This window comes from Drosophila miranda (genome assembly GCF_003369915.1).
Source record: "Drosophila miranda strain MSH22 chromosome Y unlocalized genomic scaffold, D.miranda_PacBio2.1 Contig_Y1_pilon, whole genome shotgun sequence".
NCBI classification, from domain to species: domain Eukaryota; kingdom Metazoa; phylum Arthropoda; class Insecta; order Diptera; family Drosophilidae; genus Drosophila; species Drosophila miranda.
Genome location: NW_022881603.1, coordinates 1,346,595 through 1,417,442, shown reverse-complemented (window position 1 = coordinate 1,417,442; position 70,848 = coordinate 1,346,595). Strand labels below are relative to the sequence as shown.

General features: G+C 50.2%; 4 protein-coding genes across 4 annotated transcripts; 3 read left to right on the top strand and 1 right to left on the bottom strand.

Moving 5' to 3' along the window:
* Positions 1-32,680: 32,680 nt before the first annotated feature.
* LOC117190135 (neurofilament heavy polypeptide-like) lies at positions 32,681-33,739 on the bottom strand. The gene has a single exon (XM_033395217.1). It carries the CDS (start codon positions 33,737-33,739, stop codon positions 32,681-32,683), a length of 1,059 nt encoding a protein of 352 aa, XP_033251108.1.
* Positions 33,740-49,617: 15,878 nt separating this feature from the next.
* LOC117190134 (axoneme-associated protein mst101(2)-like) lies at positions 49,618-50,820 on the top strand. The gene is made up of 3 exons (XM_033395216.1): positions 49,618-49,781; positions 49,852-50,678; positions 50,789-50,820. The coding sequence occupies exons 1-3, from the start codon at positions 49,618-49,620 to the stop codon at positions 50,818-50,820; spliced, it is 1,023 nt and encodes a 340-aa protein (XP_033251107.1).
* A 104-nt stretch (positions 50,821-50,924) lies between these two features.
* Positions 50,925-51,545, top strand: LOC117190133 (L-lactate dehydrogenase A chain-like). The gene has a single exon (XM_033395215.1). The coding sequence runs from the start codon at positions 50,925-50,927 to the stop codon at positions 51,543-51,545; it is 621 nt and encodes a 206-aa protein (XP_033251106.1).
* A 55-nt stretch (positions 51,546-51,600) lies between these two features.
* Positions 51,601-61,253, top strand: LOC117189421 (axoneme-associated protein mst101(2)-like). The gene is made up of 2 exons (XM_033394548.1): positions 51,601-53,315; positions 60,962-61,253. Exons 1-2 carry the CDS (start codon positions 51,735-51,737, stop codon positions 61,145-61,147), a joined length of 1,767 nt encoding a protein of 588 aa, XP_033250439.1. The 5' UTR covers positions 51,601-51,734; the 3' UTR covers positions 61,148-61,253.
* Positions 61,254-70,848: the final 9,595 nt, after the last annotated feature.

The window sequence follows — 70,848 nt, the reverse complement described above, 5'->3', positions numbered from 1 at the left end:
CGTTGGCTTCTGCATCTCGCTGCCGTGTGGCCATAGGCCATACACTTGAAGCAGCGTGTTGGCGCGATCCGTCGTCGCATGCGGCACACCACCCAGCCGATTCGCACCTTGCCAAGCTCCAGGAGCTTCTGTGCAAGGGCGGGCTGGAGGTTTAGTGTAGCCACCTGCGTGGCACCATACGCTTTCCGCATCCTCGGCTTTGTTGCTTGGGTCAAGTCCAGGTCGGTCGCTGCTGTAATTGCTTCCAATACCTCCTCGCCTGTCGTGAGCTCATCTATCACTTCGACCGCGACTGTCTCCTGAATGGCCTTTACGGCTGCCATCTCTCCTATCGCTGCCTGTATTGCCTTCTGCAGTTCCTGTGTGGCAGGGTCAGATGGTTGTTGCATCCTGAGGAGCAGCTCGCCCGAGGCAGTCTTCCTTATGGCCTGGACCTTGCTCTTCAGGGCCTGGAGCGTTGGCGCTGCCTTCACCACCTTCAGGATGTCGGCATATGACTTTCCCTCGGTGCACTTCACCAGTACCGCGTCCGGCCGGGCTGTCGGCTTGCGCTTCGCCCGTCGCCTTCTGACCTCGTTCCACTTCTGCGCGGGTCAGTGCTTTGCGTGCTGGTCGTCAGCTTCTTTGTCGCATCTTGCCGGTTGGCACCGTTGTTTTGCGCTGTCCGGGGCTTACGGCGTGCGTTTTCCTCCTTCATACTGGGTGTTGTTCTCTTCCTGCGAACTCCTGGCGTCGTCTGCGTCTCCTTTGTCGATGTGGTCTTCGCATCGCCTGGGTGGGGGTTAACTAGCCTGGGGGTGGGTTCTGCGGTGTGGCAGTGCATTGACATTCACCCATCGCTACCTTTCCTTCCGCTGGCGCCTTCAGCTGGGACCTTCCCTCCAGTTGCACCTCCTTCATGCGCGCCATCATCTTTTTGATGGCCATGTTAATGGACCTCTGTCCCTTCTCGTTCATCTGGTACAAGAGATTGTCCAGAATTGCGCCAATCTCATCAATGTCCTGCACGCTGGTCCTGCTTCTCTTGGGCGTCGTTTTCCTTCCGCTACTCGATGGGGTAGGGAGTCACGCTGCCTCTTTGGGGTGTCGGCATCTCTGTTGCCGTCCTGTGACGGCCCGCTGGCAACGCCGTGTATTTTTCTCTGCTTCATGTGCAGGGCTGGGGCTGCTGGCTGCTGTGGCGGTGTTCTTGTCACTTTCGAGGCTTTTTGGAAAGCCGTTGCTTCGATGCTTGTAGTCATACTTGCTTCGCCGGCCAAGTGTGCCACCGGCGTAGCAAGGTTGGGGGAACTGCTTCTTGGGGCCTCCAGAATCCGTGCCCCTTCCGCGGGATTGCTCCGCGCGGGTGGATTTCCACCTTGTGGGTTTCCACCTGGAGTAGTTAAGTTTTTCGAATACATTTCTTTCCATTTCATACGCATTTTATACCTACTGCCAGGTTGTTTGCATTTTATACCTTCTGCCAGGTTATTTAACTGCCGATCACTGTGATACAGACGCAGACCAAGCAGCCGCCCACTGTGGGTCAGACGCTGCTTGGGTTTGGTTGGATTGTAGGCCCTTTGGGGCGTCCATCGGTGGTCAAGAAGGGAAGTGGTTTCTTTCCTTCTTTCTGGTGCGGGCCCCGTTTTGGGGTGCGCCGCCTAGACGGTGGGGGTGTCTGTTGGCCTGCTCCATGACCTTTGACCACTATTTTTCCGTGTGTTCCGCTAGGAGTAGGGAGCCTTTGAGACTTTGGCACGGGCCTTGCCCTGCACCGTAGTGTCTGCTGGCGCCATCTGTTGGTCAGGTTGCTGCGGGCGATCGGGCTTTCGCCCTCTACCGGAGCTTCCCTGTGGTACCTTTCGGGTTTCTTCGCTGCCTAACACTGTTAAGCAGCTGATATCTAGATCAGCTGGCATGACAAGTGCATTTGCAGGGAGAGTGGAGCCGGGAGAGCGACCCTAAGTTACAGCAATTGTAAATGCAACAAGAAAGAAGAAGGCATGGATTGTGGGAGCGCAGAGAGCACTCTCAGAGAGGATATTTCTCACCCCTCACCCCTGGCCTTGGTCATCGTTCTGCATCAAGGGCCTCCGGAGCTCGAGGATGCGGCAACTCCTATGCTTAGGCATTCTCCTGGGTATGTACGGACTCCAGTGTTAATGTAGTTACCCATCTGGTTTCGTTTCCCTGCAGATGTCGCAGCTATAGGCTGCCAGCCCGGGAGCACCAAGGAAACGCGTCCACACTTGTTCACACTTGTACACACCACTTCCTGCTCCTGTGTGTGTGTGTGTTTTTTTTTTTTTTTTTTTTTTAATATTCATATACTTATTTATTTGCTCTATAATATATACTATACAATTTATATTTAACTTAATTTAACGGACAAGAGTATGTTGGGACTAGGGGCCCCGCGGACTGCGGTACTGCCGCAAAGCATTGCTTCGCAGTGGCGTGGACACCTACTCCGTCTGCTCCTTCCGCCTTCTCTCCAAGGACCTAAGCGTTCGCATCACGCTAGAGGCGAACTCCGCGGCCGCTTCCCACACCTTCGGGTCTGCCAGCATCAGCGGCACCAGAGTCTCGGTGCTGACCCTAGACCCTGCTGCTGTCTCCAATGTCTGACGCTCGAGGTCAAACCTGTGGCAGTCGAAGAGGACGTGGCGAGCGTCCTCCTCTATGCCTGTGCCACAATCGGGGCACCAGTCCTCTGTCTCGTGGCCGTAGCGCTTGAGGTAGCCGCGGAAGCAGCCATGTCCGCGCAGTGCCTGGGTAAGGTAGAAATCCACCTGGCCGGGCTTCCTTTCAACCCAGCCTGCTCTGCTTGGGATGAGGGTGTGGGTCCATCGGCCTTTGGGTGAGTGGTCCCATCGAGTCTGCCATCTGTCTATGCTGGTCCTTCTGGCGGCGTCCTTAATTTCTGCTTTGGAGCGTACCTCGGCTGCACTGTCCGTCATGGCATCATGGATCTCCTTCGTCTCCCCTATCAGCTCCCTGAGCGGAACTTGCCCGGCTAAGACTAACGCGGCTTCGTCTGAGATGGTCCGGAACGAGCACGCGATCCTAATGGCGCACAGTCTGTACGTTGCCTCCACTCCTCGCATGTAGCTCCTCACCTTCGCGGCTTCTGCCCACACCGGTGCGGCGTAGAGCATCTGCGACCTCACGACGCTCGTCAGCAGTTTCCTCGTTGCCTGCTTTGGCCCTCTGGTGTTTAGCAGCATCCTGGATAGCGCTCCCGCGGTCCCACCGGCCTTCGTGTGGACGTATTCCTCTCTTTGAAGGACAGGCGCGTGTCGATGAGGACTCCAAGGTACTTGATGGACCTCTGCGATTCGATCGCGGTCCCACCAACCTGCACTCTGGCGGTCTCGACCACTTTACGGCTGGATATCAGGACCGCCTCCGTTTTTTGGGCCGCCAGCTCCAGCCCCGCGGCGGCTAGCCACGCCTCGACGGCTTGTATGGCGACGTTGGCAAGCTCCTCCACTGCGGCAAGTTCCTTCGCTACCGCCACTATTGCGACGTCGTCAGCGAAACCCACCAGGTTAGTGTTGGCTGGCATCGGGAGCCGTAGGACCCCGTCGTACATGGCGTTCCAGAGCAGAGGTCCCAAAACGGAGCCCTGCGAAACTCCGGCTGAGACTTCGTATGCCCTAGAGCCCTGACATGTGTCCATTGTCAGCACCCTATTGCTGAAATAGCTGCGCGCTATATTCAGTAGGTAGCCCGGGATGTTGAAGGACCTCAGTGCCTCCAGCGTACGGGTCCAGTCGGCCGAGTTGAAGGCGTTCCTTATGTCCAGTGTCACCACCAGACAATAGGACTTGGTTCCGCCTCTCCACCTAGTCCCAGCAATGGCTTCCTCCGCCGCTTGTACGACCCTCAAGATGGCGTCCAGTGTCGACCTCCCTTTCATGAACCCGTATTGGTTCCCATGGAGTCCAGAAGGCAGATGGGCCTGTAGGAAGAGGCCACCCCTGGCGGCTTGCCCGGCTTGGTTAATAGTAGCAGCCGTTGCCTTTTCCACCTCTCGGGGAACGTCCCCTCCTGGAGGCATTTGTTGAAAAGGCCCGCAACTTCCCTCGGGAGTAGAAGAAGTGCCAGCTTCAACGCGCTGTTGGGGATCGCATCCGGACCCGGAGCCTTCCTATGTATCAGGTTTCTGCCTGCCTGCAACACCTCGGCTTCCGTAACCTCGCAGATGTCGCTCGGGCTATGCTCGAACCGCAGGGAGCTACGGATCTGCCGTCCTCGAGGAAACAGTGCCCTGACTATACTCTCTAGTGCCTCTGGATCTGTTGGAGCTTTGCTGCCCGCGTTCAGCCTCTTCACCACCATCCTGTACGCGCCTCCCCAGGGGTCCTCTTCGGCGGCATCACACAGCTTAAAGAAGCATTCCCTCTTGCTGTTCCTTATGGCGGTCTTCAGATCCTTCCTCGCCGCTTTGTAGGTCTCTCTGCATCGGGCCAAGCGCGGTGTGCCTCTGGCTCGCTGGAGCAGCCTTCTGGCCCGGTGGCAGGTTCTACGGAGAACCGCAATCGCTTCGCTCCACCAGAAAACTGGATCCTTGTGCTTCCGGAACGTCCCTCTCGGTAGCATGCTCTGGTCGCAGGCGCCTTCAAGTGCGTCCGCCAATTTGGTCGCCATATCGTTGGCTCCGTCTGCATCGTTTGCAGAGTAGCTCTCAAGGGCGCTTGCGAAGGCTTGGGCCCTCAGCGTGTCCTGGCGGTACGCCTTCCCATGCCGGAACGGGGTACCTCTCGATCGGGCAAGGGTGCCCAGGGTGCCCAGGGTGCATAGTATGGCCTCGTGGTCGCTGGCAGTGTATACGTCGCTGATCCTCCATCGGGCGTGCCGGGCCACCGTGCTGCTGGCATAGGTGAGATCGATGATCGACCCTACACCTGCCCTGCTGAAAGTTTGTTGGGACCCTTCGTTCAGAAGGACGACGTCCAGAGAGGCAAAAGCCTCCAACACCGTGCGGCCTCTGGCGTTTGTACGGGAGGACCCCCATTCCAGGGCCCAGGCGTTGAAGTCGCCTCCGACTACGACGTTGTTCCGTCCTCGCAGATCGCAGCTCAGCTCGTCCATAATGCGGCTGGGTGCCTGGTAGCAGCTGTAAAACCATATGCCGGCTACATACCCTCGGACGAACCCGTCTGCCGACTTGGTGTCGCGCAATTGTGGCGCGTCGACGCCACAGAGCCACAGGGCCGCTTTGCCAGTAAGGTCCGTGGCCCAATCGCTGCTGCTGCCACCTTATGTGGTTCGCTGAGGAGTGCCAACTCAGAGCCAAGCTCGCGCACCGTCTGCGTCAGGAGATCCTGTGCGGCCCTGCAGTGATTCAGGTTGAGTTGAATCAACTGCATGTCGTCCTGGTTTTGCCGACCCCGCTTCGCGTGGCTGGGCAGTTTTTAGTGCCTGCCTGGTGCGTGACCTCCTCCTTTCCAGCTGCTGAGCAGATGAAGCACGCAGGCTCTTTTTTGCATTCGGCAACTTTGTGCCCTTTCTCCCCGCATTTGATGTAGCAGCCACTCCTGTCCACTGTACTCTTGCAGTTCCGTGCGATACTGGCATCGGTAGCACCTTGGGAGTCCATCTCTTTCCCGGATCCTACATATGGTCCAGCCGATCCTCACCTTGCCGCCTTTCAGGACCGCTTGGCCCAGGGAGAAGGGCAAGCTGACCACCGCCAGCTGGGACTCCGCGTATCCGCGGCGCAGACTGCGGACTCTTACTCGACCCTCGTCAATGTTGAATTGGCGAGTTAGAGCGGCACAGATCTGCTCCGTCGCGAGGGAGTCGATGTCCCGTATGACCACCTTCGAGTCTTGCGTCATTGCGCGCACAGACGCTCCATCGCCGAGGACACGTGCGATGCTGGCTTTCATGCCCTCAGTACTCTCCACGCTGTCTTTTGCCACCTCCAGCAGAAGCTTGCCGTTTATGGTGCGGCGTACCTTGGAGACGCAGCTTCCCAGGTCGGAAAGCTGGTTGTCGTGTCGTCTGGTGACCATTGCCAGAACCTCGCTGTACGACTTCCCGGGGGCCTCAACTATGACCGCGTCTGGGCGAGCGCGGCGTGCTGCTCTCGGCCTCTTGGCCACCACGCTCCATTCGCTGTCCGGGATTCCGGACGTAGGTGGGGTTCCCGGCTCCCCCATTGGACCTTCGGCCACGGATGGCTGGCTAAGTTTACGCCACGGTTCGGTTTGCGCTGCGGCATCTTTCCTCCAGACGGTCGTTGTCTGCTGCTCCTTGTCTGCGCTCCGCGTGCTCTGTGAGCATTTCGGGCACAGGCCTTGGGCGTCGGAGCCTTCCTGCAGCGCGTTTCTACCAGCTGCAGCCTCTTGGCTCGATTCGATGATGTTCGAGTGCAGCTCCTCCATGCGCACGAACAGTGCTCTGGTGGCCATGTTGATGTGGCGCGTATTTTTGTCCATCATCCTGGTCTGAACCTCATCAAGGATTTTTCCCTGCTCCGAGAGGTTCTCAAGGCAGGTAGCCTCCTGGTGGGCCTTGCTCTTCTTGGGCGGCGTTTGCCTCTGGGAACTTCCCGGGCTGGCTGGGTCCCGAACCCTCTTGGGGGTCTCCCTAGAGTCAAGGTCCCGACTCTGCGCCGCTGCTGCTGGAGATGGAGATGGCTCGGGTGCCGGCGATCGGGCGAGCATGTGTGTGTGTGTGTTTTTTTTATTTTTATTTTTTTTTTCTGTATTAACTCTTAATTTTATTAAATTTTATAAGCCTGGGACTTAACTATAGCTAGACAGGGAGCTGTATTGAGTTGGAGAGACCGGCAGGAAGTTCCGGGTCTCTGCGGGACGGCCGCAAAGCAATGCTTCGCAGGGACCATGGTTCCTCCTAGCCACTCTCGTTCCTTCGGCGCTCGCACCTACGCAGCTCCTTCATGGCGCCGGCTGCAAAGTTGCTCCAGGCCGACCATACCATGGGGTCTTCCACAATCGCCTCGATCAAGTTGTTCGGCGTGAGCTGCCCGCCGGCTGCTCGCCACAACTCCTCCCTAATAAGTGAGAAGCGCCCACATTGAAAAATGATGTGCTCAGCGTCTTCAGTGGCGTCGCCACACCACGAGCAGTTCGGCGAGTCCTCGTGGCCGAACCTCCAAAGGTAATGGCTGAAGCAGCCGTGTCCGCTCAGAAGCTGTGTCGAATGGAAATTGACCGCACCGTGTCGCCTGCCGATCCAATATCGGACATCCGGAATCAGCCGTCCGTTATCAGAGCCGTCCCAGCGGCTTTGCCATGCTCTGAGGCTTCCTTCACGGGCCTGCTTGCGCGCGTCTTTCCTTGCCGCGCCGGCCCGGATAGCTTCGGCCACGGCCCTCTCCTCAAGCACCAGAAGGTCGATTGGTAGGACACCCGCCAGTACTAGGGCAGCGTCGTCGGATATGGTCCGAAAGCCTCAGCAGATCCGGAGCGCGCAGAGGCGATGAGTGGCTTTTACGCCCCTAGCGTAGCTGGCAACTTTAATGGCATCCGCCCATACGTCTGCTGCGTAGGTCATGGCTGAGCGGACTACGCTGGTCAGCAGAATCCTCATCTCCTGCCTCGGGCCACGGGTGTTCAGCAGTATTCGGAGCAGCGCCCGACTCGTGTTTGCCGCTAGATACCGAATGGCTCGTTTCGACGATAGTCTCTGGTCGCCAACCCTGATGTGAGCGGTCTCCACAGTCGAACGGGTGCTCACCAATACTGCCTCGGAGTATTGCAATAAGCTGGATTGCGGTGTCGCAATTTGCTTCGACGACGTCCAGGTGCTTGGCTACCACCGTCAGGGCGACATCATCTGCGTAGCAGGTTAGCTGACATCCGCCTGGAAGTGCTAATCTCATGACTCCATCGTAGGCAATGTTCCATAAGAGGGGACCCATCACTGATCCTTGGGGAACGCCTGCCGTTATGCAGTGAGTCTGCGCGCCGGCCGCCGTATTATACTACAGCAGTCTCCCCTCGAAGTAGCTCCTTACGATTGCCTGAAGGTATTGGGGTACACCGCGCCGGTTAAGTGAGTCCAGGCTGCACTCCCACTTCACCGTATTGAAGGCGTTCCTGATGTCTAGGGTGACAATCATGCAGTATTCTGGATGTGCGGCAAACCGGCACAGCATCTAGACGAAGTTAAAAGATCCAAAGGATACGTACGAGGGAGGCTGAAAGACCTATGGGTATACAGCTGTTACCTACCACCCAGCTGGTCACTCGAAGAGTTCAGCGACACAATCGACAACTTGGCAGATGACATCAGAGCACACTCGCCGTCGCTAGTAGCTGGGGACTTCAACGCCTGGGCAACGGAATGGGAGTCAGCAACAACGAATGCTAGGGGCCGTGTCCTAGTGGAAGCTTTTGCCTCCCTGGACATAGTCCTAAAAAACGCTGGTTCCAACCCAACATTCAGCAGAGCAGGTACCACATCCATCATAGACCTCACCTACATAAGTACTCGACTTGCAGCGAGCACGTTATGGCAGATCAGCGAACAGTAACAACGCTATCCTCTGCAGTATCCAGACCAGAAGAGCCACCCAGAGTATCGCTACGAGGGGGCACTACAAAGAAAACACGCTGAACACACCAGCCTTCAGGGAAGCCCTAGCAGGACTAGCCGAGGTGGAAGGCGAAGACGATCTAGTGGCGCAAGTCATGGGACAACTCGAAAGGGCGTGCAAAGCTAGCATGGAGCGCAGCAAACCATTTAAAGGCCATAGGCCGGTATACTGGTGGAACCAGGCAATTGAGGAGGCCCGCCACGCATGCATAGGCGCCAGAAGAGCATACCACAGATCCCGCGGAACAGCAGACTTTCAGGCTCTCAAGGAAATCTACACCCGAAGAAGGAAGGCACTGAAGAAGGAAATCAAAAATAGTAAAAAACGAAGTTTCCTAGATCTCTGTGACGAAGCCGAAAACGATATCTGGGGTAAGGCCTACAAGGTGGTCATGAAGAAGACCGGCGCATTCAAGCACGCGGCACCAACGGGAGCGGAAAAAATGGAGGCAATCGTCAAGCACCTATTCCCAGCACAGGACACGCAGGTAGACAGGATCACGAGTACGGGACACCAAGTACCCCCAGTGACCCCGCATGAGTTGGCAGAACTAGTAAAGAGAGTGCCAAACTGCAAGGCACCAGGACCAGAAGGCATCCCAAATCGGGCCCTCAAGCTCAAGAGCAGACCTATACCAAATGCCTCACCGATGGGTGCTTTCCTGGAAGATGGAAGAAGCAAAAGCTGGTGCTGATACCAAAACCTGGGAAAGACACGGAGGACCCATCGGCATACAGGCCTATCTGCCTCCTGGACGGCGCAGGTAAGATGCTGGAAAGCGTAATCAGCGCAAGGTTAACGGAGGCAATCGAGGCCGCTGGGGGACTCTCCGACAGCCAGTACGGCTTTAGGAAGGCTCGCTCTACCTTGGATGCGCTAGACAAGGTGTGCGGCACTGCCAGAAAGGCCTTGGAAGGCACACGATGGCTCGGCGGGGCCAAAAAATACTGTCTGGTGGCATACGTCTGCAGCGTCCGTGTCCGTGGTGTTCGCATGTTCGCTAGTTGTCCCGTCTATCCCGATCCCACCAGTAAATAGACGTTCCGGACCTCCGGATATTGCCACCTGTGGCCTGTGGTGACTAAACCACTGGTGGGAGTCCCACCAAAACGACAAGTTTTTGTTTCACGGCTGGCCCCTGACCTCACGTCTAATGATGTAATTGCTTTTATTCAAAGCAAAATAAAAGCCGTGGGTTTAAAGGTGGAGAAATTTAGCTTCTCTTATGCCAGGGAGATAGCCTCGTTTAAGATAAGCATCTCCCCAACTCAATTTGACACCATTTGCTCCGCCAAATTTTGGCCGGAGCATTTGGTGGTGAAGGAGTTTAAGGCTAAGAAGAAGAATAGGCCCCCCATATCCCTTCCAAATCTTTCCAGTGCGCCACCCTCAACCTCAACTTCCTCTTCCTCAACTTCCCGTCTTGCTTCCACCTTTTCAAAAAACTAACTTCTCTTTTAGTAACCTATCGAATGTAAGAGCATTCTTTTCCGGGATAGTGTTGCATTTGCTTCCCACGTTATTGTGTTTACTGAAACCTGGTTAAAGCCGGACATTCTTAGTTCCGAGGTTTTGGCAGATCGGTACACAACTTTTAGAAAGGACCGTTCGTCTCGTCGTGCAGGGGGGGGGGGGGGGTTCTAATTGCAGTGGACTCTTACTTCACGTCGGAACACTTCACAGTCCAAGTTCAACAGGAACTGGAATTCCTTTGTGTAAAACTGATTCTTCCCGCTTTCGCTATATTCATTACTTGCTCGTATATCCCACCTTCTTCGGATATTTCAATTTATGAGCAGCACTTGTCCGCTTTAACCGCTGTTTCTTCCTCGCTATCTGATAAAGATCGTATGATAGTTCTTGGTGACTTCAACTTGCCAGGATCTGTTTGGTCTTCGGTAAACGAGTCTAGTATCCTAGTGCCCATGTCACGACATGACTTTGTGGACGGCTTGCTTGACCTATCCCTGTCTCAAGTCAACCATGTGAAAAATTCCTTGGGTCGATTGCTTGATCTGTGCTTTGTATCGGATCCGACCATAGTGTTGTTAACCCGAGCCCTTCCGCTCACTATACCTGGAGACGCCTACCACCCTACTTTCGAAGTGTCGCTAGATATAGGATTAAATGTATTGGATCGGTCGAGTAGGCTGCCCGAACGTGTCCGCAGCTTTCGTAAAGCCGAGTTTGCGAAGCTTAATAACCTCATTAGGGATTTTGATTGGTCCGCTTTGTACTTGTGCACTGATATCATAAAAGGCACAAACATTTTTTACAATGCTCTTGGCACATTTTTCGATTCTTGTGTCCCGCTTTCTTGTCCGACTAGATCTGGAAAACCCCCTTGGTTTACCAAAGAGTTATCCAGTCTAAAAAACTCAAAATCAAGACTTTATAAAAAATTTCAAGAAGTGGGTTCTCCTACTCGCTATGTATTAGCTCGGTCAAACTTTTCAGTTCTTAATGCTCAATGCTATAAGAACTACCTATCTCGATGCAGGATACGTTTTTCTCAGGACCCTAAACAGTTTTACAGCTTCGTAAACAGTAAGCGTAGAACGTCCGCACACCCATCCTCGCTATCATTTTGTAATACGTCGGCAAATAATGATCAGGCAATTGCCGATCTTTTTGTCCAATTCTTCCAAACCACCTATTCTGAGGAAAGCTACTCTGGTCATCCGTACCCATACGGTTTACCGAGGTCGAACGGAATTTTCAGTCCCTTGTTAAATGGATGTTCCCTACTTCATGATCTTCGACTAGTTAAGCCGGTGTTTTCACCGGGTCCAGACGGGGTTCCAGGTTGTGTACTCAGGTACTGCGCCGAGGCTCTGTGTGGACCTTTGCTTAAACTATTCACCCTGTCCATTGATTCTTCTTGCTTCCCCCCGATCTGGAAGGAATCGTTTATAATTCCTCTCCATAAAAAAGGTAGCAAGTCTGATGCAAAAAATTATAGAGGTATAGCAAAGTTATCCGCTATTCCTAAAATGTTTGAGAAGGTTTTAACTCCGCACTTGCAACATCTCTGCAAGTCACTTATATCTCCAACTCAGCATGGATTTATAAAGCGGCGATCAACCACCACGAACTTGTTAGAGTTTACCTCTTTCATTATTAAAGGCTTTCAATGTAACTGACAGACGGATGTTATTTACACCGACTTTAGTAAAGCATTCGACTCTGTAAACCATTCCCTTTTAGCGCATAAACTTGACCTTTTAGGGTTTCCGCCCAACCTCCTGAGATGGATTTCTAGCTATCTTTGTTCTAGGTCTCAAAGAGTCCTCTTCAAAAACTCCCCCTCTTTACCAGTAAAGGTTTCTTCGGGAGTACCACAAGGCAGCCATCTAGGCCCCTTACTCTTCACACTCTTTATTAATGACTTACCTTCAGTATTAACATACTCTCGAGTACTTATGTATGCGGATGATGTTAAACTCTGTGTCCAGTACAAGGACATTTCATTTCATTCTCGCTTGCAATCCGATCTCAATAACTTTCAGTCATGGTGTTGTGCAAACTTGTTACACCTTAATGCCTCGAAATGCAAAGTTATGACATTTCATCGTTCTAGCCCTTTGTTGGCTCCCTACACCCTATTTGGTGGTTCTCTTGAGAGAATTACCCTGGTGGATGATCTGGGTGTTATGTTAGACCCCAAGTTAAAGTTTTCCGAACACATTTCTACCATGGTAAATAAGGCCATGTGCGTGCTTGGGTTTATAAAGAGGTGGTCAAAGGAATTTGACGACCCCTATATAACAAAGACTCTCTATACCTCGCTTGTTCGTCCTGTGTATGGTTCCCTCAGTACAAAGTACAACAGGACCGTATAGAATCAGTACAGAAAAACTTTTTACTCTTTGCTCTGCGGGGCCTTAACTGGGATGCGGGTGTAAGACTCCCATCTTACTCTAGTAGACTACTTTTAGTAAACCTCCCATCCTTAGTTAGTCTCTTCTCTTCCTTTTATTAAATTATTAATGCTTACACACCTTTCTATTAATTAGTAACTGTAGTGGTATTTGTATTTTGATTGCATGCTTAGTTTCTTAGTAAGTTTAGTACTAATTTTCCTCGAATGTTAGTCTAATAGCTATTCTTTCTTGCATGTTCGCGTTTGGTTCGGCTACGCACCGCGCGTCATGCGGCAGCGCCCCTCGGTCGATTGGGCGGGAGGAGGGCTGCGTTTTGCCTGGGATCCGCGCGTAACAGCCTTCTGCTGGTGTCACACGGGCCACTTGACGGTGCTGTAACTGCATGGCCCCTTGAAAGATGCAGTCATTGCATGTCAACGTCCAAAGAGAAATCTAATATACCCCAATACTCAATTTGAGTATCGGGTATAAAAAGGGGGGAAAAAAGGGCAAAACACGCGGGAAGAAAGTGAATAAAGAGAAGACGAAAAAGAAAGAAGTGGAATAGTTACTGGGGAGAAATATCGAGTGGATCACATAAACGCCCCTACACCTTATCGATAGGCGGGGATTCGGCCCCAGCCAGAAAATTGCAAGGGCTGGCAGCGCCGCCCGAGCAAAGGCGCCAGAGGGCGCCAGGGCGCCCGTGATCCCAGATGCAATAAGGAGCGCTCGTAAAATAGGGCCGTTTGAATGGGGAAGGCACATTCCGTCGCAAGGTCTCGGAAAACGGGAGTAATCCGCTGCGGGAAGAAAGAGGGGGGTGTGAGGAACCGCGGCTCCCACAGGCCGAATTCGACCAAAGCACAGCCGGATAAAGGCGGTGGGACGGTCGGATAAAGGCTGATGGCTGGCCGGATAAGGCGAAGGTCAGTCCAGATACCCACGGATATCCGGATGCGGCGAAGAGGCCAAGGGCCCCGAGAGGAGAAGTGTCCCGCTCTCGGAGAGAGAGAAACCGGTCAGGCCCCGTTACGAAGGCCGTGGAAACCAGGAGACGGCGATGGAAAACTACCGACGGCGAGCCGGGGCCCGTCAAGGGGCTATAAAAGGAGGCTGCGGCGACGAAGCGGGGCTCTTTTTCCGTGGATAAGTGATTGCGCGCGCACGTTGAAACCCCGCCGAAACGTAAGAGTGATACCCGGTACGGTTCGAAGAAGTGCAGTGAAGTGAATAGCAACAGGAAGACAGGCCCCGCCTGCCCCCAGAGTGAGTCTAAGTTAAGAGGTGATCCACATTTGCCGGCGGAAGCTAAGAGGGGAGTGCGAGATTTGAGTGGCGGGCCAAAGCAATAGCGGAGGTCAAATTGCCCCAATCATTAGCCTCAACGCTGCCACACCCGACGAGAGCCCACGCGTGGTGGAGATCCGTAGATAAGTGAAATTTTAACATCTAGCCCTAAGTCCTAATATAATTACGAATAAAGCGAAATTCGATTAAAGAAAAGGAAGGTCTTATCATTTGTCGTTGGGGGCAACAATAAAAATACGTTGCGACGAATCGGCCGACCGCTGAGCGAGCCCAGCAAACTCAAGCGAACCAAAAAGCAGGTTCGTTACAATATATTCTATGCCACATGCAGCAAACAAAGGCATTTCTTTTTGGCCAAAAATAGGGTCCGCATATCAATGGCAATAGTCTGTAAATAAGCAAAAGGACGATGGAGAAGGACCCGCACCCGTACATGTACTGTACAGTACCATGGTACATGCGCATGGTACAGTCCCTACTCGGGCGCCATCTGTAAGGAAGCGATCCTGGGCTGGGGTACATATCTCAGTCTACTCCAGGGTCGAAATTACAGTAATATTTATAATTTGCCGGGACTCCGTATTTCGGACCAACGATGGGGGACGGGGCAGCAGTCCCGCGGACGGGAGCGATCGTATCGTGGGACGTGGCAGTTGGTTCCACCGAGAGCACTCCGGTTATCGCCGAATAGCGCCTTCAGAACCCCACCGAACTCAGAATCAATACGGAGGTCTTTACTATGCGATAATACCGACAGGCGTCGCCGAGAGTACCTAGGCTACCGCCGGACATTAATTACGGGACCCTGCCGGCCTGAGAGTTACTACGAAGCGGGAAAGGGGACTTTGCTTTGACTTGGCTATCGCCGGACGGTACTTACGAGACCCGGTCGGCCTAAGAATTACTACGACGCGGAAGGGGGACTTGGCTATGCGGAAATACCGACAAGTCTCGCCGAGAGTACCTAGGCTATCGCCGGACGGTACTTACGGGACCCTGTCGGCCTAAGAATTACTACGACGCGAAAGGGGGAACTTTGCTGTGCGGGAATACCGACAAGTATCGCCGAGAGTACCTAGGCTATCGCCGGACGGTACTTACGGGACCCTGTCGGCCTAAGAATTACTACGACGCGGAAAGGGGAACTTTGCTATGCGGAAATACCGACAAGTATCGCCGAGAGTACCTAGGCTATCGCCGGACGGTACTTGCGGGACCCTGTCGGCCTAAGAATTACTACGACGCGGAAAGGGGGTTTTTGCTATGCGGAAATACCGACAAGTATCGCCGAGGGTACCTAGGCTATCGCCGGACGGTACTTACGGGACCCTGTCGGCCTAAGAATTACAACGGGGGTCGGGGATATCGACAGGCATCGCCGAGAATGCCTAGGCAATCGCCGGATAGCACTTACGGGACACTATCGGGCTAAACATTACTGCGAAAATCTTTATCATACAGGGCAGGTATCGCCGAGAGGGCTTAGGCAATCGCCGGACAGCCCCTTCGGGACCCAGGGAACTACGGGGATCCGGCGAGACACCAACAGGCGTCACCGGGGGCGCTTAGACGATCGTCGGATAGCGGCCTCGGGACCCTGCGGGGTCACAAACTACGGGAGGGAATCATGCGGAGGGAACGCCGACAGGTGTCACCGAGAACGCCTAGGCAATCGCCGGACAGCGGCCTCAGGATCCTGTCGGGCTACGAACTACTGGATGGAAGCACGCAGGCTCGGGCAAGAGGCGGGAGGAAGGGCAGAGAAGATGAAGCCCCGGGCCTCCAGGTTCCCTAGTGTATAGATTGTTGGTGGTCGGGCTATGTTTTTGTTATATTCGTTACATTTCACTTTATTCTCTCTTGGTTCCCTACCTATCGCACCGCTCAGCAGCCCGTATACACGTCTAGAGACTAGCTTACCCCTGAACTCCCACGCTTGTACTCGTCGAAAGCCTCCTCTTCCCCGTGGGTGCAGCGTAGATGCAGGATCTCCTCTCCGTAAGTGTAGTATCGATGCAGGGTCTTCTCCCCGTAAGCGCAGCGTCGATGCCGGATCTTCCCCGTGTCACTGATAGCGTTGGAGTGGATCCGGGCCGCCACGTGTTTTTACTTTTTCCAAGCCACTCGAATTTTTCCGCGAACACGTCCGACTCCTACGACTGCTCCCAATCGACCTTTTTTTCGATCCACGTTTTTCTTCTCCAGCCTCAGAACTCTCCCGATCCCGCGCCAGCGTGGGCGGCCAGCGTCGTCATTCTGGCGCGTCGTTACTTCGCTTTACTTTTCCGCGTTTCTCTTCTGCCGTTGCTGCTGTGGGCTTACTGTTTCGGCGCTTCGTTGCTGCGTCGACGCTGGCGGCTTTTCTTATCGGCGCTTCTCGTCTTCGGCCGTCGCTGAATTGATGCTGTTGGCTACCGTTTCGGCTCTTGGTGTATTCCTCTCCCTCTTTGGATGCTACTGCGTCGTTGTCGTTGGGTTTCTGTTTTCTTGTTGTATTCCTCACCGTTGCTGCGTCGATGCCGTTGGTGTTCGGTCCTTGGTGTGTTCCTCTCTCTCTTTGGCTGCTGCTGCGTCGTTGTTGTTGGGTTTTGTTCTGAAAAGCCAGCGGCGTCCGCCGTGTACCATGTACCATGCGCAAGCACGGCCAGTCGGAATCATTAGGACAAGAATAGCTGTATATCTCTGTAAAAAAACCGCACGTGAGGTCGCCCATTATTCACGTACAGCCGAGGCTGGCTTCCCTAACCTCCCTAGCAATAGCGTCAGCACGTGGCCGCTGCGCCCACACGATGAGGAGAGCGCCACGGCGAGGCGGCAGAGAAAGAGAACCGAGCCGAAGCTGGGCAGAAATCGCTAGAGAGAGAGCGACACGTACGCGGCGAGCAGCGAGTCGTGAGCGGCAGAGGCCGAGCGAGCGTCGGAATCCTCCCGAAGACCAACCAGCCCGGCTATATATTTCGTACTCAGACCCAGAAGAGGATAGTCAACGCCCGGCCCTCAGCGAGAATAGTCAACGCCCGGCCCTCAGCGAGAATAGTCAACGCCCGGCCCTCAGCGAGAAGAGTCAACGCCCGGCCCTCAGCGAGAGCAGTCAATGCCCGGTCTTCAGCGCGATCATTCAATGACCGGCCTACAAAACAATAGCCGATAGTCAATGCCCGGCCCTCAGCGCGAGCAGTCATTCGATGCCCGGTCTTCAGCGTGATCATTCAAAGCCCGGCCTACAAAACGATAGCCGAGAGTAAACGCCCAGCCTTCAAAGTGATCAGTCAGCGTTCAGCCATCAACACGGGACGAGATCCAACGCTTAAATCAACGAACCCAGCACGACCAGGACCACAAGAACAATTCCAAGGACAACGATAGCAAGGACTATCGACCGGCCTAACAAGGATCAACAGTCAGGACAATTCCAAGGATAACGAAAGCAAGGACTATCGACCAGTACCCCAAGCAGCAAGGACGCCAAGGACGCCTCCACTGGACAACCGTGTTAACCGTACATACGCCGTGCTTCCGTGACTATCCCCAAGGACTCCGGTATTCAGTGCGTGACCTAAGAAAATATTCTACCGGAGGCTCAATACGTGATACTACCGTCGGAAACGCGAAAGACCTCGAAGTGCCAGTTCGACCACAGTGCTTCGACATGGGGGTACAGTGGATTTCGTATCGGCGCAAGGACGAATTGCAGGCCATCGCCGCCGAATTCGGCCTCGGTGAAACCGGAACAGTGGACGAACTGCGCAGCCGGATCTCGGCCTTTATCTCTCGCGGTGAGCATCCGACTGGGATCGAAAAACGGATCAAAGAGCTCGGAATGGTCTTCGACAGCGCGCCCAGCCCGAGAAGCCCGAGGAACACGTCCCCGTCGCCGGGACCGAGTCAGCGAGAGCGGAAGGAAGGAATCTGTGCGGAGCAGCCTCTATCTATCATAATTCCCGAGTTCCCGCGCGCAGCTCACGGCGACTCTGGCCGACTCACCACCAGCACCGCTTCCCCGAGGAAGCCGGAACTTCGCTACCCGGAAGGGAAGAAATCTCCTTCGCCGCCCTGGCCGATAAGCTGCGTAATTGGGGTCTGAAGTTCTTCGGTTGGAAAAAAGGATCGACTCATATGGCGGAAGCCGCGAGCCATCTCCGGGCTACTAACTGGCAAGGCAGAAGGATGGTTTAGGACGTTCCAGATGCAAGGCAAGCCATGGACCGAGTTCCGGGAGGAGTTCTTGGAGTTCTTCCTACCCCCGCGATACTTTCAGCGCTTGGAAAATACGATCCGCTCCCGTCACCAACGACCCCGAGAAGCCTTTCAGGACTACTTGATCGACCTCCGACTCATGATGCAACGAGCTCAGTAAACTCCAGACAGGGAGCTGGACAGGATCTACGAGAACCTTCGGCCGGAATACCAACTGTTCACCCGTAGACATGAGTTCGAGACGTTGCGAGAACTGACCCAATTGATAGTAGCGTACGAGACAACGCGGGACCGCGAACAAACCCACCCAGCTAACGACCGCCCAAATACGAAAGCCAGAACGCCAAGGACCCGGATTATCCACCACACAGCATGCTCCTCCAGACGACACCGGGCCCTCCCGGAGCGCCGAGACGGCAAGCCGCGTAGTGGCCCAGGATGGAGACCGGCCGGTGAACACACGCCGGGCCTGCCGTAATTGCGGGGAGGAAGGTCATTTCAGCAGTTCATGCAGGAATCGGCGAGTGCTATTCTGTTGGGAGTGTGGCCACCGCGGCCACCGGACGATCGACTGCTGTAGGCTATCCGAGTCGGGAAACGGGCCAAGTCTCCGCTCGTCAGGGAACCGATCGGAGACATACCTCCAGGGCCCCCAGGAGTAACTCATCCCTTAAGTTTGGAAGGAGGCAGGATCGCCGCGCTAGTAACCATCGAAGGAGTACCGCTCACAGCACCCTCGACACGGGAGCAACGCGGTCGTTCGTCAGTCAACGCATCGCTCATGAAGTAAGTACCGGAGGGAACGCACGGAATATAAGGACTACCGTCCGCCTGGCGGACGGTACAGCAAAGGAGGTGACGCAAGCAGTTTCGGTCAGGGTACGTCTGGATCAACAGGAAACGCGGGTGATTCTATTAGTCCTACCCATGGTAGTGGACGACATCATACTGGGGCTCGATTTCCTTTGCGGCGTCCAGGCCATAATACAATGCGGACGAGCGTACTTGCAGTTGACCCAGCGGGCGATCCGGGAAACCAACCCGATCCCCACATCATCCTCGACTCGGCCCCGCATGGTTACTTTTAGTGACGAAAGTCCCGCGACTGCATCCGCTGCTCCTACCCACTCGACCAATCCAACGGCGACCCACCGGACGAAGACAACGCACCAGAATCCCAACCACGCCAGACCCAGCAATGTACCAGTGACAACGCACCCGAATCCCAACCACGCCAGACCCAGAAATGGACCCACGACAACGCATCAGGATCTCGAGCACGCAAGACCCAGCAACGCCACCCGAACCCAACCCACGATTCGATACGACTGCGCCAGAACCATCAACGAAGATTCGACGGAGACGAATGCGACACCGCTGGACACACCCAGGGCCAGTCCGTCTGCCTCGAAAACCACCCAGAGTATCCCTACCAAGACAACGGAGCTAAGCCACGACCACGCCAGAACCAGCAGTAATCTCAGGACAACGTTTCTAAGTTTCGACCACGCCAGACTCAGCAGCAATACAAGGACAACGCATCGAAGCCTCGACCACGCCAGAACCAGCAGCAATACAAGGACAACGCATCTAAGCCCCGACCGAGACGGACCCGGCGGCGCTAAAAATATAACACGATCGACGCGAGCCAAATCAGAAATGCCCAGCAGTGCGGCTCAATCAGAGCGAACGACCCCACGGGAAACCAGCATCGCTCTACACCACGACCCGCTACGCCTGGAAGACCACGGCCCCGAAGGACATGAGCGGGTCAAGGTAGACCAACTCGCACCTCACCCCCCAACGAATTATCAACTCGCCCCGTTAGCCGATGCTGCGGCCGGTCGACAACGCAACCCTTTTCGAAGATCAGACTCGACTGACCCTATCACCGTGAACCTCGCCATCATAACATGTGCCCTGCTCAAAGAAATCTCGCCACCGACAGCCCCCATCACCGAACCGCCCCTTCCGCCGTGGGTAGCCGAGTTTTTGAAACAAGAATTGGCCAAGTTCGAGGGATTGGAGGGCGTGTCTCACATAGCTGAGCATACCATCCCTCTGAAGGACGACAAGCCGATAAAGCAGAGGTACTTCCCCAAAAATCCGGCCATGCAGAAAATCATCAATGCTCAGGTCGACGAGTTGCTGCAAGACGGGCGAATCGAAGCTTCAAAAAGCCCACACAGCGCTCCCATCGTACTGGTGGGGAAGAAGACAGGCGAGATGCGGATGTGCGCAGACTACCGACAGCTCAACGCGCAATCAATACCCGACGCCTACCCACTGCCCAGGATCAACCACATCATCGAGAGGCTCCGTAACGCACGTTACATCTCGACTTTGGACCTCAAGAACGGGTATTGGCAGATCCCGATGGCCGAGGGGAGCCGAGAATGTACCGCCTTCAACGTTCCGGGCAGAGGACTCTTCCATTGGAAGGTGATGCCGTTCGGACTGCACTCAGCATCGGCCACGTTCCAGCGAGCCTTGGACAGCGTCATCGGACCACAGATGGAACCCAACGCATTCGCTTACCTTGATGACATTATTGTCATCGGAGCGGCGTTGGAGGAACACGTCGACCATCTGCGAGAGGTGTTCCGGAGACTACGGGAAGCAAATCTTAGATTGAACCAAAAGAAATGCAGCTTCTTCTAGAAAAGCATCGTATACCTGGGACATGTCATTAGTGAGCAGGGTATACACACCGACCCAGATAAGATCGTCGCCGTCTGGAAGTTGGCCCCACCCAGTTCAATAAAGGAGCTTCGACGCTGCCTAGGAATGGCTTCGTGGTACCGGAGGTTTGTCCCAAACTTCGCGACGATTGTACAACCAATGACTAGCCTCCTGAAGAAGGAGAAAAGGTGGATCTGGAGTGACAAACAGCAGGCCGCTTTCGAGGAGTTGAAGGAGAAGTTAACCCAAGCACCCGTCTTAGCCTGCCTTGATTTCGCGGAGAGGTTCGCTCTACAAACTGACGCAAGCGACTACGGTCTAGGGGCGGTCCTGACGCAACAGATCAGCGGAGAGGAGAGGGTCATAGCCTACGCCAGTCGAAGGCTCTTGAAAGCAGAAGAGAACTACTCAGCCACGGAAAAGGAGTGCTTAGCCATCGTCTGGGCCATCAGGAAATTACGATGCTACCTGGAGGGCTACCACTTCGACGTCATCACCGACCATCTCGCCTTGAAGTGGTTAAACTCGATCAATAATCCAACCGGTCGCATCGCCCGTTGGGCTCTGGAACTCCAACAGTATCGCTTAGACGTGCTTTACCGACGCGGAAGCCAAAGCATCGTAGCAGACGCTCTTTCCCGGCAACCTATCGACAACATACAGCGAACCCTAGAAGACCTGCCCACCTGCCGCTGGATACAGAGGTTGCTCAAACGTATCCAGTCACGACCTGAGGAATGCAGAGAATTTATAGTCGAGAACGGACAGATCTACCGGCAGCCTGGACACCGACCAATCGAGGAAGAATCTCACCAGACGAGTGAGAGACGAGTGTTAGAAGAATGCCACGATCACCCGACCGCCGGACACCTAGGAATACGGAAGACTACCACTCGGGTAACCCAACGATATTACTGGCCAGGACTCTACAGAGACGTGGCCCGATACGTGAAACATTGCGAAAGCTGCCAAAAATTTAAGGTGAGCCAGAACAAACTCGCAGGTCACATGTATACGCGACAGGCGAACGGGCCGTTCGACATCCTTTGCGCGGACTTCGTAGGCCCACTACCCCGCTCAACGCACGGCAACACGATGCTCCTCGTGTTCTTCGCCTCATTCTGCAAATGGGTAGAACTTGTGCAACTCCGGAAAGCCACAACCGCCCACTTGGAGAAGGCGTTCCGAGAGAGGATACTCTGCCGATTCGGGGTCCCGTGAAAGTTTGTGTGCGACAACGGAACACAATTCACCAGTCGGTCCTTCCGGAAATTTTGCGAGGTGGCGGGAATGGAACTCGAGCACACCGCGCCGTATACCCCTCAGCAAAACCGGACGGAGAGGGCAAACCGGACCATCAAGACAATGATTTCACAATACGTCGACGGGGACCAACGGACCTGGGACGATCTCCTCCCCGAGTTGAGCTTGGCCATAAACAGGCTACCAGGAGCCCTGTACGACGAAGTGACCCCAGGATTAGGAAATGAACCAGAGCCTGCCCACGAGAAGGCGACACGACTGCAGGAAGTGTTCAAGGTCGTACAGGAGAACACCCAACGGGCATCCCAAGAGCAGAAGAGAACATTCGACCTCCGACGGCGCGAGTGGCGACCCGAACTAGGAACCCTAGTCCTCCTTCGGCAGCATCACTTATCCAAAGCCACCGACGGTTTCGCGGCAAAGTTGGCCCCCAAGTACGACGGGCCGTACAAGGTAACCCGATTCTTATCTCCCAACGTAGTTCCACTACAGAGTCAACAAGGCAAACGAAGGAAAACAGCGAGTTTAGCCGACTTAAAGGCGTTCCACGGAGTGGACCACCCCGAAGAGAATCCGACGACACTGGAGAGACCCGAATGACCTGCCGACTTCGCAAGGGCCACTCGCCGTAGCGCGCTACCGTAACGTCCTCGCCCCGTAAGGGGCGCGACCCACGAAACCGTAAGCTACGTATACATCCCCTTATGGGATTAGATAAGTACTACACCCAATGTAAACATCTTCTTACTCGCACCGCTCAAGCAGGATAGGGGGAGGGTATTAATACTTCTAGTTAATACAGGCAGGTTCTAACCGACAGGCATTTTCTCCCTAGAATCGACTGAAGACATGAAGCGTCTAAGAGACGGAAGGCAAGCTCGGCCCAGCAGCCTGAAGTCCCGGCACCTGCCGACGAACCAACGACACACCGGACTCGCGGCTGGATCGTCGACCCCAATGGGCCATCCGCCTCCCGTCAAGCCCAGCTGGGGCGGGTCGGAGAGGCGACACTTCGACAACAGGACAGGATGCCATGGTGCCGGCGCGCGGCAGCCATCCAAGGGTGGATCGACCAACAAACCCAGGGCCCGGGGACCGACGCCGAAGAGGAAGTAGAGCCCGATGGCCGCTTCGCAACCGCAGGTGTCCACTCGGCGCCCAATCACGACGTCGCCGCCCTGAATCGCCGTTGGTTCGGGAGTTATGGGGCTGCCATCGAAGAAGACAACGCGACCACGGACACCGACGAGCACGAGACGATAATACGCGACGCTCAAGGCCTGGCGTCCACGCTGCAGGACGAAGGGAACAGACACCCACTGGCTCGCGGGAACGAATGGGACTCGCCCCTTTGGGCCGAGTGGAACCTGGCCGGTCAAGGTCGTGCAGCCACCCCTCTAGCAGTACACGACGAGGACGAATCCGGGGACGGTGCTGGACCACACTACTCCGACGTGTCCCACGCAAGCGATGCAGGGGAAGGAGTAGGACCCCAACGCGACGACGGAGGGTCCGATTCCAGGTCCCTCATGAGCCTGGGCTTCGCGCCCCACGCGAACCAGCAGTGGGCACCAGCCAACCCATCGGTGTCAGATGACGTCCCGCCTCCCCTCGTAGCCGCCCACGCCGGACTACCCCCACAACGTCCCGATGAGGGAGGAGTTGACTTCGACTCCGAAGAGAGCCTCCCGCTGGAGTATGGCGAGATGGCCGACCTGCTGCAGATCCTCCGACTCCACCCTACGGAAGCCGCGGTGCAGGACGACCCGGATTAGGCAGAGGCTCCCCCCGAATGGCGGACCAACGTGCCAGGTCGGCGGTTGCCCCGGGACCTCATATCCAACATCACCGTATTCTTACGCGATCGCGCCTACCGACTGGGAGTCCGGCGACTGGAGGTCCATGACGGCACTTGCTTTCGCATAAAAATTACCCGCAGCCGGGCCGTCACCGTCACTCTTCGGCACCCCCGGTACCAACGGCATCGACGCAGCAACGGGGAGGAATACACCAAGAAACAAAACCCAACAACAACAACGCAGCGGAAGCCAAAGAGAGAGAGGAATACACCAAGAGCCGAAACGGTAGCCAACAGCATCAATTCAGCGACGGCCGAAGACGAGAAGCGCCGAAAAGATAAGCCGCCAGCGTCGACGCAACAACGAAGCGCCGAAACAGTAAGCCCACAGCAGCAACGGCAGAAGAGAAACGCGGAAAACTAAAGCGAAGTAACGACGCGCCAGCAGCGAAAAAGAGAGATAAAAGTCACCGGCGCAGCGTAGACGCCGAACGACGGCGCCAGCCCTCTGCCGCCGCGAGAATGACGACGCTGGCCGCCCACGCTGGCGCGGGATCGGGAGAGTTCTGAGGCTGGAGAAGAAAAACGTGGGTCGAAAAAAATGTCGATTGGGAGCAGTCGTAGGAGTCGGACGTGTTCGCGGAAAAATTCGAGTGGCTTGGCAAAAGTAAAAACACGTGGCGGCCCGGATCCACTCCAACGCTATCAGTGACACGGGGGGAGAAGACCCTGCATCGATACTACACTTACGGAGAGGAGATCCTGCATCTACGCTGCACCCACGGGGAAGAGGAGGCTTTCGACGAGTACAAGCGTGGGAGTTCAGGGGTAAGCTAGTCTCTAGACGTGTATACGGGCTGCTGAGCGGTGCGATAGGTAGAACCAAGAGAGAATAAAGTGAAATGTAACGAATATAACAGAAACATAGCCCGACCACCAACAATCTATACACTAGGGAACCTGGAGGCCCGGGGCTTCATCTTCTCTGCCCTTCCTCCCGCCTCTTGCCCGAGCCTGCGTACTTCCATCCAGTAGTTCGTAGCCCGACAGGATCCTGAGGCCGCTGTCCGGCGATTGCCTAGGCGTTCTCGGTGACACCTGTCGGCGTTTCCTCCGCATGATTCCCTCCCGTAGCTTGTGACCCCGCAGGGTCCCGAGGCCGCTATCCGACGAACGTCTAAGCGCCCCCGGTGACGCCTGTTGGTGTCTCGCCTGATCCCCGTAGTTCCCTGGGTCCCGAAGGGGCTGTCCGGCGATTGCCTAAGCCCTCTCGGCGATACCTGCCCTGTATGATAAAGATTTTCGCAGTAATGTTTAGCCCGATAGTGACCCGTGAGTGCTATCCGGCGATTGCCTAAGCGCTCTCGGCGATACGCGTCGGTATTCTCGTACTCGTAGTAGTTCTTAGTTCGGCGGTGTCCCGTAAGTGCTATCCGGCGATTGCCTAGGCACTCTCGGCGATGCTTGCCGGTATCCCCGACCCTCGTAGTAATTCTTAGTTCGACAGCGTCCCGCAAGTGCTATCCGGCGATTGCCTAGGCATTCTCTGCGATGCCTGTCGATATCCCCGACCCCCGTAGTAATTCTTAGGCCGACAGGGTCCTGTAAGTACCGTCCGGCGATAGCCTAGGTACCCTCGGCGATACTTCTCGGTATTTCCGCATAGCAAAAACCCCCTTTCCGCGTCGTAGTAATTCTTTGGCCGACAGGGTCCCGCAAGTACCGTCCGGCGATAGCCTAGGTACTCTCGGCGATACTTGTCGGTATTTCCGCATAGCAAAGTTCCCCTTTCCGCGTCGTAGTAATTCTTAGGCCGACGGGGTCCCGTAAGTACCGTCCGGCGATAGCCTAGGTACGATACTCGGCGATACTTGTCGGTATTTCCGCATAGCCAAGTCCCCTTTCCCGCTTCTCTCAGGCCGGCAGGCCGGCAGGGTCCCGTAAGTACTGTCCGGCGGTAGCCTAGGTACTCTCGGCGACGCCTGTCGGTATTATCGCATAGTAAAGACCTCCGTTTTGATTCTGAGTTCGGTGGGGTTCTGAAGGCGATATTCGGCGATAACCGGAGTGCTCTCGGTGGAACCAACTGCCACGTCCCACGATACGATCGCTCCCGTCCGCGGGACTGCTGCCCCGTCCCCCATTGTCGGTCCGAAATACGGAGTCCCGGCAAATTATAAATATTACTGTAATTTCGACTCTGGAGTAGACTGAGATATGAACCCCAACACAGGATCGCTTCCTTACACTAGTCATTGAGTAATATGCGATTGTCAATGTCTATTAGGTCCATGCGGCGTATGAGTAATATGCGAGAGAGAGAGAGAGGAGGGACACATATGTGCCGGATGTTGCGCCCTTCCGAGGGACTGACGCGGGTCATGCCCCACTGCGGTGCTCCTTGGAATTTCACGCGTTTATTTGCAAAGATTACGACCGGGGCTGCCGCTCGCTTGCTAAAGTTTTTTGTATGCGTTTCCTGCGAGCTGCCGGCACTGGTGGCGCTGCCTCTTTCCGGCTACACCTCCACCCCTCCTCTCTCTGGGTGTTTTTTGGTGCCCCTGTTTGTTTGTCCGTCCGCTGACTTGTTATGCATGCAAAAGTCTGTGGCAAATACACAAGCCGAGCCATGGGCTTCTTCCTTCATGCTTCCTTCAGCCACGTTGCACGTTTCCCGCAGATGGAAGTGACATGCAAAATATTTTTGCATAAAAATGTTTGTTCCCCTGCCACATTCTGGCAGCTGCATCTATCTGTATGCTGCCCCCGGGGGAGGAAGCCAACAAAAAGGGAGAAAATTGTTAAATTTTTAAAGCATTTCAATTTTTGACACATGCAAGTTGTTTGTAGTGGGGCGGACGAAGCTCAAGTCTCCAACGACGATATGGATGATGAAGTAAAACCTCCTGTAGCCGTCGCAAGAAAAGAAATGCCGTGGTGCTTTGTGGTAAATGTGTAGTATTTATTTCGGGGGTCGCGCGGTAGATCGTGCGTTTGAAACGGGGGTTGAAACGTCACTAAGCTAGGCCTTACGATCTACGCTCCATGATGGCTTGAGCGCCGGGTGGATCGTGGGTCGTAAAATCTCCCGAGCGCCCCTCCGAGCGCGCGAGAGCGAGTTGGGACCGGAGCGCACGAAGTTCGCACAGTGCGCGGCACTCATCTGCTGCTGGCCTGAACACAAGTGGAGCGTGAGGCTATAAGTTGTATATGACAATGTTCAAGAACATTCCCCCAAACACTGATATCATTTATGCTCTTCTGGCGGTGATTTTACGCCCTTTTTTGCTTTCCGTTCGATCGAAAAAGGGAGCAATATGTGGCATGAAGGGGGGCAGCAAGTGATCGGGGCTTAACCCCTCTCTGTGCACTTATTGTAGTTAAAGTTTCTGTAAATTCAAGAGCACGAATACCCACCAAAGGAGGCGGAGCCACTGGAGGAAGCACTGTCTGCTCGTAGATGGCCCTCAAGTCGGCCACTTGGTGGAAAACTGCAACTATGATGGGATGCGATGCCGAGTCTGTGACTTAGTTAGCCACTTTTCTTTTATATAAAATGCGGCTTTTGTGCCTCAAGTGGCGCCACACAACCCCCTTCCCCCCCCCCCCCCCCCCATACCCGGCGCCTGACACTGCCCCATGCCCGAAAAAAAGGGCAACAAAAATACTGGCGCTGGCTGCAAGTTTATTTTAAAAGTCGACTTTTGTGCGCTCAAGTTTACTTTTGTGGTGGAATTACTTTTCGGTTATTTTTGTGGCCCAGTCATCGCCTTTCGCCGCCCCATCAGTATCCTTTGCCAGTGTCCAGTCTCTCTCCAGTGATTGTCCTGGTCTACAGTGGAAGTGGCCCGAACTGGGGCCGAGACGCGTCTCTGAACGGAGTTTATTATGTCCGCCAGTTGGGAGTCGATGATGCCGCCACCGCCGCCGCCGCTGCCGCTTCTTGGACGAAATGCAATTATTACAAGTTTTTCAAGTTGGCTCTCTCTTTCTCTCGGGCTTTTGTCCTGAACTGAAAATTATAGCCGGCGCGGCGCCACTTCGCTGTCCATAGTTCTCCCTCCTCCACCTCCTGGCCATCGTCCTCCTGGCCATCGTCCTCTGCTGTTCTTGGCCTTATTCTTTGTTTCTTTTTGCTGTTTCACATAGAATAGCAAATGTAGCCCATTGAAAAGTTGCTGCTGGCCAAAGTTCTGCTCAAAGTTTTCGTTAAAGATATGGCACGAGTTTTGGTAAATTGAAAAATGTTGCCACTGCTTTAAGAGTGGGGTCCGGCTTTGGCCGGAAATGTGCCAGGCATACGGTGGAGCGGAGTGCGGAAAGCGTGCCCCCAAAAACACGAAAGGCGGAAACGCAGCTAACAATAAAAGCCAAAAAGGGCATAAAACTCCAACTTCCGTTTAGAATTTCGCAACGTTCCGTTTATAGACCCTCTTGTATCTTTGTGGCCTGCCCCTGCCATGTGGTCACCGCCGAGGGGGTGGGCGGTGGGGGTTCCTCTGGCCGCACACTAAGTTGCACACCTGGGAATTAATGCGGCGGGCACTCGAAAGGCGTTTTCCGAAGTTGAATTTCACGTGGAAATGGAAACGGGAAAGTGCTTGGAGTCTATAGAGTGCATGGAGTGGATGGAGGCTGACATTTGGAGGGGAGGCAGCAACAAACTAGCAATAGGTGTGAAGGCCAACAAATTGAAAGAAGCAGAATGCTGCCTCTACTGCTGCCTCTTTCGCTGCCCCTGCTGCTGCCCCTTCTGCTGCCCCCGCTGCTCTCCCGCTGCTGTTGCAAAGTTGAAAAGTCGACAGCCTTTTCAGACGGAGATGGAAGTAACGCCGCCTGCAGGCCGGCTCTTTTTGTACCAAAAAAAAAGGAAACGAAAAAATAACACTCCAACATGGCAAACAGTGGGCTTGTGAAGTTTGTGCACTGCTCTAGCGGCAGTTATCTTTGGGCCACAAAGGATTCTCCATAGAGATGGCACCTTTTTGTTTGGTTTTTCAAATGCAGGGCTTCACAATATTTGCCTGGCCTTTGGCCCCACATCAAACAAACAAATGCATAGTTAAGGCCATTAAATGGACAATCAGATGACGATGCATGCCACAAACACTCGCATTTCAAATGCAATGCAATTATTATCATCTTTCACTCGATTTGATGCCTCGAAGGCAGTGCATCAACCGACACTTTCTCCCTCCCTCTCTCTTTCTGTCTCTTATTACATAATTTCGACTGCCTGCCCAAGACGTTCTCGGGCTACAGCAATATAGAGGAGGAATCCCTTCACTTGATTGATTGATTGTTTAATGGTGTTTTGTTGAAATTATTGAGAGTATCGGAATCCGAGAAATAATCAATAGAGCGAGAGAATTCCCAATAAATATCGCGTACAAGCGGATATCCCCCTTTTCCCATTAATTCCTTTACTAGTGTTGGGTCGTTCATCAAAGAACTGCATTCACTGGACTAAATAAAATGAATAAGTTTATCTTAATCGTTCATTTGTATCCATCTTTCGGTGTTTTTTCGGTATTTGAACAAAAACGAAGGATCTAAAAGAACGAATGAACGCTCACGAACATTGGTATTGTAGGCCGTCCAAACCCGGGGATTGTGCTCACTAATATCGCTGTGTGGGTGAACTGTATCTATATGCAAACACAATTGATTTATGATAACTCTTCTGTAACGTCTCTCGTAATCGCCATTTAAAATGTGGCCTGCATCTCTCTCGTATCGATGATTCTTATGCGATAAATGACCATTGGTATTTCCACTAGCCATACAGTACATATATACTGTATCTTTGTTATTTAAATACTAATCGACTGTCGTAATAAGCATTTCCTTGCTACAGTATCGAACATCACAACGAACATAGCAAAATGCTAGCGGAAAGTCATAATGTTCCGTCTTAAAAATTTGTTTAAACTATCGAACATATTTGCAGGAGCATTCTAAGCTGTCAAACAAAGAATTTGTTTCGAACAGGGCCGTCCAGAGGCGAATTTTCGTCGAACACAACAAATTCGACGAAGTAGTTCGTACAAGTTGGTACAAGTTCGATGAAATGAAAGGTGAATGTTGTTTTTTCTGTTGTTATACGACAGAAACCAGAGAGAGAGATAACGTGTCTGAACATTTCTGAACGTGTCGTCGGGCGTGAAGACCAAATTTGGTTGCTCTAGCCTTAATAGTCTCTGAGCACTAGGCGCTCATAGGGACGGACGGACAGTCAGAGCTCAATCGACTTGGCTAGTGATGCTGATCAAGAATATATATGTATACACTTTATGGGGTCGGAAACGCTTTCTTCTGGACGTCACCACAAATCGAATATACCCTTATGCTCATTTGTATTCCTCTGTTTGCTGTGCGCCGACTTTATTGACCAACTGTGGGGCACACACACACACAAACAGTATTTTCGATTCATTCTTTTGGCCTTTTTGTCGGCTCTTGGCCTTGGCTTGTTGTCGTTCTTTGGGCTTTTGTAAAAGCAACCGAAAATAAATTAAGTGGAAGTAAGTCGCAACGAAGTGATACATAATTCTTTTTGGTGTGCTTTTCGCGTGTCCTCCTTGGGGGAAAACATTCTCATTGTTGAGTGCAACGCTCTCTTCGGTTTAATCTGGGGATGGGATGGCCTTTTGGGGTTGGGGCTGCTAATTAGTCGCCGCGTCGCCCGCTCTGAGATGCCGATTATTGGCTGGAGGCCGCAAACTCGGACATAAATCAATGCGAAACTTTAATGAACTTTCCTTCTTTGTGCGGGGTCGTTGGGGACCTTTGAAACTGTATACCCCCCAAAAAAAGACAGCGAGCGACAGAGGGAGACAGGGACAGGGAAATTTTCAGCCCCAACTAAAAGGTAACTTAATATACCGTAATTTGGCTTTAATGACCAGACCAAGGGGAAGGTGGCCTTGGCGCCTAAATAGCCTAAATAACTTAATATCAACCTGAAACGCCGTGATTGAGAGGACTACTCCTGGAGGCGGCGTTTTTCCAGTTTATTGCTACTTAACTAAGCCAACGATATCATTTTATTACAACCAACGAGGCCAGAACACGGGAGCTGCCAACTTGCCAAGGCCCGGACGGGAATTTCACTTTCAACGCGAGCTTTAACAGCGGCGCTCCTTGGAGCTTACTCTGGTTTCTCTCCCTCTCTCTCTCTCTCTCTCTCCAGCCAGCCAGACTCTCAGGGGCGATTAACGTGTTTCGTTTCACTTAACTTTTACGCTCTGCTTCCCCACTGTGCCCCGGGAATCCCACTGGTCCCTGGGTCCATGCCGAGCTCTGCTATTTAGCACCGGGACGGTGGTGTCTCCCCCACTCGTATCTGTGGCACACGAAACTTTTACCTGCTGCAGTCTTGACCCAACAAAGGACAGCGACAGCGACAGGGGAATGGGGAATGGGAGAGTGCCAGTGGCAGCGTGTGGGCTGGGAGTGGGAGTGGGAGTGACCTTCGTCGCTGACAGCAGCCGTCATTAACCTTTCATGATGAGGGAGCCCGTGGCCGGGTAAGGTGGCAAGGTGGGGCTTTCTACTTCTCGGGAAATCAGCAGCCATCGGAAGTGAAGCCAAAACTTTCTCAAGTGCTTCAGCACACAACCTTGAGGCCGCTCTTTAATGTGGCACATAGTCCCCGCACCCCTACCGCACTGCTGCTGAGGGCCCAAGGCCATACCTTGCTGCACTTAGGATCCGCATTCGAAGGCATTTCTTAGCGCAAAATCAATAGCCAACGCGGCGGTCGAGGTGGAAAAGGCAGCAATGATGACAATATATTGTGGGCGGTGGGGGGAGGGGGTGGCGGAGAGTTAAGAAACGAGGAACAACTGTCGCTACATACTCATAAACGTAATCATGATGAAGCAACGACTGGGATGACGGCGACGACTACAATGTCGACTGACTGCCCTCGAGTATTTTATCCTTGACAAATCCTTGTGCCACAGCAGCAAATGGAAAAAGCGACAGACGGAAAAAGGGAAAGGCGATGCCAAATGCGCAGCAGAATGTATAAATGAGTGCAGGACCACGGATTCTGGATAGGGGATCCAGTGAATGAGCAAACTCTCTGGCTTTCCCGACTCCCCGACTGCTTGCTAGGTGCCACTGACAATGGCGATCACAAATCGGTCGGGTGGCGGCTTCAAGACAGACCATGCCCCCCCCCACCCCCACTGTCGGGGCACCGGAGCCCTTGGCTTGTCCCACCCTCGTGATGGATGACAATAAACCCGACAAGCGGTGACGACAATTGTTTGTTGCCAGTCGCTCTCTCTCTCTCTCTCTCTCTCTCTCTCTCTCTCTCTCTCTCTCTCTCTCTCTCTCTCTCTCACCCCCCATCATTATCCCCGCTTGTGATCCAGCTCTACTTAGCGGAGCATTTGTTAGCCCCAAACAATAGTAGTGGTAGAAGGAGCTAGATGGCCCCCTGACTTTTCCCAGCATTAAAGTTTTGCTTTAAAATGTGCAAAACAATGAGTTATTGGAGACGGGCAATCGATTATCCATTCCAAAGGGAGTCGGATAGTGCCCATATATTTAGATATTGATTATCTCCTATAAAATGTACACTGCTTTCGATTTCGACGGGGCTTTTTGTTTTCTCTGCTGCTGTGCACTGCTTTTCCCTGCTTTGCCTGTTAATGCTCTTTGGACTGCTTATTTGCTCAATCTTCTGTTGTTATTTGAATATACGATGCTTTGTGCTTGCATGAACTTTGAACTGCTTTCTATGCACTCTAAACTGTGCTTTTCCACTGCTTCTTCTTGCGATCTTTTGAATAGCTGCCATTTGCACTGCTTTATCTTCTCATCCACTGTCAATGCCTTGCCAGCTTTGACGCTCCCCGGCGTCGTTTATTTGCACTGCTTGCACTGACTCCGAGCTATGCATATGCCTCTACTCATTTGAACTGCTTATTGTTGCACTGCTTCGTCCTTTGTATCAACGTTGCTCTGCTTCTTCTGCTGATCATCATTTTCTTGCTGCTACTCTTCATGGTCCCGCGAATCTTCTCCCTTTCCCTCAGTTTCTGGACACTTCGTAGCCCGTGGATCGGCATCGGGTGGCATGTTCTTGGCGGCACCGGCTGCGCATTTCATGTTTTGTGCTGCTTCTTCATGGTCCAGCCTTCTGTCGCGTGCCGCCGCCAATTTATCGAAGATTTTCCGCTTCTCGTGGGTGACGCAGGCCACCTTCACGCCGGTTACCATGCAGCTCAAGAGGCTTTCCATGGCATTCCAGTCCACTGGCTGTCTTATTTCGTTGGCTGACGGCGCCCCTTTGGCGATCTGGCTCTCGGGTTGTTCTTGTTGTTGCAACGTCGCCATTTTGTCCGCCGCCGTCTCACAGGTTGGCGCTGGAGATTTGTTGGCCACCGATTTCCCGCTGGTTGGTTCTTGAGTTTGTTTGCTCTTTTTCACCTTGCCATCGTCCAAGAAGTTTTGGTATACGGCACAGGGGTCCTTCTTTGAAGATTTGTTCTCCTTCCCCTGGCCGCAGGAGTCCTTCTTCGAAGCCTTAGGTTCTGCCTTGCCGCAGGCACTCTCCTTAGAAGCTTTCGGTTCCGGCTTGCTGCAGGAGTCCTTCTTCGAAGCCTTATACTCTGTGTGGCCGCAGGCACTCTCCTTCGAAGCCTTAGGCTTCGCCTGGCCGCAGGCACTCTCCTTCGAAGCCTTCTCCTCCTTCGGCTTGGCACAATGCTTCGGCTCCTTCGGCGGCTCTTTCTTCGCCTTCTTTTTCTCCATCTCCGCCAAATACTTGCGCCTCCTGTCGAGCCTCGTATTTGATGGCTTCGCCTGGCAATCCTTCTCCATTTTCGGGGCCACAGAAGATTCATCGCAGGGGTCCTTCTTGTAGCTTGTGCATCCCGATGGCTTTTTGTCCGCTTTCGGCTTGGGAGGGCCACAGTTCTTGTCCGCCTTCTGGCAGAAGGTCTTTCGAAGCTGCAGCAAGTGCGATCTGGGTTCCGGCATCAAATGCTTCCATCGGGATGGCTGCAACTGTGGCAACAGCAGCAGCACGGGCACGGGTCGGCCACAAATCATTGTAAATTTTGCACAAATTTTGGATAAGTTTTTGAGTTAAGTTTTAGCCGAAAGAAACGTTTTTGTCAGCGGTTACTTCGCCCCCGGGGGGCTCCCTCCACTGACAATCAAATCAACATTTTCCACATGTGGCAGGTGGCATTTAGCAGGCGGCAGGTGCCCCCCATTAAAACATAACCGTGTCAAACACCTGCCCGACCTCTTGCTTAAAAATTAACAGCGACAACAGCGAAAACAAGTTGCACAAATTTAAATATAAAATGTAACTCCCCAATCCTCCCAGAGGGGGAGGGGAACAGATACACAGTCGCATTGAGACCATGAGCATGAGAAGGATGGGCCTCCTGCACGGCCTCCTGCGGGACAAGCCGCCGCGAGGGCCATGTCCCTTGACCATGGCCCAGAGCCAGCAGCAGAACTACTGCAAGAATCCCGGGGAGGATATTTGCAAGCTTAAAAGGCAACTGGAGGAGGCCACCCAGAGGCGCAAGGAGGCCGAGGCGGGGGCGGATGCCGAAAGACAGGCGGCAATGTTGGAATACGCCTATTCCCACATTCAAATAATAACATTAAATACTATTAAATAATACTATCGATATATTAAGTATTATTATGTAAAGTTAGTCTGGTCACACTTGAAGTGTCAACTTTCTCTTTCCTTTCTGATCTCGAATCGAATGTACGTGATACCGGTGTTGCAGTGAAAAAGTAATCAAGAAATACATAAATAATCTTTAAAGAAAACGAGGGGGAACGTTGTGAGTTGCTGCGGACACCGCAACTCTACAGTTATACCCGATACTTAGTCAGTATGGCTCTCCTCCGGCAGACGCCGCTAATATTGAACGACACGACAAAGAGTGCGTGCGAGAGAGACAGAAAATCAGTCTGAGCGTGACGTCGGGCGCTGCGTAGCCACTGCAAATTGATTTGTTCCTATTGGCTATAAAAATGATCTGATCTGATCCAGATTCAGCAATCTGATAGATATGATCATTATCTATGATTCTGCGTTTTTAGTTTTCTCATATCCTCAATATTGTGGATGCAACAGATTTTCGTCTTTTGTGTGGGCGGAAGGGGGTGGGGCGAAATTTTGAGATACACGTTTTATAGCAAGATCTAACAGGAGTGCGGATACCAAATTTGATTACTCTAGCCTTAATAGTCTCTGAGATTTTTGAATATCCCCAGATTTTCGTCCTTTGCGGGGGCGGAAGGGGGGGTGGCGAAATTTTGAAACAAACTCGTCTCGGTCCGATATATTAGGAGTGTGGATACCAAATTTGGTTGCTCTAGCCTTTGTAGTCTCTGAGATCTAGGCGCTAATGTTTTACTCTAAGCAAAGCCGCCTATGCTACGTGTGTGTTAGAGAGAGACAGGGCGAGAAGAAATGAAATTGTTTTCTTGATGCTGGCTATAATAATAATACGATCCAATTCAGCTTCCGCAGTCTTAAAGATATGGTCATTCTCTACAATTCTACGTTTTTGGTTTTCTCATATCTTTAAAATTGTGGATGCCACAGATTTTCGTCCTTTGTGGGGGCGGAAGTGGGCGGGGCAAAGTTTTGAAATATTTTTGTAGCTGTGACATATCACAGAAGTCTGGATCCAAAACATCGTTGCTCTAGCTCTTATAGTGTTTGAGCACTAGGCGCTGAAGGGGACGGACAGACGGACGGACGGACAGACGGACAGACGGACAGACAGACAGACAGACAGACAGACAGACAGACAGACAGGGCCCAATCGACTCGGCTATTGATGCTGATCAAGAATATATATACTTTATGGGGTCGGAAACGATTCCTTCTGGACGTTACACACATCCACTTTTACCACAAATCTAATATACCCCAATACTCATTTTGAGTATCGGGTATAAATATAACTTGGTACTGTCATTCGTTTACTATCTGTCATAGCTAGTTATCCAATAGGTTATGGGCCCAGTCCACGCCAATTTAAATAAATTAAATTAATAACAAATAGTTGTGAAATTAGTTCCGCGTGCGTTCTTGTGTAGTTTTTTTTTTTTTTTGGTAGTGTGTGTGTGTATAATATATACATACATAGAAAATGGAAAGAAATAAGCAACATATTAGGCCATTTTGTGGCGAGAAATATTCTATATGGAAATTTAGAATCAGAGCTTTGTTTGCTGAATTAGAGGTGCTCCAAGTAGTCGATAACATAATGCCTAACGAAGTAGATGATAATTGGATAAAGGCAGAGCGATGTGCGAAGAGCATTTTAATTCAATATTTAGGCGACGCATTTCTAAACTTCGGGGCAGGCGACATTTCGGCACGTGATATCCTGAAGAATTTAGACGCCATATATGAGCGTAGAAGCCTTGCGTCGCAATTAGCTGCACGTAAACGTTTAATAACACTCAAACTCTCAAGTGAAATGACACTTTCGAGTCATTTTGTTATTTTTGATGAAACAGTGAGTGAGTTGTTAGGGGCGGGCGCCTTTTTTATTTATTTATTAAATTAACAAATTATCTGTTAATAATGGTGCTTAGTTACTAAAGGCGGAAAAAGATATGTTAAAAGTTAGCTAAATTTAAATGATTATAAATATTGCATGCAATTATTTTATGTTAAAGTTATTTTATTTGTAAGACAGCAGAAGATCAGTATACAGAATTATATGTGCTTCCGAGTAACATACGCAAGAGACAGACGCCGAAAGAAGAATATCGATATGAGAACATCGATATGCAGCAGGGCACATGCGCAGTGTTGTTAGAGATCAATATCTAATTATCGTGGCGGTCACTTTGAACACTCCTCCTCAACACAACGCATGTTTACAAACTTTAAATATACTTAACTAATATTCAATAACATGTCAAGCACTTATAAACAATCTTTTAAACCAAATGCGAATACAAATTTATGGTGCTTAACCTTGGCTAAGTTCTTTGTAAGGACATCTGCTATCATCTCATCGGTTGGCAGATACGCAATGTTGACTTCACCTCTCTTGAGAACCTCTCGAATATGATGTATCGCCTCTTTTGCTGCAGATGATAAGGCTATGTACTCTGCCTCCGTGGAACTGAGGGCAACCGTCGATTGCTTTCTTGACTCCCAAGAAACCGCTCCTCCTGCCAACATGCATACATAGCCAGTGAATGACTTTCGGTTCGTCATATCACTTGCCCAATCTGCATCAACAAAACACTCAATTGCCTTTCCTTGCTTTGTGTAGCATATCTCCCAGTCGATAGTTTTTGCCAAATATCGAAGGATGTGCTTGGCTGCCGCTTCATGCTCGGAATGAGGATCCTTGTTACGTTGTGCTAATTTGTTCACCGAATGCGCAATGTCCGGACGAGTCATATCACTTGCCCAATCTGCATCAACAAAACACTCAATTGCCTTTCCTTGCTTTGTGTAGCATATCTCCCAGTCGATAGTTTTTGCCAAATATTGAAGGATGTGCTTGGCTGCCGCTTCATGCTCGGAATGAGGATCCTTGTTACGTTGTGCTAATTTGTTCACCGAATGCGCAATGTCCGGACGAGTCATAACAGCAAGATAAGATAACTCTCCAATTAGCTTTTGGAACGATGTGATGTCGACCCTGCGGCAGTCCTCTTTTTTGCATGCCACCTGGTAACCAGCTTTAAGAGGCGTGGACGTCTGTCGACAATCTTTCAAATTGTACTGTTCGAGCAACTCTCTAATATACTTCCGTTGGCTGATTGAAATCGCACCCGTACTGCCTTCACGTTTCACCTCAATACCTAAAAAGTATTGCATAGGCCTGATGTCAACCACACCAAATTCTGCTGCGATCTTTATCTTGATATCAGATATATCATCTAGGTCCTTACACGCCAAAATAATGTCATCTACGTAGACAGCTATTAGACACATATTTTTACCTGGCTTACAATACAGACAGGGTTCGTTGACAGTCGGTATAAAACCAATGCGTCTCAGCGTTGCATCCAACGTAGAGTTCCACACTCTTCCTGATTGTTTTAGGCCATATATACTTTTGTGAAGCCTCAAAACGTGATTTGGGTGAACTTCGCTAATGAAGCCCTCAGGTTGTCTCATAAAAACCTCATCTTCCAATTCGCCGTTGAGATACGCCGTGACAACATCCATTTGATGTAGGTGGAGACCATGTTCGACTGCAAGTGCAATAATCAACCTGATAGTTGCGTGGCGTACAACTGGTGCAAATGTTTCCTTGTAGTCGATCCCGTAGCGTTGGCTACAACCTTTCGCCACCAGACGTGATTTGAGCCTGTTCACGCTTCCATCCAGATTGGACTTAACTGCGTAAACCCATCTGCATCCAATGGACTTTTTCCCGCTAGGCAATTTAGAAAGCGACCACGTGCCGTTCTTCACGAGAGATTCGTACTCGTCCTTCATTGATGCTTTCCATATCTCGCCTTCAGTAGACCGTTCAGCTTGTGCGTAGTTTTCTGGAACTTGTACGTCTGCTGCCAGTATCGCATTGAGCATATGATACTGCTTCCTTGGTCGTCCTGGTTTGCCCGTCCGTACTATGGTTGGGCGTCCTGGTCCTCTTATTGGTTCTGGAATTACAAGAATGTCATTACTAGACCTAATCTCCTCCTGATTTTCTGGCTCATTTTCTGGATCTTTAAATTGGTCGCTATCCATTTCGGGTTCAGAGTCCTGGTTTTGTTGAACCTCAATTGATGCCATGTCATTGGAACATGATGCATCTAGTTTGCCCCCTTCAGGTTCTACAAAAATGACATCCCTATTCTCTACGAGTTTCCTGGTTTCTTTACTGACCAAACGGTATGCTTTGGCTGTATCCGAGTAGCCCACCATTATATACTCTAAGCCTTTCTGTGCGAACTTTGATTTCTTTGTTTTATCTAGAGCTATCGCTACTGAGCCAAAAACTCTTAAATGCGATACCACTGGCTTTCTACCTGTCCATATTTCAAAAGGTGTCACCCCGCTCAAGCAGCTGCTTGCCACTCTATTTCGCAAATACTTGGCAGTTCGAATCGCTTCTGCCCAATAGCATTCACTTAACCCAGCATGCAGCAGCATACTTCTTGCCATTTCTACCAATGTTCTGTTGGCCCTTTCTGCAACTCCGTTTTGTTGAGGTGTATATGGCACTGTTAAGTTTCGCTTTATTCCATTTTGGTTTAGGTAATTATCAAAAACGTTTGATATGTATTCTCGGCCATTGTCGCTTCGTAAAACCTTGACTTTTCTCCCAGTTTGGCACTCAACTTGACTTTTAAATTCTTTAAAAGCCTCGAAAACCTGATCTTTGGTTTTTAGGAAACTTACTGATATATATCTTGAACAATCAATAAATGTGGCGAAATATCGATTGCCTCCCATTGACTGCTTTTGCATTGGACCGCATACATCAGTATGTATTAAGTCTAGAACGCCCTTTGACCTGTTTGTGCTCGATTGAAATTGTTGCACGCAAATTTTACTTTTTGCGCATGTTGCACACACTTGTTTTGGCTTGTATATGCCCTTGAGACCTATTACCATCTCCTTGTTAACCATTTCCTTTAATGCGTCAAAATGTACGTGGCCGAACCTATTGTGCCATTTGAATGCATATGCCTCAACATTTACAATGTTCATACACTTTTCCTGATTGTCCTGAAACATAAACAATCCATTTTCCAGATGTGCCTTTATAACTATTTTTCCGTTTTCAAAAATCATCGCTTAATTTTTCTCAAACACAATTTTTTTTCCATGTTTTAATAGTTTTGTGACCGATATAAAATTGTACTGCAAATCTGGTACCAAGATAACATTTTCCAGCGTAACGGATCTATCACCGAACTTTACTTGAACAGTTCCATGCCCTTCAGCAAAAAGTGATTTACCGCCGGCTAAAAATACTTTTTGATTATCTTCCGTGAACGACACAAAGCGTTACTTGTCACAACATAGATGCGCCGTTGCGCCACTGTCTATGCACCATGCATTTAACATCTGGTCATTTGGCTTAGCTACATTTAGGATTGGTACATATTTTTCTGGTTCCACTTTGGCATATTCGGTTACGCAAAGCATTGTACCCAATCTTTCCCCGCTTTTACTGTTTGCGCCCTTGTTGTTTGCTCCTTCCTGCTTGCTTTTAGCACGGCATTCCGATTTTAAATGCCCTTCCTTTCCGCACTTAAAACACTTTTTGCCCTTCTTAAAGTTTTTCTTAAAATTTTTGTTGTCATAACTGACGTGTAGTTCCGCGCTACTTGTAATTTCCTTGCTAATGCTATCTTCCTGCCTATTCGCACCTTCAGAAATTTTTATTTTTAGCATGCTCAAGCTCGGCAAATCATCTCGCGCCTCAATCGCAACAACAAAACTTTCATACGATTTAGGCAAACCATTTAGCAACACAACTGATAAGATCTTTTCATCAACCTTTATGTTGACCTCTGCTAAAGCCTCGTGTACCACCTGGAATTTCCGCAAATATTCCTGTGCACTTATACCATCCGACATTTTTAACGTCAACAATTGTTTAATTAAAAGCACTACCCTTGCTGGTCCGCTTGGCCTGTGAATTTTATTTAGCTTTTGCCATGCCTGTGACGACGATACACAATTTTTAATATTGTTTAGTTGGGTCGATTTAACACAAAGTAAAATTGAAGCCAACGCCTTTTGATCCTTTAGTTCAAAAGCTGCACGTTGCTCATTTGTTGCACTTTCACTAAGCTCAATTTTACCACTGACGATTGGCCACAAATCATTTTGTATGAGAGCACTTCTCATCAAAACTTCCCATGTGCTATAATTGTTTTCGTCCAGTTTCTCAATATTGAAATTCATATTTCCTCTCATTTTTTATACTTATTGTCCCACAGTGCAAAATTTGTAACTGTCGATCGTCTCATGCACAAAGCAACTACGACGACAATACTGTTGTCCGTGTCTTTCTTTTGTTTTTTCGTTTTCTTTTAAGTATTCCTCCGAGTTGCTATTTACACACACACACTCGCGATTTTCTATGCCTTGGTATACACACTTTTGGGTATACACTCTCGCGGTTTTGTGCGGCTTGGCATACGCACTTTTTGGTATACACACTTGAGTCTCCGTTCGCTTTTGTGTTTCTTGATCCGTTGGGACTGCTTTATTTTGGACTTTAAACCACGGCAACGGTCCGATTCGCTGCAAAATTCTAATCAAAACGAGGGGGAACGTTGTGAGTTGCTGCGTACACCGCAACTCTACAGTTATACCCGATACTAAGTCAGTATGGCTCTCCTCCGGCAGACGCTGCTAATATTAAACGACACGACAAAGAGTGCGTGCGAGAGAGACAGAAAATCAGTCTGAGCGTGACGTCGGGCGCTGCGTGGCCACTGCAAATTGATTTCTTGCTTTTGGCTACAAAAATGATCCGATCTGATCCAGATTCAGCAATCTGATAGATATAGTCATTATCTATGATTCTGCGTTTTTAGTTTTCTCGAATGTGCAATATTGTGGATGCAACAGATTTTCGTTCTTTGTGGGGGCGGAAGGGGGTGGGGCGAAATTCTGAGATATACGTTTTATAGTGAGATCTAACAGAAGTGCGGATACCAAATTTGGTTACTCTAGCCTTAATAGTCTCTGAGATTTGTGGATACCCCAGATTTTCGTCCTTTGCGGGGGCGGAAGGGGGTGGGGCGAAATTTGGACACGAAACGGTCAAGGTCCGATATCACAGGAGTGTGAATACCAAATTTGGTTGCTCTGGCTCTTATAGGTTCTGAGATCCTTGAACTCATATTTTGCAATTGGCAAAGCCGACCATGAAACCTGTGTGTTAGAGAGAGACAGAGCGAGAAAGAATGAAATTGTTTTCTTGATTCTGGCTATAATAATTATACGATCTGGTTGAGATTTCACACTCTAGAACATATAGTCATCCTCTACGATTCTGCGTTTTTGGTTTTATCGTATCTTTAAAAATGTGGATGCCACAGATTTTCGTCCTTTGTGGGGGCGGAAGTGGGCGGGGCAAAGTTTTGAAATATTTTTGTAGCAGTGACATATCACAGATGTCTGGATCCAAAAAAAACGTTGCTCTAGCTCTTATAGTCTTTGAGCACTAGGCGCTGAAGGGGACGGACGGACGGACGGACGGACGGACGGACGGACGGACGGACGGACGGACAGACGGACAGACAGACAGGGCTCAATCGACTCGGCTATTGATGCTGATCAAGAGTATATATACTTTATGGGGTCGGAAACGATTCCTTCTGGACGTTACACACATCCACTTTTACCACAAATCTAATATACCCCAATACTCATTTTGAGTATCGGGTATAAAAACACAATGCGAATCTCCGTTGAATTTGTTCAACTTGTTCTTTTGCCTTTCTATGTACACACATACACTAATGAGTCTATGCCATTTTTTTAGCACTGCTTTTCACTAAGCACCAAACAATGTTTATTGTTTCTCACTGTTTCTGTTTTATACTGTTTCTGGGTGAATTGGTGTCTGGGCCCATAACCAGCAGAAGATCAGTATACAGAATTATATGTGCTTCCGAGTAACATACGCAAGAGACAGACGCCGAAAGAAGAATATCGATATAAGAACATCGATATGAGAACATCGATATGCAGCAGGGCACATGCGCAGTGTTGTTAGAGATCAATATCTAATTATCGTGGCGGTCACTTTGAACAGTTTAAGGGACAGTTCAGGGGATAGGGTTTGACAGAGGGAGTTATAATTATGGCATAAAACCCTAAAAGGTTCATGATCAGCATAATTAGACCTACATATGGGTAGACGGATAGGCCGAAAAGTACGGGTAGGTCTAGATGGAATGGCCAAGTCAATCTGACCCAAAAGAGTTTGGGAGTCAACAGTCCCAAGAAGGAGCTTGTGCACGAACATTACGCCATTGCATATTCTGCGATGGTGCAACGACGGCAGGTCAATAAGATTTAGCCTAGACCGGTAGGGTGGCAAGATTCTACCCGAGTCCCAGTTAAAGTTCCGAAGGGCAAAAATTAAAAATTGCTTTTGCACGGATTCAATAACAGCCTGCTGCTCTTTATACTGCGGGCTCCACACACAAGAACAATACTCCAATATAGGACGTACTAACGAGATGTACAGTTGTTTCGTAACGTACGGGTCGTCAAACTCCTTGGACCAACGCTTGATGAACGCTAAAACACCCTAAGCTTTATTAACAGTTGCAGCTATATGGGTGTTGAAACACATCTTATGATCAAAAAGGACTCCGAGGTCATTTGAACTCGAAATTCGCTCAAGGACATGATTACCTAGAACATATGAGACAAAATGAGGAGCGCGACGGTAAAATGTCATAAGTTTGCATTTGGAAAGGTTCAGAAAAAGAAGATTAGTTGAACACCACAATAGTAGTTCACTTAGATCAAGTTGAAGGCGTGTGTGCAAATACCAATCAGAGTAAGAAAGACAGATTTTGACATCATCAGCATACATTAGTGTAGTAGAGTATTTTCTGATTTGACGAAGGTCGTTCACAAATAAAATAAACAGAAGCGGGCCCAGATGAATTTTCTGTGGCACACCTGAAGTAACATTAACAGTATTTGACAACACGTTAGAAAACAAAACACGTTGAGTACGGTTAGAGAGATAGGACAAAATCCAATCTAGAAGATTCGTTGGGAACCCTAATAAAGAGAGCTTTTGAATAAGCAGAGCATGGATCACAGAATCGAATGCCTTGCTGAAGTCCGTAAAAACTACATCCGTCTGCAAACCAATTTGAAAACCACGGTGGATTAGGTTAGAAAACTCAAGAAGGTTAGTCGATGTTGAACGATGTCTGAAAAAACCGTGTTGCGACGGAGATATCAAGCTGCAACAAAGATGTTGCAGTTGCCGGGTGACCAGGAACTCAAGAAGCTTCGGGATGGCGGAAAGCTTTGCGATACCACGATAGTTTTCAATGTTTGATCTTGAACCTTTTTTGTGAAGCGGAATGATGTAGGACTCATTCCAAATTACTGGGAGACAAGACTGTTCCAAGGAGAGGTTGAAGAGAAAGGTCAAGGGTTTGCAAAGGGACTGGGCACAGTGTTTTAAGATGCAACTTGGTACCTTATCTGGACCCGCAGAAAACGATATGTCCATAGATGACAAACCTTCCAGAACAACGCTTTCCTCGAAAAAGGGCAGAAAAATGCTGTTAGCTTGAGGTAGCTGGTACGGATACGGATTGGATGCGTTGTAAATATGAGACGAGTACGTTGTTTGGAAAAAGTTAGCGAAAAAATTTGCAATACCAACAGCAGAAGCTTCTGTTTTGTTCTGGTAATGAAGGGACGGAGGAAAAACGTTTGACTTGCGCTTAGAGTTAACGAACGAATAGAATTTTTTAGGATCACTACGAAAGTTACTACTACATTGTGAAAGGTTATGATTATAACACTGACTATTGACGGCAAGGAACAGAGAGCGAGCGGAGGAGTATAGAGCTAAGGAGAACCAGGGAGGCTTGGACGATACAGGTACAGTGATATCTGGAACAAACGTATTAAGGGCGGAGTAAATAGAACTATAAAACGAGTTAACAGTTGCATCTATGTTCGGTAATGAATAAAGAAACGACCAATCAACACGCGAGAGATGTAGATCTAAATCGATAAAGTTCGTTTTGCGAAAACACTTTATGTGACAAGGAGCCATGGAACTGTCAGCACCACCAGATTGTGTACACTCCAGTGATATCAACAAAGTTGGATGGTAAGGATCTTCAGGGAGAGATATTGGGCTTGCTCTAGATACCGTAGCAAGAGAACCATCGTTAACAAAAACAAGGTCAAGAAGTCTGTCCCTAATGTTTTTAACGGCATTAATTTGGACAAGGGAAGCCGTTAGCCCATTGATAAAGTCATTATGGCAATTGGGAAACAACAGGTTAGCGTCATTACAAGGCAGCCAAGAAAGAAATGGGAGGTTAAAGTCCCCCATGACAATAATTCGATCATTGCACCCTAATGCAGAAACAACATTATTAATTACTGAGAGGTGGTGTAAGTAAAGCTCAGCATCAGAGCTCAGCAAAAGCAGGTTAAATAGAAAAATGCGGAGCCTACACGAACTTTGACTGCAACAAATTCAATTCCATGAATGTTATTGAATGGGAATAACTCAGATGAGAAAACAGATTTAACTGCAATCAGAACCCCACCTGCAAAAGATGGGCGGTCCATTCTATAAATAGTGTAACTATCAATGAAAATTTCATGATCATTGACAGAGGAGTTAAGCCAGGTTTCGGTAAACGCGATGGCATCGAAATCAAAGGACGCGCTATTAGTATGAATTTGACGCAATTTTCCCAGCAAACTGCGGACGTTCTGATAGTGCATGGAAAAATAGTACATCAGTTTTTTGGAGCATGTTCGGTAATTCTTGGATTTGAGTTCGAATCTTTGAGAAGGAACTCATGCACAATTGTATGCTCAGGCTATATTGACGGTTCTAGAGAACAGGATAGTAAAGAATCAGGGAGAAGAATTTTAAAGGATGATATGTTGCGCTTATGTTTAAATGTAAATTTAGTCACAACTATATCAACAGGCGAAGTGTTAAGTTTAGCGGCAAGATGTTAATTAACATCCTCCGTTGTAGCCTCAGGAATAAGACGAGAAACAAATATTGCTTTCCAAGGGACCACTGCTCTAAGTTGAAGTCCCGAGCGAGAACGAGATGGTGGAGCCACTCCTAAAAGAGATCTCGGTACAAGGGCAGAGGAATTGGCAGCAATGGCTGTAGCAGGAATTGTAGTAGGAATTGGAGCAGGAATTGGAGCAGGAATTGGCAAGACGTCGTCAGCAACCAGCAAAAATCAAATTAAAAAAAATTATAAACATAATAAACAAGCTCAGCTTGCAGCATCGGGCCACGGGTTCGCATTTATGATGCGGAAAATGACAAAGAGTGATCAAATAAATAATGAACTCGGTTTTATACTCGACTCTGGTGCAACGGATCATTTGATCAATGATGACTCGCTGTACGCCGATTGCATCGAATTGGAGCAGCCAATTAAAATCGCTGTGGCAAAAGAAGGCGAGTTTTTATATGCCACTAAGCGTGGAATTGTGCGGCTGCACAATGGACACAATATCACACTGGAGGATGTGCTCTACTGCAAGGAGGCAGCAGGAAACCTCATGTCTGTCAAGCGTCTGCAACAGGCAGGGATGTCAATTAAGTTTGACTGTGGTGGTGTCTCCATATCAAAAAAATGGAGTAATTGTTGTTAAACATACAGGTATGTTGGATATACCTGTAGTCAAATTCCAAGCATACAGTGGAGATGCTAGGAACAAAAATAATTATCGATTATGGCATGATAGGTTGAGGCATATAAGCAATGCAAAATTGCTTGAAATAAAGAATAATAATTTATTTAATGACAGTAATCTTCTTGGTAATTTAAAAATAACAGATGAAGTTTGTGAGTCATGTTTAAATGGGAAACAGGCTAGGTTGCCATTTAAGCAATCTAAAGATAAAAGTTATATAAAACGACCCTTGTTTTTAATACATTCAGATGTATGTGGCCCCATTAAACCAGTTACACTAGACGATAAAAATTATTTTGTGATCTTCGTAGATCAATTTACACATTATTGTGTAACCTATTTGTTAAAATATAAATCAGATGTATTCAATGTATTTAAAGATTTTGTAGCAAAGAGCGAGGCTCATTTTAATTTCAATATTGTCAATTTGTACATTGACAACGGTATAGAATACCTGTCGAATGAAATGCGTGAGTTCTGCGTTAATAAAGGAATAAGTTATCATTTGACAGTGCCACATACACCTCAGTTGAATGGTGTTTCGGAGCGAAAGATAAGAACCATTACAGAGAAAGCTCGTGCTATGGTAAATGGTGCAAAATTAGACAAAAGTTTTTGGGGTGAAGCTGTGCTAACTGCAACATATCTAATCAACAGAATTCCAAGCAAAGCACTTGGTGATTGTAAAATGACCCCATATGAGCTGTGGCACAATAGAAAGCCCAATTTAAAGTTTTTAAGAGTGTTCGGTTCAACCGTGTATGTGCACAACAAAATTAAAAAAGGTAAATTTGATGAGAAATCATTCAAAGCTATCTTGATAGGGTATGAACAAAATGGACTCAAATTGTGGGATGTCATTAAAGGAAAAGTTATTGTTGCAAGAGATGTTGTCGTAGACGAGACTAATATGCTTTATTCTAGAGAAGTAAAATTTGAAACAGATTTCCCGAAAGAAAGTAAGGAAAGAAGTCAACAAGAATTCCTGAATGAGAGTAAGGAATCTGATCAGCTTAATTTCCCGAATGATAGTACGGAATGTGGAATCCTGAATGAGAGTAAGGAATGTGATCAGTTTTATCTCCCGAATGATAGTACGAAATGTGGAATCCTGAATGAGAGTAAGGAATGTGATCAGTTTAATTTCCCGAATGAAAGTAAGGAAAGTGAAATCCTGAATGAAAGTAAGGAATGCGAAAAGCTGAATTTTCCGAATGAAAGTAGGAAAAGAAAAACTGATTTCCTGAACGATAGTAAGGAATTATATATCCCGAATGAGAGTAAGGATTGTGAAAAAGCTGATCAGCCAGATAATTGTCGTGAAGAAAATAAGGATACTAATATAATTAGTAGAAAAAGTGAGAGGTTAAAGTCTAAGCCGAAGGTGTCTTATAAAGAACATGATAAAAGCTTTAACAAATTTATATTAAATGCCCATATAATGTTTGATGAAGTTCCAAATTCTTTTGATGAAATAAATTTTAGGAATGATAAATCTGATTGGGAGGAGGCAATAAATACAGAGTTAAATACCCATGAAATTAATAACACCTGGACAATTATAGAGAAGCCAGAAAACAAAAATATTGTAGACAGTAGATGGGTATTTTCCATTAAATATAATGAACTAGGAGTCCCAATAAAAGACAAAGCTGGACTGGTTGCAAGAGGATTTACTCAAAAGAACCAAGTAGACTATGAAGAAAAATTTGCTCCCGTTGCTAGAATTGCCAGTTTTAGGTTCGTACTATCATTGGCAGTCCAGTTTAATTTGAAAGTCCATCAGCTTTCCTCAATGGTACATTAAGTGAGGAGATATATATGCGGCCTCCTCAGGGCGTATCATGCGGTGCTGGGCATGTATGCAAACTGAACAAAGCCATTTATGGGCTCAAACAAGCAGCATTGAAAGGATTCGATTTTGTAAACTCTCCCGTGGATCGTTGCATATATATTCTTGATAGAGGTGACATAAAGAAAAACATATATGTATTATTATATGTTGATGATGTAGTAATAGCGACAAGGGATATGGATAGAATGAATAATTTAAAAAAGTATTTAAGCGAAAGATTTAGAATGACTGACTTAAATGAGATAAAACATTTAATCGGTATCAGAGTAGAAATGTTTGAAGACAAAATATATTTGAGTCAAGCTGCATATGTGGAAAGAATTTTAAATAAATTTAACATGGATAGTTGCAATTTAGTCAGTACTCCATTACTAAATAAACTAAATTATGAGTTACTTAACTCAGATGAAGACTGCAATGCTCCATGTCGTAACCTTATTGCCTGTTTAATGTACATAATGCTGTGTACACGACCAGATTTAGCTGCTGCTGTAAATATCTTGAGTAGATATAGTAGCAAGAACAATGCTGAGTTATGGCAATGTTTAAAAAGGGTTATTAGATATTTAAAGGGAACTATTGATATGAAGCTTATATTTAAAAAGAATACATCATTTGAAAATACATTAGTTGGCTATGTAGACTCCGATTGGGGTAGTAATGAGATTGATAGAAAAAGTACAACGAGTTATTTGTTTAAAATGTTCGATTCCAATTTAATTTGTTGGAATACAAAAAGACAGAATTCAGTGGCAGCTTCATCAACTGAAGCTGAATATATGGCCCTATTTGAAGCTGTAGGAGAAGCTTTATGGCTAAAGTCTCTTCTAAATAGTATTAATCTTAAACTCGACAGACCCATTAAAATTTATGAAGACAGCCAAGGCTGTATTAGCATTGCAAATAATCCCTCATGTCATAAAAGAGCAAAGCATATTGATATAAAATATCATTTTTCAAGAGAACAGATAGAAACTAATGAGATTTCTCTTGAGTATATTAATACAGACAACCAACTTGCTGACATCTTCACGAAGCCACTACCTGCTGGAAGATTTGCGGAACTGCGGAACAAATTAGGACTACTACAAGAAGAATGATTCCAATTTAATGAAAACATGAACATGAAGCTTTATTAACGATTTTATTACATTAATTTATATATATATTTTTTTTTTTTTGATTTGAACCAAAAGAACCAATGAATTGTTAAAGTAATTTAATTTTATGTTAATCTAATTTTAAAGTGATCTGATCGGGTTTTTCTGGGTTTTCCCCGTATCCTTAGAGCAAATGCTAGATCACATAACACTTCCCAGAATGCACACCAACCACATTAGAATAACAATTGAATGTTACCTTTTTGATTTAATGATGAAAACATTTTTTTTTTATTTTTATGATTTTGATGATTAATGTTATTTTTGAGGGGGGCGTGTTGGAATACGCCTATTCCACAATTCAAATAATAACATGAAATACTATTAAATAATACTATCGATATATTAAGTATTATTATGTATTATTATTGAAGTGTCCACTTCCTCTTTCTTTTCTGATCTCGAATCGAATGTACGTGGTACCGGTGTTGCAGTGAAAAAGTAATCAAGAAATACATAAATAATCTTTTAAGAAAAATATAACTTGGTACTGTCATTCGTTTACTAATTGTCATAGCTAGTTATCCAATAGGCAATGATCAAGAATCGGGTGGACAAGTGCATCATAGAGAAGACGAAGGCGTTCAAGGAGTGCGTCGAGGGTTCCGCCGACAAGCAGCAGCAGGACATCCTGCGGATAATGATGCGCTGCCTGAAGACGGGCATCCGGAAGATCTGCGCCGACAGTGTCATGAGCGCGTTCTTCCGGGCAAAGGCGGAGGCAGGCGCGAATAAGATCCGGCAAATGTTGAAGCAATGCGGCGAAAAGTTCCCGAAGGGGGCCGGCTCAAACAGAGCCCAATGCGGTGGATATCATCCAGACGAAGTGCCGGGGAATGGGCGAAAACAAGAAGCTACAGGCTCCGGGAGGGAATCAGGCAGAGCGCTCCCGATTCGCCAAGAAGGTGGATCAGTGCGTGGCCAGTGAGTGGAAGGATCTGTGCTCTTCGCGCTGCAATCTCAGCGAGAAGGAGCAGGTGGAGCTGGACCGCATGCAGCAATGCGTCTGCGACCAAATCAAGGAGAACAGCCGCAAGCAGGTCCTCAGGGAGATGTGCGTAGATGGCGGCCAGCAGCTCAGAAAGAAGGCCAACTCTGAAGTTCTTTCCTTCAAGGCAAGGCCTAAAGAAGTAGCCGAGGAAGTGCCCAAGGAAAAGCCTTCTCCCCCGCCAAAGGAATCCCTGAATCCTGAGGTGGAAAAGTGCGTGCAGGCGAAACTGCAGACTGTTGAGGGTTTTATAAGGTCCTTGAGCGATGATGAAGACACGGCTCGCGAGAATATATCCGAATGTGCCAGGATCAAGCTGAGGGAACAGTGCGAGGCAGAGATTCAGCAAAGAAAACTCGAAGAGATTCAGCGAAAGAAATGCTTGGAAAAGAGGGACCGAAAGGAGGCAGAGGTTCAGCAAAGAAAACTCGCGGAAAAGAGAGCCCGCAAGGAAGCAGAGGCTCTGCGAAGAAAGTGCCAGGAGAAGAGAGCCCGAAAGGAAGCAGAGGCCAAGGCAAAGGACGACAAATGCCTGCAAGGAGGGCCGAGAGGCGGAGGCGGAGCCGAAGCTGTTGTCAATCAGGAACTGCTGAAGCACTTCCGGGAGTGTTTGTTCAAAAAGCTCGGCGGACCGCACAACACCCAGCCGGGCCGAAAGGTGACCATTGCGGGCGCCGGCGCCGTGGGCATGGCCTGTGCCATGGCCCTCCTCTGCAAGGGCGTCACCAACCACGTGGCCCCCTTCGATGATCAGAAGGATTGGGTGGCGGCGGAGCGGCTGGACATGCTGCACGGCTCGATGTTCATCAACAATCCGCTGATCGAGCAGTGCAACGGACATTGTCAAGGCGGTGATGCCGGCACTGCTGGAGCAGAGTCTGGTGACCAATCACGCGGACGTGATGGCCTGGGTGGCCCGCAAGGTGACCAATCTGCCGTACGAGCGCTGCTTCAGCACTGGCTGTCACCTGGACACGGCCCGCTTCCTCCTGTTCATCGGCCAGCTGTTGGGGATCGCGGCCCGCTTCGTCCACGGCTACGTGATCGGGGAGCACGGCGGCAGCTCGGTGCCTCTGTGGTCGACGGTGAGCGTCGGGGGCGTGCGCCTGCAGGAGATCCTTCCCGTCATTGGCAATGAGAACGACCCCATGTACTGGTCAGCGGTCCACAAGGATGTGGTGGAGGCGGCCTTCAGGGTGATCGCCGTCAAGGGCTACGCCAACTGGGCCATCGGCCTCACCGTCGCCGACGTCGTCTCGGCGATATTCGAGGACAGCCATCGGGTGCTGACGCTGTCCACCAACGTCCAGGGCTTCTGCGGTGTGAAGGACGAGGTGTTCATGTCCGTTCCCTGCGTCGTCTCCGCCCACGGGATCTCGGCGATTTGCCGGCCGAAGCTAAGCGACTGGGAGAAGAAGCGGTTCTTGAAGTCCGCACAGATACTGCTGGAGGCCCAATGCTCCATCAAAGTGTAATCATTTGTACTCCCCCCCAACTCCCCTCACCCAGGATCCAGTCGGCCCTGAGATCTCAATCACCGTGTGACTTCACTCTCAGTTTTTATTATTATTTTATTAAAATTCCCCGTTACTTGCCGCACGTTCATTAGGTGGTAGTTTTTATTCGATCACATACGAAAATTGGCCTCAAATGTTGCACCCGGGATGTGCCACAATCGCCTACACTTGCAGGTACAGCGGTTTCTAGGAAGATTCAGACGTTGGCCCAGCATCGGCAAGGAGCCCGAACCCGCCGCCGCCGCCCCCACTGCCACTGTCCGCCGGATGAACATGGAGCTGCGATCCAGGATGCCGTCGATCAGCGAATGCGAACTGGACCCGCCCATGGCCTGTGACATACCCAACAGCGAAATAAACAAGCCGGACAGGCGCCACTGGTCCACCCCTGGCCTCTCCTCGTCCGTCTGGTCACCAGCCGAGGTACACGAGGAGACCCAGCCCAAGGCGATTGGTGGCAGACTTCGCCGCTTCGCCAAGGAGCCGGAGGCCAGGAGCTGCCTGCGAAGGCGCAACGAGTTGCTCAACCTCAAGATGAGGGGCCTGGACAAGACCCCCCTCTGGTTGCAGGAGCCGCCCGCTTCTAAGGGAGGCGTCTGCACGAAGGAGGGGGGCGCGAAGCCGGTGCCCAAGTACAGTTTTCCGAACTTTATCTGCAATTCCGAGGAGACCAGGACGACAGAGCTGACACCGAAACCATTGACCGAACAGAAGAACGAGCCGCCAGCTCCAGCTGCATGTCTGTCCTCCAGCAACGTGGCGATGAGGAACCGCGAGAAGTTGTTCGAGATTACCAAGAGCCACTGGAGCCAGCTGAAGGAGCCAAGGCCCAGCAAGCAGTTCGAGGATGATTTCGACAATCTGCGGCAGTGGCAGAAGAGCCAGAGCACCTCCAAGCTCCAGCAGGGATACGTGCAGAAGCAGCAGCAGCAGCAGGAGCAGGACCTTAGCAGGAAGTGCGAGGCCAAGCGAAGGGCTCTTCTCGCCGCCGAAAGTCGAGCCACCGCCCGACGGCCCGAGCTGTTGGGGGAAGTGAGAGACGACCCTCAGGAGGCGCAGGATGTTTGCTGGCCAGAAAAGAGCTGCCCGCACCTGAAGGACAACCACATGTGCACGGTAAAGGCCAAGCAGGCGGTAGAGCGCCATCAGAAAGCAAATAAAAGCCTACGAGAATCCTGCCCGATCGCAGCGGAGAAGAAGGCGGCTCGCAGGCAGCAGAAGCATCAGGAGGACATGTGCAAGGACACTGCAAAGCAGAGAGAACAACAAATCTTCATGCTGGAGAGAAAGTGCAAGGATATCCTAGGGGAGCAGGCGCCACAGCGAGGCCTCGGCGAGGAGCTGCAGCTTCGAGAGGTGGAACGGCTGTCCAAGTACCTGAATCTTCTCGAGCTGAAGATGCTCCTGCAAATGAAGAGCAAATTCAAAAGGACGCAGAGTGGCAGGACAGAGAATGGGCAGAAGCAGCTGCCGCAGGTGAAAAAGTGCCTGGAGATCTGGGAGAAACAGGAGCTGGCGGAGAAAGGTAAAGAGCGAGGGATCGACAGCGACTGCGATGGCTTTGTGCTGCAACAGATCGAGGAAATCTCCAAGCTGTGCGCCGCCACGAAGGAAAAGTACGAGAGGCGGAGGAGAAGGCGTTTGGAAAGCGAGGCCCGAAAGAAGGAAGAGGAGGAGCGCATCCGGAAAGAGGAAGCAGAGGCGGCTCTGAGAAAGAAGACAGCCGAGGCACTCCACAGGATATCGCTGATCTCCGATCTGAAGCAAAAGCGCAGGGATATCGCCACCAAACAGCAGCTCTTGCAGCTCAAACACTAGGAGAGGTCCACGGAGGAGAAGCTGAATGAAGAGAAGCAACGCAGGCGGGCGGAGCGTGACCAGTCGAGGGCTGAGCACAAGCAGAGACTCAGGCAAATGAAGCGAATGGTGAGGCAGGGTCGCCTGAGCATTACACAGGACTCGAGCACCCAGAGCCTCGTCATCACTCCCGCCATCTCCAAGTGGCGGCACATGCTGGCGGAACCGCGTGGCCTGGAGGACGCGTTCAATGATCCTTACCCAGAACGTTTAGATGATAGCGCTAAACTTCGGGGTAAGGATGACTGCTGGACGCAGGCCCACCCACAGAGGCATTCTCCTCCGACACCACGAGCCTCCGCCTTCGGATCCACCATCATATCACGCAAGCGCCTGTCCAACCTGAAGCGATATGGCATCAATGACGCTCTGGTGGTCTACTGGCTGCGGGAGGCAGCGTTCCCGCTGGTGCAGCCAGCCGCTCGTTGTGGCACAAAGAACCAGAGCACAACCCTGAACCTTGGGCACCTGCCCCTGCCCCAAAGGCGACAAGACCAGCAACGACGATGCGTCTCATTGAGCGTTCTACATATGTAGTTCCTACTTTCAAATGTGATGCGATATCAAAATTAATGTTAAACAAATTAAATCAATTCAGTTTTTATTCGATACTTTTTTGTGGGTTTCTGTTTCAAAGTAAAAGTATCCACATCACAGCTATAATGCGTTCGATCTATATGATTCCTGAAAACCGAATGACGCTCACACACGGTCATACAAAGGCACACAAAGGACTCGTCCGTTCCATCGGAAAATCAAGCGCAGAGGGAGTGCTTTCGGATCTGGCACAGTAAAAGTAACGAGATCTGCTTCGTTTAGTCCATTTTGGGCGAGCGATTCAAAGTAACGAGAAAGCGGAATCGCTGATTCCAATGAACCGAACGAAGCGAAGCCCGAATTGCAACGAATCGATTCGGCTGCCCGTTAACGTAGGTCGCTATTATGCTTAGACGTTGACGTCTACGTTATGAAAATGTATCACTTGTGCTCGCACTTGTGCTGCAATGATGGGTGCTGACTATTGAGGGACTATGCTCAAACTTTATGGGGCTATTCGTTGCTGCCTTCGGCTTTTTGGAGCTAATGATTCAGGATTGGTTATCTAACTTATTCCAAACTTACAGACAAACATCAAATGTACTGGACGAGGGAACGCCTGATTATTCTCTGCAAAAGAGATCCAACTTGATGGGATATCAAAGGGATATCTGCGTGTGGAATGAAAAGACCGGGCACCGAGTGCCACGGCGAAAACTGTTAATAAATACAATTCTTTGGCCGAAAGCAAAGTCTTCCAAAGGCCAGGGGCTATCAAAGCACTGCTCGGGGAAGGGATAACAGAGCCAAAGCAAACAAAATGGACATGCATACATATATGTACATACATCTCTCCGATTGTATTATTGAAGTAATGAAATTGCCACCAAACACACACACACACACACACACACACACCACACCCGTGTGGTGAGCGGGCAGTAGAATACCACCACAGCATGTCACAGCTTGTCGTATGAGGCGACTAAGAAGACACGGGTATGTTCTGCTCCCTCTAAAGAGCACTAAAGCAACTCGTAACCGCCGGCACAAGCCAGGTATCCCCCGGATAGGTCAAACACACGTGTGAAACACCTAGCTAATACGAGAAGGCGACTAAGACGGAGACCAGTAAAGTCTTAGGATAGGAACTGGACCCCCCTTTTATTAGTTGAATCTCCCCAGGGCTGACGGAAGCCAGCATTCTAGCACTTTAGTACGCGGAATGAAACCCCGCCGAAATGGCTGCTAGGTTAATGCTGCTTCTGCCCCCGTCCCGTGAAAAATTGGCAAATCTCTAAGCACGCTCCTTGTTCCGTAGCCATTAAATTGGACGTACAGGCTCAGTTGAGTCACTCCTGACTAGCGCGGATCCGGCTCTGAACTCCCGACCCCATAAGGGCGGGAGTCAACCCTCGCATGGCCTCCCTGCTTGCATAGACAACCATGGGATCATAGCGCGACTGTACAACAGACCAGGACAACGGCTTACGAGTTGGGACCCAACAAAATGAGTAAAAGTATCACACCCATAACGACGAACGACTCAGAAGGCTTCAATAAAAGCAAAAAAAATGGCGAGAACGCCAACTGGTGAGCGGACCGACGCCCCGCTGCCGGCCCTCCCTGGCCCGGAGCAGCACCAAAAAGCTCAGGGCAGCACAGCGCTGCGCGATCTAGGACGAGAGATCACGCAGCTAGTGGAGATGCTCGAGGATGGCAAGAGGCGATCCATACACCAACCCATGCGGGACTCGATCGAGAGCATAAGGGTGCTGTATGAGCTGGTTGCTATCCAGCTGCACGACGAAGGAGCTAAGGCGGTGATCAGGACCCACCAGTCCTCTCAGACGTCAAGGAAACAGGCTGCAGGTGCACCAACACCCCGGACAAAGAGGACCAAGGCAGCGGTCGAGGTCCAGACCACACCAGGAGTAGCAGTTGAAAAGGACGCCCACGCTGAAAGGGAGAGAAAGGAGCCGGAGGAGACCCCATTTCTGACGGTGACCAACCGGCGCAGAAGGAAGAGGCCGCAAAAGCCGACTGGAGCGCTCGCGGACAAGACGCGACCAGACGCCATCGTCATTGCCACCAAAGGTGAAAAGACCTATGCAGAGATACTGCGCAAGGTTAGGACTGACGAAACCCTGCGTGGACTCGGTGATGCGATCGCCAGGATCAGGAGGACCCAAAAAGGAGAGCTACTTCTACAGCTCAACAAGTCGGGAGAGGAGACGGAGACGTTTAAAAGCCTGGTAGCCAATACGCTGAAGGAGCACGCAGAAGTCCGTAGCCTGTCGCACCGGAGGATATATGCGAGGCTCTGAGAAGCCAGGTGGAATTGGCGGAGCTGTCTGCGGATGACATCCAGCTGAGAAAGGCATACGGCGGAACCCAGACGGCCACAATCAGGCTGCCAGCGGAGAGCGCTCAAAAGGCTCTGAAAATAGGAGTCCTAAAAGTAGGCTGGGTAAGATGCAGACTGCGTGAGCGAATCAGCGTCATCAAATGCTTCAGATGTCTCGAGATTGGGCATATGGCACGACAGTGCAGTAGCAAAGTAGATATGTCCAAGCTGTGTAGAAGATGTGGAAAGGAGAACCACCTGGCAAAGAACTGTAGCCTGGAACCACAGTGCATGCTCTGCAAGGGAACGAGCGCAGACTGGAAGCACGTAGCCGGCAGCGGTAGATGCCCCCAGTTTAGGAACGCCCTGACTAAAAGATCAGCATGAGGTGTACTCAGCTGAACTTAAACCATTGCGAAGCTGCTCAGTCTCTCCTGAGACAAGCAGTCAGGGAGAGGAAGACCGAAGTCGTGCTCATCTGCGAGCCATTCAGGGCGATACCAGGAAGCGGTTGGACCAGCAGCAGTTGCGGCAAGGCGGCCATCTGGGCCGTACAAATCCACCCCCAGGAGATATGCGCAGCCAACGAAGGATTTGTTAGAGCGAGGCTTAGAGAGGTAACCTTCTATGCTAACCTTCTAAGCTGCTATGCCCCGCCGAGCTGGGACCTAGCGCGCTTCCAAAGTATGCTAGCGCATATAGCGGAAGACGCGCGCGGAAGAGCCCCCGTAATAATAGCGGGAGACTTTAATGCGGGGTCCGTAGAGTAGGGCAGTAAGGAAACCAACGCCAGAGGCACGTGTCTGCTCGAGGAATTTGCGTCCTTGGACGTAATACTCGCAAACGATAGGAAGCTAACCTACTTCAAGGCGGGTCGAGGGTCCATTATCGACCTAGCCTTCATGAGCGTCTCACTCCATAGGGGAGCTAGGTGGAGAGTAAGCGAGGAGTTTACGTTCAGCGACCACCAGGCGATCCACTTCGAATGCGGAGCAGCAACGAAAAGACAGCTAGCCAAAATTACCGGACCTAAATGGAAGGGCGACCACCTGGATGTGGAAACCTTCACGGAATATCTGCGCAACGCCAGCTGGAGCCCTGCGCGAGAAACGGCAGAGGGCCTGGCTCAGAAACTGGCGAAGCTCATGGAGGAGGTATGTGATGTGGCAATGCCAAGAAGGAAGCCTTGCAAAAGAGGAGCGCCCTGTTACTGGTGGAATGCGGAGGTTAACCAGCTAAGGAAAGCCTGCCTACGAGCAAGACGGTGCTACCAGAGAGCACGAGGTCGGCCTGAGTTCGAAACCAGGGGAGAGGAACTCCGATCAGCGAAAAGAGCGCTTAAACGTGCCATAAAGGAGAGCAAGTATGCCTGCTTCAGGCAGATATGCGAGGAGGCGGACGTCAACCCTTGGGGGACGGCATATAAGGTCGTCACCAAGAGGATAAGGAGCCAGTCAACACCGGAAGTGACCTGCCCGATCCTGCTTCGTAGCATCGTGGAGGCCCTATTCCCACAGCACCCGTATAGGGAGGAAAGCGTCTCGAGCCAAGACTCCGAGCTGTGGCAACAGATTTCTGTTGAGGAGGTGATAGCGGCTACCAGGAGAATTGGGGATAAAAAGGCACCAGGACCGGACGGTATCCCAAACAAGGCATTGAAGCTTGGAGCAACCACCAGACCAGAAGTATTTGTTGACACGTTCAACAAATGCCTACGGGAAGGAGTGTTTCCAGAGCAGTGGAAAGTGCAGCGGCTAATACTTCTACCCAAAGGAAATAAGTCCCCGGAGGAACCATCAGGATACCGCCCAATATGTTTGCTGGATACGGTCGGCAAAACCCTGGAGAGAATCGTCTACAACCGACTGCAAGTTGTGATCCAGGAGAAGGAGGCCTTATCGGAGTCCCAGTACGGATTCCGGATGGCCAAATCAACGGTCGACGCCATCAAGGCAGTCACCGACATTGCATCCAGAGCGATCGAGGGAATAAGATGGAGATTCGGCACAAAGGAGTACTGCGCGGTGGTGACCCTGGATATCCGTAACGCGTTTAACTCAGCGAACTGGTCTCGGATAAACGAGGCGCTCGGGAGAATTGGAGTTCCCACCTACCTGCTTCGGATAATAGCCAGCTACCTGTCGGGTAGGGTACTGAGGTACGAGACGGAGGAGGGACCAAAGCTCTACAGGGTGACAGCCGGAGTTCCACAGGGATCAGTCTTAGGACCTCTACTGTGGAACATAATGTACGACGACGTCCTGAGACTCCAGCTCCCGCAGGGATGCACGCTTGTCGGTTTCGCTGACGATCTCGACCTGGTCGTGGTAGCCAAAGAGCTCCGAGATGTCGAGGCGACGGCCAACGAGGCAATCCGGATCGTATCCAACTGGATGGAAAACGCGGGATTGGACCTGGCTGGCCACAAAACGGGGGCTGTACTCATCACGAGTCGGAAGAAGGTGGAGTACGCGACGTTTCGCGTGGGTAATGCGACTATTAAGTCGCAGGAGTCAATCCGGTACCTAGGCGTGATGCTGGATAACCGATTGAACTACCGGGCCCACATCGAGTCCGCGAGTCAAAAAGCCTCCCGGATGCAGGCAGCACTCGCAAGGATGCTCCCCAATATTGGTGGACCCAAGGCAGGTCGTCGCATACTCCTGGCGAGAGTAGTGGCCTCGATCCTACTGTACGCTGCGCCGGTGTGGTCTTCAACCCTATCCGGCAACATGAGTCTAAGAAGAAAGATGTCAGTGCCATATCGGCTCTGCGCTCTTCGAGTAGTGTCTGGATATAGGACGGTGTCGGATAACGCAGCCCTGGTCCTCGCGGCCATGATACCGGTGGATATACTAGCGCTCGAGATGACGCCTGTATATGAAGCGCGCGCAGGGATGCGAACTAATGCATCGCTAGAGACCATCCGTGCGTCGGAAAGGCGGGCGCCGATAGAAAAATGGCAGGCAAGATGGGACACGGCCACAAATGGACGGTGGACCCATAGACTAATCCCGGACATTGAGTCATGGATAGGGCGGAGAAGCGGAGAGATGAACTACCACCTCACCCAATTCCTGACGGGTCACGGAGGATACAGGAAGTATCTACATAGGTTCAAACACGAGGATACTCCCGAGTGTCCTGAGTGTTCGAATGAGAGCGAGGATCCGAAGCATGTGATCTACCACTGCACGAGGTACCGCTCAAGTGCGGAGTATTTCCCACGACCAGAGGAGCTAATGGCGTTCATGACGGAGTCCGACGAGAACTGGCAGCGCGTTAGCATCCGCCTAATATCCATCCAGAGCGATCTGAGAAGATGCGAAAGGGAGCGACGCGTAGAGGAGAGTGCCTAACGTAAGCAACCCATCCCCGCGAAGTAATACTTTGCGGTGATCCCGCGGGGAATGAGGTGTGCAGCTGTGCGTGGTGGTGAGTTTAGCTGGGAAGCCCCGAAGGGGTAGTCCAGTTCGTTGACTGGTACGGGCCGGTCGCGTCTCTTAGAGATTCTCACCCGCCGTGGCGTATCCATGGAAAAAAAAAAAAACACACACACACGGGCATGGCTATGCTGCCACAAATATCGTACGAGAGAAAGATTCATGGGGCAGGCAGCACTCAATGTCTGTCAGGGACTTGGTTATGAATTTTATGCCTTTATAACAAGAGAAATGCCATTGGACAGCAGAAGCAGCAGCAGCAAACAGGCTGGAGGTGCCGCCCGGCTGTCCTTCTTACCTCCTTGTGTTTGATCAGGGCGGTATTTGGTTTTTATTTCGTATTGATTCCGAGTTAGTCTTTGCCCCACGTGCCCCACCCCCCCTCCAAAGTACACATGCCTCGTGCAGATGCCTCGTGTGTCCTGCTGTCCTGTTGTCCTGCCATCATCAGCCATCCGTTTAAATTATTAACGTATGAGTAATTTGTATGACATATAAACAAAAGTCCTGTGTTGGTGCCACGGCTGACTGGGTCCTGCAGCAGGAGCTCCCCCTGCTCATCGTGCTGCTGCTGCTCCTGTTTGAGCTTTTTCTGTGTGCCATGTGTCGTCGTCTCTGGTTGCTGTCTGTCTCGTTTTTGGGTTTCCTATTTCAAGACACGGACAGACAGCAGGACGCGGCCAGGGCAGGGCAGGACGTGTCCTTGGGGAGGGGTTTTTGGGCGACAAATGAGTTGTGTGTGTAATTAAGTCCAGGCCAGGCCAATCCAATCCGATATTTGTCAGCACAACACGAACCGCAAATTGATTTCCACTTTAATATTCCTTATTATTCCCCCATCAAAATGCAGATTTTAATTAACACTTTCCTCTCTCTCTCTCTCTTTCTCTCTCTTTGCAGGTAAGAAAACCTACTTGAAGAACAAAAACTCAATCACTAATAGTTGTGCCGGAACGAACCGCAGAACTTTCCGCAGGCCAGTCGAGTCCGGTGCCTTTAATTTAAAAACTTTTTGGGGGAATATCCAAAAGCCTGAAATATATGTACATATATGTAGATCAGGCAAAAAAAGGAGAAAGGTGAAGAGCGAGGGATCGACAGCGACTGCGATGGCTTTGTGCTGCAACAGATCGAGGAAATCTCCAAGCTGTGCGCCGCCACGAAGGAAAAGTACGAGAGGCGGAGCCGAGGCACTCCACAGGATATCGCTGATCTCCGATCTGAAGCAAAAGCGCAGGGATATCGCTACCAAACAGCAGCTCTTGCAGCTCAAACACTTGGAGAGGTCCATGGAGGAGAAGCTGAATGAAGAGAAGCAACGCAGGCGGGCGGAGCGTGACCAGACGAGGGCTGAGCACAAGCAGAGACTCAGGTAAATGAAGCGAATGGTGAGGCAGGGTCGCCTGAGCATTACACAGGACTCGAGCACCCAGAGCCTCGTCATCACTCCCGCCATCTCCAAGTGGCGGCACATGCTGGCGGAACCGCGTGCCCTGGAGGACGCGTTCAGTGATCCTTACCCAGAACGTTTAGATGATAGCGCTAAACTTCGGGGTAAGGATGACTGCCGGACGCAGGCCCAACCACAGAGGCATTCTCCTCCGACAAGACCAGCAACGACGATGCGTCTCATTGAGCATTCTACATATGTAGTTCCTACTTTCTAATGTGATGCGATATCAAAATTAATGTTAAACAGATTAAATCAATTCAGTTTTTATTCGATACTTTTTTGTGGGTTTCTGTTTCAAAGTAAAAGTATCCACATCACAGCTATAATGCGTTCGATCTATATGATTCCTGAAAACCGAATGACGCTCACACACGGTCATACAAAGGCACACAAAGGACTCGTCCGTTCCATCGGAAAATCAAGCGCAGAGGGAGTGCTTTCGGATCTGGCACAGTAAAAGTAACGAGATCTGCTTCGTTTAGTCCATTTTGGGCGAGCGATTCAAAGTAACGAGAAAGCGGAATCGCTGATTCCAATGAACCGAACGAAGCGGAGCCCGAAGCCCGAATTGCAACGAATCGATTCGGCTGCCCGTTCACGTAGGTTAGACGTTGACGTCTACGATATGAAAATGTATCACTTGTGCTCGCACTTGTGCTGCAATGATGGGTGCTGACTATTGAGTGACTATGCTCAAACTTTATGGGGCTATTCGTTGCTGCCTTCGCCTTTTTGGAGCTAATGATTCAGGATTGGTTATCTAACTTATTCCAAACTTACAGACAAACATCAAATGTACTGGACGAGGGAACGCCTGATTATTCTCTGCAAAAGAGATCCAATTCGATGGGATATCAAAGGACATCATAGTACACCTTCTGCGTGTGGAATGAAAAGACCGGGCACCGAGTGCCACGGCGAAAACTGTTAATAAATACAATTCTTTGGCCGAAAGCAAAGTCTTCCAAAGGCCAGTGGCTATCAAAGCACTGCTCGGCGAAGGGATAACAGAGCCAAAGCAAACAAAATGGACATGCATACATATATGTACATACATCTCTCCGATTGTATTATTGAAGTAATGAAATTGCCACGGATTGCGCCAACCCGCTGCTTCAAGTGCATGGCCTATGGACACACTGCAGCCAGGTGCAGATCCAAGCGGCCTGTGGCAAGCAATGCATGCTACAAATGTGGTGGGGAGGGGCACAAGCACAACCAGTGCAACAACCTGCCAATGTGCATACTATGCGCTGGCAAGCCAGGAGACGTCCGCTCAGCAGCCCACTCGGCCCTCAGTCGCAGCTGCCCTGAGTATAAGAAGGCACTAGCAAAACTGGTTGATGGTTAAGCTCCTGCAGCTCAACCTAAACCACTGCCGAGCTGCTCAGGATCTGTTGGCGCAAACAGTCCTGGAGCAGAAGATCGACATAGCGCTACTCAGCGAGCCGTACGGCAAAAAACACGAAGGAGTCTGGCAGCAAAGCTCAGACGGAGGAGCAGCAATCTGGAGCTGTGGCCCACAACCAGGCCAGCTTACCCACAGAGCATCCAGAGTGGGATATGTGAGAGCTAAGCACAGCGGCACTTTTGTCTACAGCTGCTACATAGCACCGAGGTTCACGCAGCAGGAGTATGAGGCGATCATCAGCAACATCGCTAACGACGCACGAGGCAAATCGCCGGTCCTGATAGCGGGCGACTTTAACGCCTGGGCCACGACTTGGGGCAGCGCCAAGAACACACCCCGTGGGACATCGCTCCTGGACGAGTTCGCAAGCCTGAACGTCTGTCTCCTCAACACAGGAACCACACCAACGTTCAGCAAAGCAGGGCGGGAGTCTATTATAGACCTCACCTTTGCAAGCCCAGAGCTCGCACGCCACGCGAAGTGGCAAGTGCTGAGTGCTTACACCCATAGTGACCACTTAGCCGTAATGACGGAAACCTTTGCACCCAGGAACACAACAAGGATACAGCGGGCGCTCCAGGCCGGGTACAAGGAGGAAAGCCTGAGCAGAGCCGCGCTCCTCTCGGCAGCAGAAAACCTAAGCGCCGCCGGGGATGCTGAAGCATCCGCGCTTGCCGTTTACAGGACCGTCAAAGCGGCCTGTGATGCAGCCATGAAAAAAAGAAAGATCGGAGGAAGCAGGCACCGGCCAGTACCGTGGTGGAATGAGCACATTGCCAAGGCCAGGAGGGAGTGCTGCGCAGCTCGGCGTGCCTACCAGCGAGCAAGAGGCTCCGCCCAATTTGGCAGAAATGGCGCGGCATTCAAGGCCAAAAGAAAAGAGCTGAAGGATGCCATCAGAAGCAGCAAACTCAAATGCTTCAAGGAGCTCTGCGATGCAGCCGATGCGGAACCTTTTGGTGGAGCATACAAACTAGTCATGGGGAGATTAAACAGACAGCCTATGCCCAAGGATCCGGTGCATATGAGAAAGATAGTCGGCACCCTATTCCCTGGACAACCACCCTTACAAGAGGAAGCTAGGCTAGAAGGAGCTAGTCTGAGGGACACCACCACCATCATCACTGCCAGAGAAGTACTGGAGGCCACGGGTAAGCTGAAGATCGGGAAAGCGGCAGGTCCAGATGGAGTCCCTAATGCAGCACTAAAATGCATAATTAGAGCCCATCCGGAAGCATTCGCCACAATGTACACCCAGTGCCTAGCGGAGCGGACAGTCCCACGAGCATGGAAACGGCAAAGGCTGGTTCTGATACCCAAGCCAGGCAAAGAGCTCAACGACCCATCGTCATACCGGCCGCTGTGTATGCTGGATACCATGGGCAAGATTTTTGAGAGGATGGTATGTAACCGACTGGAGGCGGAACTGGCTGAGCGTCGCGGACTTTCCGACCTCCAATTCGGGTTCCGCAAGCAGAGGAGCACCACTGACGCCATCGAGATGGTGACAAACCTTGCCAGGGAAGCCATGGCAGGAACGCGATGGGCTGGAGGCGACAAAAAGTACTGCCTAGTATGTACACTAGACGTACGAAACGCCTTCAACTCTGCCAGCTGGAAGAGCATCCTAGAGGCCCTGACCAGGAGGGGTATATCTGAGCAAATCACACGGACTCTGCGAAGCTATTTCACGGACCGCGTCCTGATCTACGACACGGAAGAAGGAGCAGAACATCACCAAATCACCGGAGGCGTCCCACAGGGCTCGGTCCTAGGGCCGATACTGTGGAACGTGATGTATGACGATATCCTGCGGCTTACATTACCGGAAGGGTGCACCCTGGTGGTCTTCGCCGACGACATAGCACTGGTGACAGTGTCGAAACACGTAAGAGACGTAGAGGAGAAAACCAACGTAGCAGTCGGGATGATAGTGGCCTGGCTCGCAGCCAACGGGCTAGCATTGGCGGAGAAGAAGACGGAGGCTGTGCTAATGAGCAGCAGAAAAAAGGTCGAGCAGGCATGCGTGAGAGTCGGTAGCACGATCATCAGGACCAAGCCTGCGCTAAAGTACCTAGGGGTAATGATGGACCAGAGGCTAAACTTCAAGGCCCACCTGGAATACGCCAGCGCAAAAGCGACTGCAGCTACGGCGGCCATAAGCAGGATGATGGCCAATACAGGGGGACCACGGCAGCGTAGCAGGCAGCTCATCGCTGGGGTGGTCACCTCCATAATCTTATATGGATCAGCAGTGTGGGCACCAGCAATGATGGTTTCCACATACAGCAGAGACTGCAGAAGCGCATACCGACGCTGTGCCCTGAGGGTTACATGCTGCTTCCGGACGGTGTGTGAAGACGCCGCACTTATTGTGGCAGGCATGGTCCCACTGGATCTCCTGGCAGCTGAGCGGCAGAGCGGAGTGGAGGTAGCCAGCGAGCGGCGAGAGCGCACTATAGCCCAGTGGCAACGGCGCTGGGACCAAGCGGCAAAAGGGAGGTGGACCAGACGTCTCCTTCCCCAGCTTAGCCCATGGCTGCGAAGAAGGCACGGCCAAATGGACCATTATTTGGGCCAACTGCTGACGGGGCATGGCTGCTTCAAGCAGTACCTGCATCGCTTTAGGCATGCTGACGACCCGTATTGCAGCTGCTGCGGGCCTGGAGTCGACGAGGATGCAGAGCACGTCTTCTTTGTATGCCCCCGCTTCTCGCAAGAACGAACGAGGCTAGGGGAGACGCTTGCAGAAGTGAGTGTGGACACCCTCACCGACCAGATGCTAGCCGATGAGCAATCTTGGAACGCGGTCGCCTACATGTCAGCAAGCTTGATCAAGGAGCTGCGCAGGCTGGAGCGAAGCCGGACAAACTAAGCCAGAAGGATGACCCCACAGACCGCACCGCGAAGTAATGCCTAGCGGCAGTCCCGCGGGAGCGGACCCACCCCCCCCCCCCCCCCCCCCCACCCCCTTCCCAGCCATAATTGTTATTTTATAAATATAAATTGTTTTCCCAATAAAAAAAAAAAAAAAAAAAAACAAGGGCATGGCTATGCTGCCACAAATATCGTACGAGAGAAAGATTCATGGGGCAGGCAGCACTCAATGTCTGTCAGGGACTTGGTTATGAATTTTATGCCTTGATAACAAGAGAAATGCCATTGGACAGCAGAAGCAGCAGCAGCAAACAGGCTGGAGGTGCCGCCCGGCTGTCCTTCTTACCTCCTTGTGTTTGATCAGGGCGGTATTTGGTTTTTATTTCGTATTGATTCCGAGTTAGTCTTTGCCCCACGTGCCCCTCCAAAGTACACATTTGCAGATGCCTCGTGTGTCCTGCTGTCCTGTTGTCCTGCCTCGGGGCCGGCCATCATCATCAGCCATCCGTTTAAATTATTAACGTATGAGTAATTTTTATGACATATAAACAAAAGTCCTGTGTTGGTGCCACGGCTGACTGGGTCCTGCAGCAGGAGCTCCCCCTGCTCCTCGTGCTGCTGCTGCTCCTGTTTGAGCTTTTTCTGTGTGCCATGTGTCGTCGTCTCTGGTTGCTGTCTGTCTCGTTTTTGGGTTTCCTATTTCAAGACACGGACAGACAGCAGGACGCGGCCAGGGCAGGGCAGGACGTGTCCTTGGGGAGGGGTTTTTGGGCGACAAATGAGTTGTGTGTGTAATTAAGTCCAGGCCAGGCCAATCCAATCCGATATTTGTCGGCACAACACGAACCGCAAATTGATTTCCACTTTAATATTCCTTAATATTCCCCCATCAAAACGCAGATTTTAATTAACACTTTCCTCTCTCTCTCTCTCTCTTTCTCTCTCTTTGCAGGTAAGAAAACCTACTTGAAGAACAAAAACTCAATCACTAATAGTTGTGCCGGAACGGACCGCAGAACTTTCCGCAGGCCAGTCGAGTCCGGTGCCTTTAATTTAAAAACTTTTTGGGGGAATATCCAAAGCACTGAAATATATGTACATATATGTAGATCAGGCAAAAAAAGGAGAAAGGTGAAGAGCGAGGGATCGACAGCGACTGCGATGGCTTTGTGCTGCAACAGATCGAGGAAATCTCCAAGCTGTGCGCCGCCACGAAGGAAAAGTACGAGAGGCGGAGAAGGCGTTTGGAAAGCGAGGCCCGAAAGAAGGAAGAGGAGGAGCGCATCCGGAAAGAGGAAGCAGAGGCCGCTCTGAGAAAGAAGACAGCCGAGGCACTCCACAGGATATCGCTGATCTCCGATCTGAAGCAAAAGCGCAGGGATATCGCCACCAAACAGCAGCTCTTGCAGCTCAAACACTTGGAGAGGTCCATGGAGGAGAAGCTGAATGAAGAGAAGCAACGCAGGCGGGCGGAGCGTGACCAGACGAGGGCTGAGCACAAGCAGAGACTCAGGCAAATGAAGCGAATGGTGAGGCAGGGTCGCCTGAGCATTACACAGGACTCGAGCACCCAGAGTCCTTTCTCTCTCTTTGCAGGTAAGAAAACCTACTTGAAGAACAAAAACTCAATCACTAATAGTTGTGCCGGAACGGACCGCAGAACTTTCCGCAGGCCAGTCGAGTCCGGTGACTTTAATTTAAAAACTTTTTGGGGAATATCCAAAAGCCTGAAATATATGTACATATATGTAGATCAGGCAAAAAAAGGAGGCATGGTGGCATGGGGCCATGGGGGGCACAAACAATTCGAACAGTGCATTCCACGCAACGCAACGGTCAAGCGCCGGAGCCGAAAATCAAAGCATATTTCCAGCAACCGCTAAGCTATCCGGAGAGAGAGTCCGTCCGTCCGTCCTTCTCCCTTCCTGGCCGCATAGCTTAAACAAACTTTCCTCCGTTTCAAAAGCATAAAAAAGGGGCTGTACAGTGGCTGTGGCAGGGGCTGGGGCAGGGGCGGGGCCACTATTACATTAGAACAGAAAAATAATTGCGAAAACTTCTGTTGGAACTTTTTCAACTTTTTGCTGCGTTCATTCGATGCTTTAATCGCTTTCTGTTCGTGCCACTTGGTGTTTTGGTGGCTTTGGCTTTTTTCCGGGTTGCATGCATTTTTTGAATTACGCCCCCAACCCCCGAAAGCCGCTGACGATGCTCATTATACGTTCAACTAATAATCATTAATGTGCCGCATTCTGCTCTGTGATTATTGGAGCCGCGCCTTGTGGCGCACCTATTTTTTTTTTTTTTTTTTTTCATGTGGAAAATTTGTATTTTATTGTAAACAAGTTTACTGCTACCTTTCGTGGAAACTTAATCTAGTTTTACATTTAAGGGGAAAAACAATTGATCACAGGAGATACATACTTAAACTTAATGTTACATATATGGAGTAGGTACATACATTATTTACAATATTTACAAAAAGTTAATGAGATGTTATAGGATGGATCTAGTAGGGAGATCCAGTGGATGACTCCTTTTGAGTCTTCTTTTCCTTGGCGGGTTAATTAGACGTCTGGCTAGCGCATTAGGGTGACCACCAAGTCGTTGCAAGTACCTTGCTGCATGTAATTGTATAACATCGCCCACTTTGGGAACCTTTAGGTCCCTCTCGATGTCGCTGTTTCGTATGTACCATGGAGCATTGCATATTCGTCGTAGAATTTTTGACTGAGCAACTCTAATTTTATTTAAGTTGGTTTTTGACGCGATGCCGTAAACTTGAAGTGCGTATTTCCATATGGGGCTGAGGATGGACTTGTATATCGTGACTTTGCTGTACAGCGATAGCTTATTTCTTGGTGCAAGTAGCCACGCCATCTTTCCCGCTTTCGCCATCACAGACTGTCGAACCATGGTAGTATGGGTTTTGAAATTTAGTGACCTGTCGAGTACAACACCCAGGTATTTGTACGAGCTCTTGTGCGTAAGTGTGGAGCCCAGCATATTAATGCCTCCGCAAGAAAGTGTTCTCGTAGCAAAAGTAACATTAGCACATTTGCTGCTGTTGATGCCTATGTTCCATTTCTGAGCCCAGACCTCAGAGCTGCTCACATATTGTTGCAGAGCTTCCGTAGCTAGATTTATGCTTGGACTTCTGGTCAGCACTGCAGTGTCATCCGCGTAGGTTGCTATCAACACATCGTCCTCGTCCAACCCAGTTATTACCCTTGAGGAAGGCATATCGGCTGTATATAGGGTATATAACGTTGGTCCAAGAACGCTGCCTTGTGGGACGCCTGCACAGATTGGGCGCTTCGATGATTTTGCTCCATTTACAACAACTCTAAAACTTCTGTCCATTAGAAAGCTACTCACCAGCTGGAATAGCTGCGGCGGCAATATGTTTCTCAGCTTAAAGAGGAGGCCATAATGCCACACCCTGTCAAACGCTTGTTGAATGTCCATAAACACAGCTACCGAATACATTTTTTGCTCCATTGCATCAAGCGCGAAGTTGACCACTCGATGAAGTTGTTCTGGCGTGCCGTGACCTTGTCTAAATCCAAACTGCCACTTTGGAATTCTTTGCTTTACAGGTTCAAGCTGCATGATGCGGTTCAGTATCATTCTTTCCGCCATCTTCCCTAGCGCTGAGAGCAGGCTAATTGGTCTGTAGCCATCGACTTTTGTGTGTTGTTTTTCTGGCTTAGGTACCATGGAGATTAGCGCCATCTTCCAGCAGGTAGGAAAGTGTCCTATCCTAAGAATGCTGTTGAGGAGCAGCACTAAAAATAGCAGGGCTTTTTTAGGCAGTAGTTTTAAAGTCCTGTTGTCCAGCAGGACCTCACAAGGGGATTTTTTGGCCTTAAGCTTCTTAATTTGCTGCACCACCTCTTGAAATGTGACTGGGCTTGCTGGCAAGGACATTTGAAATGGCATTTCCAATTGTAGCTCGACGGCCCTTCGTGTAACAGCAGACGTAAGATTAAATGGCTTAAATCTTTGCTCTAAACTGTCTGCGAAGATATCAGCCTTTGGCTGACTTGAGTAGCACCAACCGCCTGCTGGATTTTTAATTGGCGATTTAGGCATGACTACTCTTTTAAATCGGCTTGTAAGCTTCCAGAGAGTATAGTTGAAAGATGCATCGGGGCCAGCTTTTTCTAAAATGTTATCAATGCTCGTCTGCTTGACTTTTGCAAGAACCTTTTGCAAACGGTTTGATAGTCTCAAGTAGATTTGATGAACTCGAGTATCACCCGTTCTCGCATACTCTCTTCTTACTCTTCTTTTCAGGCGCAGGAGTGCTACGGCACTTGGGGGAAGAGTATCTTGTCGTCGTTGGCTTGGTGAACATTGGTTTACAGGCGCAGCAGAAGATGCAGCCAATATTACGTTTCTCATAAATATCGAGATTGCATCTTCTATATCATCGGGACTTTTTATTTCCGTGTTGAGGTTGATTCTACTATCTAGTTCGGCTTGAAATACTTCAACGCAAGAGCCTCGAGGGAGAATTTGTTGCTTCATAGTTTTGATTTGAGGAGAATGATGAACTGATGCTACAATTGGCAGGTGATCCGAGGAGAGTTCATATTTAGTTTCGACTGACAGCTTGTTTTGCGCAATCCCGTTGACAATGAAAAAGTCGAGAGCAGAAGGTGTAAGGCGAGTGTTGTATGAGAAGAAAGTTGCCTCGCCAGTGGCAAGGATTTCGCATGTGCTACTGACGATGGCCTCTTGCAATCGCTTCCCTCGACAGCATGATCTGACGTTACCCCACCATGGGTGCTTTGCGTTAAAGTCACCGCCTGCGATGAATCTGTTCCCCAGGCTAAGAAAAAGTTGCTCAAAATCAGTTGTACTCCAAGGTTGGTTGGGTGGCAGGTATATTGAGGAGATCTTGATGCATCCAACATTAGTCGGCACACTCACGCTGGCAACTTGTATGTTTATCCTGGACATAGTTTCGTTCTGAGTATGGGCAATGGACGATCGTATGAACAGAGCAGAGCCACTTTTCGATGTTCCACTGGGATGATCAGCGTAATATTGATCGTATCCTGGTACGAATGATCTCCGACCAGGGCGCATATGTGTCTCTGTTATCAACATTACATCGATTTTATTAGCATTAAGGAAAAGTCTAAGTTCTTCAATGTTCTTGACTAGCCGGCGCACAAATTGCAAAAATTAAAATACTCATCAAAACTAATTAAAATCGTGTTGCATACTTTCGAGGAGCCCCGCCTACCCCTCCACCCCTTTTCTTCTCCGCTGGGGGGGGGTAAAAGCTCTGGGGCAAATGGCGCGCACGAAGTGCTCACATGCAC

What these genes read in the sequence shown, in the direction of transcription:
- LOC117189421 (XM_033394548.1), top strand. Translation starts at nt 51,735, where the DNA reads ATGTGCCACAATCGCCTACACTTGCAGGTACAGCGGTTTCTAGGAAGA. An exon ending in TGAGAAAGAAGACAGCCGAG is followed by an intron (nt 53,316 to 60,961) that starts GCACTCCACAGG and finishes GGCGGAGCCGAG; the next exon opens with GCACTCCACAGGATATCGCT.
- LOC117190134 (XM_033395216.1), top strand. Translation starts at nt 49,618, where the DNA reads ATGATCAAGAATCGGGTGGACAAGTGCATCATAGAGAAGACGAAGGCG. An exon ending in GCCGACAGTGTCATGAGCGC is followed by an intron (nt 49,782 to 49,851) that starts GTTCTTCCGGGC and finishes TGCGGCGAAAAG; the next exon opens with TTCCCGAAGGGGGCCGGCTC. An exon ending in GCTGAAGCACTTCCGGGAGT is followed by an intron (nt 50,679 to 50,788) that starts GTTTGTTCAAAA and finishes CTCCTCTGCAAG; the next exon opens with GGCGTCACCAACCACGTGGC.
- LOC117190135 (XM_033395217.1), bottom strand. Translation starts at nt 33,739, where the DNA reads ATGATTTGTGGCCGACCCGTGCCCGTGCTGCTGCTGTTGCCACAGTTG.
- LOC117190133 (XM_033395215.1), top strand. Translation starts at nt 50,925, where the DNA reads ATGCCGGCACTGCTGGAGCAGAGTCTGGTGACCAATCACGCGGACGTG.